This window comes from Silene latifolia, chromosome 9, assembly GCF_048544455.1.
Source record: "Silene latifolia isolate original U9 population chromosome 9, ASM4854445v1, whole genome shotgun sequence".
Classification (NCBI taxonomy): domain Eukaryota; kingdom Viridiplantae; phylum Streptophyta; class Magnoliopsida; order Caryophyllales; family Caryophyllaceae; genus Silene; species Silene latifolia.
Genome location: NC_133534.1, coordinates 202216821 through 202288909, shown reverse-complemented (window position 1 = coordinate 202288909; position 72089 = coordinate 202216821). Strand labels below are relative to the sequence as shown.

The 72089-nt window shown below is 39.3% G+C and overlaps 3 non-coding genes across 3 annotated transcripts; 1 reads left to right on the top strand and 2 right to left on the bottom strand.

Moving 5' to 3' along the window:
• The first annotated feature begins 34972 nt into the window (after nt 1–34972).
• On the top strand, nt 34973–35079 carry LOC141603608 (small nucleolar RNA R71). Its single transcript, XR_012525473.1, has one exon. It is a non-coding gene; the product is annotated as a small nucleolar RNA R71 (small nucleolar RNA).
• A 331-nt stretch (nt 35080–35410) lies between these two features.
• Nucleotides 35411–35517, bottom strand: LOC141603457 (small nucleolar RNA R71). The gene has a single exon (XR_012525332.1). It is a non-coding gene; the product is annotated as a small nucleolar RNA R71 (small nucleolar RNA).
• A 20370-nt stretch (nt 35518–55887) lies between these two features.
• Nucleotides 55888–55994, bottom strand: LOC141603384 (small nucleolar RNA R71). The gene has a single exon (XR_012525263.1). It is a non-coding gene; the product is annotated as a small nucleolar RNA R71 (small nucleolar RNA).
• Nucleotides 55995–72089: the final 16095 nt, after the last annotated feature.

The following is a 72089-nucleotide window of genomic DNA, read 5'->3' as shown; positions in this document are numbered from 1 at the left end:
TCGGTCTAACAAAAATCTAATAGCAGCGGAATTAAAAGTACATCTATGTGAATAATAACTACAAGCGAACTAAAACTAAGTCAGACGACCCAAGCTCTCAATGACAATCCCTTGCTCCTAGTCATCCACTCTCAAGCACCTGCAAGTCTGCTCCCCGGTTACGGTTCATCACAGGTGTTCACGAATACACTGTAAACCGCGAGATTGAGTAGGCATAAACTAAACAACAATATTAATCCAACCAAAATAGATGTCCTTCAATTTCTCATCACTTCATCCGTACAATTCACTTACATTACTGGTAGTAGCACAGCCCCCTTAAAACCGTGTTATGCCCAACTGGCAGTAGTACTTGCGTACCATGCTCACCTGGCAGTAGTACCTTCCGTACTATGCTCAATTACTTGGCAGTAGCAATTACTTGCTATGCGCAACTGGCAGTAGCAATCACTTGTTATGCACAACTGGCAGTAACACACTCCGTGTTATGCTCAACCGAACAACCATCGCACCACACCATATATAACCAACAACAATGAACAATAACAATCTAGTCATACTGCTCCGTCAACAACTTAGCATACACATATACTCCGTCTCCAAATAATCACAATATTAATATTAATCTCATCAACTGTCACAATTAAATATTCATTCACTTAACAATAAAACCCGAGTTGAGTAGGAAATTCCTACCTGATAAGCAAGTATACTCCAATAGCAATCCAAGCAAATTCGATTAATAAATTAAGTGAATACGGTCAATAAAGCTCCACACGAGTCCGTCACCTAATCACAAATAATAATAATATACAAATCACTAACTATTCTAATTAAAAGATAATATATATATATATAATTAATTAACTAATCCCGATATCATACTACCAAATTACCAATCATTCTACTTTACGAAATAATTACACTAATTATAAAACTAATTATACAAAATAATTAAGCTAATATTTTATCTTTAGTTACACATTAATCATCATACTAATTATATTATTACGCGAATTAGTAATTAAAATCCGTCTTAAGCAATAATAAGAAAACCCGACTAACAACCCACAATACCCGTGTTTCTCCTATGATACATACCCAATAAAATATTCCAAGTGAGTGATAGTGTGATACATGCAACTACCCATACCCATTCACCATAAAACGTTGACCCACGACAACCACGTACTCACCCCAACACCAACCATACCCACGACAGCCTACTATCAGCCCAGCACCACCGTGGCCACTACTACTCCATACCCAGCCACGGCGGACACCAGCAACCCAGACCAACACCCACGACTCAACAGCAACAACAAACACAAACAACAACTCGCCTAACTCATGTCAACCCGTGTAAAACACACCCCACAAACCAACCTAGTCCACGGCAATGCCAACCACCAGCACCAGGATGGTCTTCAGCCCAACCATGGTGAACCCACTGCCCCGCCTGCAACCCCCACGACTGATAAAATGTGCCCTAGCAATGATGCAATCAATACCAACAACCTATGTGAAGCCCTCGGTTTTCCACCACCAAACACCACCACGACTGCCCCTGACAACCACCCAACACTCCCTGACCCACCGCCACTCCACCAGCGCAGGGCCCAACCCGAACCCAGGTCCGATCAATTCACAAATTGGGTCGAATACACGGCTTTAAAATATAAACCACAAAGCGTCGAACTCCGGCAACAACCGTACAAAACACCGCCTATAACCACCCCAAAGCCACCACCTTGGTCGACCCAACCACCATGACCCAACCCTACCAAGCCCAGGTCAGAAAGAGTCACGGTAATGGGTCCAAACCCGTGTTCAGCGTGTAACCAACAACCCATAACTACCATTCGAAAACCCTAATAACAGCCCCCTTCCCGCCGGTCAACAGTGGTGACGGTCACACCCTGATGGTCCGCGGTCATGGTGATTGTCTTAGTCCGGTGGCCTAGTTTACGAGTTATATTAGTTATAAGGTGCATACATTATATTGTTAGACGGTTGTATAAACTTACCTTGAGACGATAATAAAGTTGAATTCCCTTCCTCGTTCTTCTCTACATCTCCCTCTCTCCCTTTATGTATACTACTATTATGTGAAATAAATCTTTAGAGTAGGTCTAGTCTTGCTTATATAGTAGTAGTGTAAGAAGTTTTTTTTAGGGTAGTAGTGTAAGAAGTTTTAGGAAAGTTTCTTACTATATTATTATTATTATTATTATTATATTACTATTATTATTATTTTATTATCATCTCTAATATTATTAGTGTTACAATTATTTTTGCTAGTATTATCACCATTACCAATATTATTACTATTATTATTACTATTATTAGTATAATTACTTTAGTTATTATTATTACAACATAATATTATTATCCTTTGTATATTACTAACTATTATATTGTTGTATCACTATCGTAAAATGACGTTAATACCATCTTTCCAATTATTATCTAAAGCTCACACGATATTATTATTAATCCGTCAATAACACACACACACACACACACACACACACACACACACACACACACACACATATATATATATATATATATATATAATTTATAAAATACATTTTCATGTCTTTACCGTTGACTAACCTTGACTAGTCCTTAAAATACAGGGTATTACAGTCTTCCCCCCTTAAAATGAACTTCGTCCCGAAGTTCGCCCACAACTACTACCACAACACTTATAAACATCCTCATAACTAAGCACCATCCAACACAATTATCCATTTACGACTATCAATCATATCAAATCTTATCACAAGGTATCACAATAATAACTCAAAACATTCGTAGTATTACATGTGGAGGGAGTAGTAAATAAGCGGGCTATTGTTCAATGAAATCAACCATTCCCTTGTTCCGAGTCCATTAGTTGTTTAATTTGCCTCTCCGCCTCGCCCGACCCAACAAATTGATCATTAGACCCGTCCATATGTAACGCGATCTTTAATTACTATTGTATTTGACTAGTACTATCTTATTAAATCTTTGTTCAGCATAGAGTGGCCATGCCACCATAATTAGCACCCCAAATGAGACAGCCTCAAGAATCGAGTTCCATCCACAATTCGTCATGAACCCACCTACAGACGCATGTCTTAGAACTTTAATTAAAGCTGTTCAAATGCGGACTTGGGCCGGACCGTGAAGAAAAACGTTGCTCGTTAAGACTATAATGGGTGGGTCGGGTCAGAATTATGGGCCAATTATCCCTTACCCGCCTTTTAATCAAAAGTCGGGCTGCCCATAGGCTAATGGGCCAAAACACTATACTTTAACTGTTAATTACATATTCGGTATATAATTACTTCAATTTAAACTACTTTTTTATATCTCATATCTTGATTTGAAATTTGAAGTTATGTGTACAATATATATGGATAGTGAAGGAATACATGTAAGAGTAGAGGTAAAGATTGGATGTAAACATTATTGTAACTTAGAGGCGAGGCCAGGATTTCGATTTCGGTGTAGCAAAAAATATACTAAAGGTAAAGTGTATAGATAATTATAAAAGCAGTAAATATTGTGTAGCAAATCACGAAATTATAACCGAATTTTTCACCTTTGGTGTAGCGACGGCTACGTCAAACCCTATAGTGAGTGGCCTCGCCCCTGTTGTAACTTGTAATACACGATAATTAGTGGTTTTTGAATATATGCCCCTGGTGGAAAGACGGGCAAATTTTAATTAGCATGGAGATATTTGGAAAGACAACAATTTAGATTCGACTTTATTAAATAAAAATATGATTTTAATTTCTTTCATTAAAAAATTTATTATTTATAATATAAAACAATTAATATACACAAATAAATTGAAATTTATTCTCTTATATTTTTAGTGGCTGAGCGGGTTGGCCTGTTTGGAAAAGCTCGTGTCCATGTCCTGCCCATTTACTTAATCGGGCCGGGCTTGTCCAGCCCACTGCCCATTTTTAAGGAAATTTTGAGTCCAAGCCCGCTAAAAATAAAGGCCGGATGGGTCGGGTTATTGGGCGATATGACCCATAAATAGCTCTAACTTCAATCTGTGGCGCCCAAGACTTGACCACTATCCATGCCTCTCCCTTTAGTCATATCCAAAAAACCATTCGGAAGTAACGAGTCCAAATCTAGTTCACTCGAAGGGGCAAGTAAAATGGACTTTAAAATAGGACGATATAAGATACACATTATATTAAGTCATGGTTTGCCAAATCTATTTCCTTAGTTTTTACGGAATTTAAACATTGTGTTTATTAATTTATATGAGTTTCAGAGGTTTCGTATTTACTGATTTCTTAGTATAATTTGTCTTACAAATATGTTCACCAAGTGTTCGATGTTTTGCCGTAACGAAAACTTGTATGCTATTTCTTATGTTTTGTGTCCACAATATACAATGCTTTAACAAATTACAAATTGTACTTATACGATTTGCAATATTTGTTGTTATATAAAGTAAATACTGTGTAATTTCTTTTACATACTGAACACCCGCAAATCGTGTTAAAATTGGCTTACAGTAACTTTTCATTTTTTTTTATCTTCAAAAGATGTCTTCTATCGTTTGTATCCTCTATGGTTTAGATTTTTGCCTTATCGTCCGTTGACATTGATTTATACGTTTTGCCCAGTCTACCCACGAATTCATTTGAGTATTTAGCCGTTTACGTACTTTCTTCAGTCAATCCTATTTATAATACTATACTTCAATGTATGTACTATATGTATATCTCAATGTAAAATATTTTCGCTTGAGATATACATATAGTACTTGTGACGGATAAAATACTTAATCTTCTGATTTCCTAAGTCGATATCGCCTGAAGTGAGAATCGAATTTCTCTTTAGTACTGTCTTATGAGTATTACATGACAAATAAATAATTCATATGTGAAAAATTAGTTTTTAGTGTAAGGTTAATTACCCTTAAATTTCGCGTAGAAGTAACTACCGAGCAGACTGAACACGACGCGGAATTGGAACATTGTGCTTATTAGTTTCTACACGTTTCGAAGGTTTCATTTTTGTTTATTTGTTACCATAATTCGTCTTGAAAATATGCTCACCAAGTGTTCGTTGTTCCGCCACACCGAAAAGTAAGTTCTATTTCTTTCGTTTTGTGTCTGACGTACACATATCTTTAACTATTTATATATTGTACTTATACGCTTTGCAATTTTTGTTGTATATAGCAAATGCTGTGTAGCTTATTTTACATATTGAACACCCGAAAGCCGTTGTTAACTATAGTTTACATCTACTTTTCCTTTTTTTACTGCTTTAAAAGATGTCTTGTATCATCCGTATCCTCCATGTTAATATATTTTGCCTTATCGTCCGTACACACTACTTTATATATTTTTCCAGTTTAGACACAAATTCATTTAAGTATTTATTCGTTTACATATTTTAGTAACTCCATCCTAATTTTAATACTAATACTTCAATGACTTTACTACATGTATATCTCCATGCAAAATTTTTTTCGTTTGTGGTAGACGTACCCTGTCAGGAGCTTGTGACGACTAAAATATTTGATTTTCTTATTTCCTAAGTCGATATCGCTTAAAGTCACAATCCAAGCTCTCTTTATTACTGTCTTGCGAGTAGCACATGATATATCAGTAGTTTATATGTGAAACATTAAGCTTAAATGTTAACTTAACTACCTGTAAATTTAGAGAAAAAGTAACTACTCAGTAGCTTGAGCTGCGACGTTAACCAGTATAGCAACCACACAATAGAAGTTCACCAGTCGGTTTTTTCTATCTTTTCTGTACCTTTTCTACTTGATTTTGTTGCATACTCAAATGCTTCTTCTACATATATTGGTTTACATTTGATTTCTTATGGTTTTTAGAAATAAGGTTTACATATTTTCTTAGTACAAATTCAATTTTCGATTTTTCGCTTCAGTTGTTTACTTAATTGTCACAGGTAAAAATACATTTATTTTCTCCATAAAATTATAAAATAGTAAATCTAAAATTACGTAATATCACTGTTATTTTTTTTTATGCTCCGTTATAAGAATGTTCGCATTCTCTTATTCTGTAATCGATTATTCCGTATATATTACAATCGTTACAAGATTGCACTTTTTAAATTACTAGTGTTCGACACATATTCTATCAGGTGCTTTTAAATACCATGTCAAGATACAGCTCACCCATGATAAAAGGCACATGTGAGTATCCCACATTGGAAAAAGAGGAGAGAGTTGTCTATCATATAAACCAATGAGTTACTCCACCCATCGCCAATTAGTTTTGAGATGGAACCTCCTTGGACTTATAAGTCGGACCCTCTCTCCTTTATGCGGGTGCGGCCCAGGCCCGATAACGGAACTTATCATGGTATCAGAGCCCATGGTCCAAAAAAAACTAGAACAAAGACCTGGGTATGAAAAATAGAAAAAGAAAAACTGGTCCAGGAAAATTGCAGTTGGCCAAAAGACTTAAAAAGTCCAATCTGCCTGAATATGGACCTCACATGTGAGGGGGAGTGTCAAGATACAGCTCACCCATGATAAAAGGCACATGTAAGTATCCCACATTGGAAAAAGAGGAGAGAGTTGTCTATCATATAAACCAATGAGTTACTCCATCCATCGCCAATTGGATTTGGGATGGAACCTCCTTGGACTTATAAGTCGGACCCTCTTTCCTTCATGCGGGTGCGGCCCAGGCTCGATAACGGAACTTATCATACCAAGTATTATATGCGACAATTGTTTTTGTTAACAGAGTAAAACCGAGTGGCTCTATTTCTACTAGCATGGGAATAAACTCATATACTCTATAATGTCAATGGTGCTCATATGTAAGTACTTCTGTTCTACTTCCGATGGCTGACCGTGAATGAAGTTTTGATTCTTGCAATTACAGCTGAAAGAACACCAGTCCTCTTTATCCTAGATCTTTTTCGTATTGGATTCGTCTGGTTATTAAGCATTTTATTTTTCATGATTAATTATTTATTACTTCGTACATAGAATAATCAGTTCGCCTACCAATTTTTGATCGAACAATTGAGTAATTGACCAGCTATGTAATTTAATTGTTACTCTCCTCAACATACCTATTATTGTAATTATGAGTTAGTGGTATCCTACAACTATCGTCTTCTTCTGTATGGTTGAACTTTTGCATTGATGAAGCATTGTGTTTGCATTAATATTTTCTGATTTTGGAGCTGCTAAAAAATTGCATTTTCCGGTTTTACTTAACATCTGTCCTCCCTTGCATGGTTTCCTGTCCTACACTCTTGTTTTTTGGCCATTTGTTATAAAGGATCATGCAGATCGTTTACTACTTTAAAGGATAAGTGTTTGCCTTTTTTTTTAAGATCAACACAAAATACATTTTCCTTTGTTTTTTTTTTGTTAATAGACCTCTGTTTTCTTTTTTTTCTTTTATAAATGCCTGAGCAAATATGATTCATTTTTTCTTATAACAAAACCACAAAAAAATTCCTTATACATTCTCCCTCGCCGCTTTATAGCATACTGAAATCGGTAATATGTTTAACACATCTAATTTGTTTTTAATACATAACGACTACTATTTGTCTTAAATTTTGAAGTATAGTTTGCATGTAATTTTCTCTAAACATTTACATTTTATTTAATTGTATATGAATATATTCACTATAAAGAACTGCATCGTTTTATATAAACGTGTACATCTGTTTGCAGTTCACGACATTAACAGATACATACTACTTTGTAGAGTGCAGCTGCTATTTTCAACTTAGATACAGAACAGAGTTAGGTTTGAAAAGTTCTACGGAATTTCTAAGGTCAGTATGTGCTGAAAATTGTTAGTTTATATTATTTGCTTATTGTTTTAGTGTTATAGTAATATCTTAAAAATCAGTCAGGTGTTTCATTGAAAAAAAAATCATTAGACTCCTACTATTAAGTATTTAGTAATTTGTATTTACGCTTTCAATAAAAAAAATTAGATAACCTGTTAGGGTGCAAACCCTTGTCCCACATCGGTAGAATAAAGATGAAAGCTCATCTTTATAAGTGTCTACAAAATATATATAATAGTATGAGGCCTTTTGGGAAGGAGCCCAAGGGTAAATCCGTGAGGGCTTGGCCAAAAGCGGACAATATCGTACTATTATAGATTGTGGACACCGGTGCAGCAGAGGCCCAACACGAGATATTCACGCTTCCGCACAACAAGTGGTATCAGAGCCCAAGATTCGACTTGGGCTAGACAGGAGGATGCATCAGTAGGTCCAAGACTTGAAATTGTACACTGTAAGGCATGGAACTCCTAGCTCGGGGTGAGTCCTTGAGCAGACCCGGTCCAGGGTTAAATGGATTAAAGGCGTCATAGGTCTTGTGGGACAAAGACCATTTGTGTACTAGAACTGTTGATCAGGTGGATGACCCTTATCAGATTGGGTGCCACAGGTCTGGTGGGTCCTTTCCAGGTTGGATGTCAGAGACCGTTTGTGTTCTAGGACTTCTGAAGTGACGGACCCGGTCCAGGGTATATTGGATGCAGAGGATGTTCGATATGCATGTGTAGCAAATTCCCAAGAAGGGCATGACATGCAAGTTCAAGAGCATGTGAGGGCACTCACTTGACCAGGCGGTGACATGTGGTGCAAGACATGGCTCGTGGTAGCATGGTGTGTCGGCTAAGGGGAGGTTATCAAGACTTGTGATGTTTTGGGTGTCTAGAGTTGGGGCTGTAGAGGGGGGCAGTTCTCCATGCCGGTCAAGGTCCGAGTCAAGATGATGGTCCTTGGTTTGAGGGGAGGATTGTTAGGGTGCAAACCCTTGTCCCACATCGGTAGAATAAAGATGAAAGCTCATCTTTATAAGTGTCTACAAAATATATATAATAGTATGAGACCTTTTGGGAAGGAGCCAAAGGGTAAATCCGTGAGGGCTTGGCCCAAAGCGGACAATATCGTACTGTTATAGATTGTGGACACCGGTGCAGCAGAGGCCCAACACGAGATATTCACGCTTCCGCACAACATAACCGATAGCGCTACCTAATTTGACTTTCTAAAGTTTTTTTTTTTTTAATTTTTATATTGAGTTTAAAAGTACAAATTTAAGGTGGACGACAATATTATATCAATAAAATGATACATATTTCAACTAATAATATAGATGAGTACTTTAAGTTAACTTCTCAGAACGTTGTTCCCCGATTATAAGCAAATTTAAATCCACAAATGAAGCTAATTGCAACAAAATAAATCACTTAAAGACGAAAGGGATTAGAGCGACATTACTTCAGTAAAAGTACAAAATTAATTTTCTGTACTAGCAGAAATAAGATTTGAGTTAGGTTTTAGAACGAGAAGGAGGCACATTTGTATTTTATTTAGGACAATTTATCGAACATTTGATAAGGTTAAATGGAAAGTAAATTTGTTCTGAGAAAATGTTTGTACAAAATTTCGTATAAGCTTAACGTGATCAAATTTAGGACAGTATATTCGTCGTTTTAAATTGACTACACAACGAATCGCGAATCCTAAAGATGCGAACATTAGTAAAATATACGATTTACGTAGGGGAAAATTCAACGCCGTTGAAGCAGATTTAAAACTGAAAGTTTTGCGAGATATAAAATACAAAATAACAGTGGAAGTTAGCTTGCGTCAACGCCAACATACACTCGCGAAGATGTTTTGCTGTTTCTTGGGAGGAACAAAAAAATATAATGCACTGCAGGAATGATAACCCATACCTAATTGCATAGTATAAAGAATAATGGCATTTTGTATAACTAAATCCGTCATAGAAGGATTAAAGCGAAAATCTAAGGCGAAACGTAATCTATTTCTTCGGTTTAATTGTAAAACTTAAAAAAAAAATATCAAAAAAAAAACATTTTTCCTGTTACTTAATTACTGTTTATTTGTCACCTGAATATCATATATGTTATATTTGAACTTTTTAAAAAAAAAAATTATATGTCATCAGTAACTTATTTATACGTTGAATTATAATTTCGTTTTTTATTTTATGGGAATTATCCAAACTAATAGTCATATTCTCATAATAATACAAACTTTAATTTAACTCAAATTCATCCATATTATTGCCCTCCTTTAATCCTATTGCACTTAGCTCATTTTTTACCTACAAAAACAAGTAAACCAGCCATTTTTTTTAGCCCTCCTTCCTTCATCATCAACAATACTCATCAGTAATTACCAATCAAATTTGCTACTCGTCTTAACCTAAATTAATCCATGGACCATCATTTCCATTATTCCCAACGCCATCGTTATCTTCTTGATTGCTACTGTTAACATCATCCTAAGAAACACAATGAACAACAAGTCTTCTACATCGACCGCGATTAAAATAAAAGACCACCCAATTTACAGGAAAACAACCCAGAAATCCGTGTTATTTTTTCTTCCTGATGCATGACCGTGTTGTTTTGGATTTATTTTTCTATAACATTTCTTACGAAGTTTTGGTCAGTTTAGAAAGCTCGCATGACAAAAAAAAAACAGAAAACCCAACTTAAACCTACAACAGTAGCAACTAAAGACTACATCGACGGTATGACCGTGTTATTTTTTTTCCTAATGATTTTAGTAAACGCATCTATTGAACACAAAACTAAAGATTGAGCAATTTACAGGAAAAAAAGTCCATAAATAAACTTAAATTGAAAACAATGTTAAAAAAAAATTCCTTTATTAATTTTCAATTGAACTAGTCATTAAACCCGTGCACTGCACGGGTGATAATACAAAGTATCATTAAAGACAAATACTTACATAGTTTTTGAATTTAGCAAATTAATAAATTTTAGAAAAGTTTACTTTATCTACCCATACACTTTTGTTAAATTTATATTGCTTAATTTTATACGAAGTACTCGGTTTTTTTCTCGAGTTTTTAACTCATGAGAGGTAAAATATGAAAAATGGATATAAAATTTTTGTGCATTTCATAACCTGTTTATGTATGTAAAATATATTTAATTTTACTCATTGTTGTACTTTTTTTCATCATATCACCCCTATTATTTGTTCTTCTCTCAATTCTCTACCTTTGATCTCATTTCGTCTCCCACCCATCTTCGCGCGGACGTCTAGAAGCAGCGTTCGCAATCACTGATCAACTACCTTGACCCGCAAGCAAATCCTACACCGCAGCGGTGACCGCACCAAACACCTCAAACCACGCCCTCTTTCTCAACCCCTATCTCAACAACCCCCATAACTAACCACCAACGACCACACTCCAATCCATATCCTATGTCCTTCAACTACCATATCCCCTTTACCACCATCATCCCCTACTTCCCCCATCATACCTCCAGCATAAACACCATCCAATCCCATCCCATGGGTGACCCCTTACCCTTGTAATATTATGTGAATAAAAATTGGTCCTCATTTTCACTTTGTTTGCTCCAGTAAGTGATTTTCAAAGGACCTCATCTCTGAATGGGATCACAAATAAGCTCTTAGTATATGCAAATTCCTGTTTCAGACGATCACTTTTCGTTTGAAATTTCAGAGTGGCATATATGATCTTTTTATGGTAAAATGTAACCACAATGATACAGCCGGTGTTATAACTTATGTTAACTTGTTTTTCAGTAGTATTCATATTTAACTGTAAAATGGTTACAAAATTCCGTCTTATTGCTTCAGATTAAAATGACTCACTTAAAACATGACCAATTGTCAAGTATATGGCTTGCCCGCGTGTCATTCTTTCCCATTGACAGAAGAAGAAGGGAGTTCACTACTAATATATTCACTATCGGGTTTTAAGATGAAAGTTTCTTCGGCTTATTAAGTGGGTTTTCTCTTCTCTTTATAGGTGTGGTCGCTAGTCGGTGAGAGTTAATTTTCGGTCTCATCGTGTATTACATCTTGTCTTACATTCACCCTCATTGTGATGATTTTAATAAAAAAAACTATCATTTTTATCATGTGAAGGATAATATAGCGTGAGATAAATATAGTGACATATAAAATGGCACATAAAAGTGTATGATAATGTGGAACAACCAAAATAGTTTTTTATTTATCTATTGCATTTTAGAGTGTCTTAGTTAATTGTTTACATTTCTATATTAGGAATATGTTTAATGGGTAACTCAATCCTCCACAGTTAATTTGGTCTACATGCCATCCAATAATCGTTCCGCTTATCTTTCCTTAAGATTTGTGCCAAAATCTAAGATAAATAAATAACCCGGACGAACAAAATATAACTTAATCGTGGTAAAAAGACTTGGAAGAATGCGTATTTTTGTAAGCTTACTTTACTACTTATTACTTTTGACTTTTAACAATTACCCCCATAGTACCATATAATTAAAATACTCCGCAAAATTTTTAAAAGTGAGGCAATTTCAAAGAATTAAAGGTACTACATTATAATTTTGTGCTCTTAAAAATTTTCTCCATATTTTCTTTTGAGGAAATCTATATTTAATTGTCTCTAACTATTGAGTCTTTACTCAGTAGTGACTCCAATCTTATTTGTGTTTAATTTAAGTTAGCTCACATGTATAGTACTAATAAGTTGCACGTGTATCTTATAGTAGGAATTTTTTTATGGAATACTCCCAATATTCTTCCCAATATTTTTTTGGTAAAAATATTCTTCCCAATATTGTAGGTTCTTTAAGCGATTAATTGAAAAAAAATTAAAAAACAAAAACCAAGTAAAGAAAGTTAATCTGCATAATCCGTATCAATGAATGAGACTCCATTAACCCACGTGAAATTGAAGACATTACTTCTGCCTTTTTTTAATGCAACCGTGAGTTCAGATTAACCTACAACGTAGGAAATGAGTGAAATTTACTTCTTACTGAAAAAAAACATTATATAGTAATGTAGTAACAATTTAATAATTAAGATATAAAAAAATTGAACCTTACCATTGAGTTAGTAACACAAAAATGTTATTTCTAAATAATTTAAGATGAAAATTGCGTTGAAAACTGCATCAAAGGATTGCTACTTCAAAAGAGTGAGAAGCACAACACTTAATGAGTCATTTTGTTTAGTCCATCATAATTTGAAACCAAAGAATTATTGAATCTTTTGCTCTATTAGAAATCAGCAAGTCTCATTATAGACGGGGGATATCCGTCTATAATGAAAGACGGGTCGGATTCCTCTCACAAAGAGGCAAGTGGGAGGCTAAATGGTAACCCACTTGGTTTTCCATTTGCCCTCCAACTTGCCTCTTTATGAGAAGGATCTGACCCGTCTCTTACTATAGACAGATATGTCCGTCTATAATGAGAATTTGTGATTAAAATATGGAATAACATTTGTAATGTAGGAAAAGGACATTTCTACTTTATTTTGAGAGTATACGAATTTAAAATGACAGGAGTATATATTTAAAGCAAAAATTAATCTAGTATAAAACTTTGTTTATATATATGGAACTTAATTTTGATCGTTCTCACTTCTCACACCTCTTTCTTTTTAGATACCCTAACCATCATCTTAACCCATATATTATATTCTATACTTTCCACATTTGTTTTTTTTTTCTTTGGTTTTGGCATAAGATATTGTGAATATATTTGTTTCCATAGTTTATAATACTGTGCATGGAGGTTCTAGCCAGTTTACACAGGACGAGACTGACCGTATCAATCGGCCGTTTACGGCTAAAGAAGTCAGGAGGGCGGTCTTCCAAATGGGAGCTTGTAAAGCTCCGGGGCCGGATGGCATTCCAGCAGTTTTTTACCAACGATGTTGGTCCATGGTTAAACGGGATTTCACGAAAGCTGTTCTGTCCATTCTGAACTCAGGAAGGCTCCTAAAGGAGGTAAAATCGCACTTTTATTACTCTTATTCCTAAAAAGGAGAGTCCGGAGGGAGTGTCTGATTACCGACCTATCAGCTTGTGTAACGTCATGATGCGGGTTGTCTCCAAATGTATTGCAAATAGGTTGGCAAAAGTCATGAACTCTTTGGTCGGGGAGACGCAAAATGCGTTTCTCCCGGGGAGGAGCATTAGTGATAACATCCTAGTGGCTCATGAGGCAATTCATAAAATATCCAGCCATAAGAAGGGGAGGACAGGTGTAGGCGTTTTTAAAGCAGATATGAGTAAGGCCTATGACCGTATTCGATGGGATTTCTTAGAAGCGGTTTTGGAAAAATTCGGGTTCCCTCAGCATTTGAGGATGTTGATAATGAACTGTGTCACATCGGTAAGCTATGAAATCCTTGTAAATGGAGTTCCACTTCCTCAGTTTCGGCCCCGATGTGGTCTACGGCAGGGAGACCCTCTGTCACCTTACCTGTTTATACTGTGCATGGAGGTTCTAGCCAGTAACATTGACCACGCTCATGACCTGAATATGATTCATGGAGTTCAACTTGCTAGGGGTACTCGGCCTATTACTCACCTTTTTTTCGCAGATGACTCGGTCTTCTTCTTCAAGGATAAGGGAGACACTGTCCAACATCTCATGGGTCTTATCCTCGATTATTGCGAGGCCTCAGGACAACAATTAAACCTCGACAAATCTGGAATTTTATTCAGCCCTAATACTACTTTGATTAAGGCACAAAGGATGTTGAAGATCTTCAAGATCAGTAAGAATAAGGGCATTGGTAAGTATTTGGGGATTCCGGCAGAGTTTACAGAATCCAAAAAAGTTATTTTTACTGCTCTTATTGAGCATGTCACCAAACGTATCTCTTCTTGGAACAGAATTTTTCTATCACCAGCGGGTCGCCTTACCTTAATTTCATCGGTTCTATCCAATCTCTCAAATTATGTTCTATCGGTTTTTAAAATTCCGGTAAGTGTGGCAAAAAAGATTAATTCTCTTTTGACACAATTTTGGTGGACGGGATGTAAGATGGGTAATAACATCCACTGGTGTAGCAAAAACTTTCTGAGCTTACCTAAGAGTGCGGGAGGGCTTGGAATCAGGAATGTCGAGTGTCTTAACCAGGCTTTGTTGGCCAAACATGGATGGAGGCTTGTCTCTGAGGAAAACTCTTTATTTTGCAGGATTTTCATGCAAAAGGTGTTTGGGTCTCAGGTTTTCCAGCACGACTTGCACCCCATCAGAGGGACTGGGAGTTCGTGGGGTATCCGTAGCATTCTACATGGGCTGTCTTTTATCCTAGATAATTTTGGTTGGAAAATTGGGAGGGGCTCGAGGTTGAATGTGTGGACCGCTCGATGGGTGGGGGGCAAGCAACCGGAACCAAAGTATATGTGGCTTGATCTGAACAATAGCCATTTGGCAAGCTTGCAAGTAAGTGATCTTTTTGACCAAAATGGTAAGTGGAATGCTAATTTAATTAGTACAGTTTTCAAGGACGAGTGGTCAAGTCATATTCTTGCCATCCCACCTTGCGAGCTTAGGGTGAGGGATAAGGTTTATTGGCCGTTTACTAAGAATGGAGCTTTTACGGTTAAGAGTGGCTACGGACTTATTTTTCATAACTACATGGCCGCAAGAAGTTCCATTAAAGACAGGTCAAGAATTAATGACAGAGGGAGAGAGTTCTGTAGGAAAACGTTATGGAAATTACCCGTTCCGGAGGTTTGGAAAATTCTTATCTGGAAGATTATCGTAAAGGCTCTGCCTATTGGTAGTGAGTTTCAGAAGCGTAAGCTTGACATCGAACCTTTCTGTGGCATGTGTGGAGAGGGTCTGAAATGTGTGGAATCCATGGAACATCTCTTTCGCGATTGTAGCCTTGTTCAACGACTATGGGCGACCTCGGATTTGGGAATTCGGGTGGAAAGTGCCGAAGGGCTATCGGTCACGGAATGGATTTATGACTGGATGCGATACTTCTCAAAAAGTGAAGGGGGCGAGGCCAAGATGATTACTTTTATGGCCATCCTGTGGGGTGTGTGGTCGTTAAGAAACAGGGTCATTTTTCAGGATTTGGATCTAAACCCGATTACTATTACGGGGTGTTTCTTTAGTTCAATCCGGAGAAATGTTCAGGTGCTAAGTAACTCCCATCCTACACAATCATCCCAGGCAAAGCTCCAAAGCTCTGTGGAAGACTCGTCACAAGAGGATCGTGAAGCCATTCCTAATGGTCACCCTGTCAATCTCATTGGAAACCACAACGCTTGTGGGGTGGTTAGGATCAAAGTGGATGCTAGCTGGCTACGGACCTTTGAAGCGGCGGTCGGTTGGATTGCTTTCGATCAAACAGGTAAGGAAATCGCGAGGAGACAAGTGCACACCAGGGCTGAATCGGCATTACAAGCAGAAGCACTCGGGGTCAGAGACGTCGTGTCATGGGCGCAAGATCAGAGAATTCTCCATCTGGCCGTTCTGTCCGACTGTCTACAGTTGATCAATCAGGTAGCGGGGATTGACAAGGAAGATCATTTGATTGCCGGTATCCTGGAGGATGTTCGTGATCGCTTCAGTTTCTTTCATTGCTTGAGTCTAAGTTTTATTCCTAGGAGTCTTAATAGTATAGCGCATGGTTTGGCTAAACAAACCTTGCGTCTGTAGAACTCTTATTTTACAGCTGTCAAAAAAAAAAAAAAAATAGTCTATAATACTGCAACTTTTTAGTGGGTATATCAACCTTGATTTCTGCTAACTAAATAAATCAATAATTTCGGAAAGTCAATGAATCAATAGCTATAAAGATGGATTATATTGACTGAAATAACGTGATAATTTTTACAGTCCGAGCATATATTGCATGATGTTATTTTTTTTCTTATATTTAAATTTAAGATGGAGTACAACAACGACATATGTACATTATTACCGTAGTCTTCTTTCTTTTAGTATTATTATTAGCTACTGCAACAATCTCTTTGTACCCACAAAGAAATGCTAAAGGATCGACTGAAATCGAAGATTGGGTCTTTAACTTAACAATATTCCGCTCCATACGACGTCGGCCATGAGAGTGAAACACAATACGGCTACAGTTCTTGCTCTGGTTAAATTGCTCTCTCATTTTCTAAAATTGATTGAGTTATTGTTACTGCACAAGTTTAGTATCTCGGTCAACACAACCTCGCTGTAAGTCCCTTGTTCATCTCGACAGTGAGCCTTCATTCATCTGAACTCTTATTACAATCTCGTTTTTCAATTGACGGTAAAAATAGAAATTAGGTAAAACGTAAATAAATTACCAATGGGAATAAGCGACGAAGGTAGGGGCTCTTATCCGTTGTTTGACGACTTGACATTCATAATAAAGTCTTATATTTTTTTTTTTGGTAAAATGTGAGAGTATATTATATATAAAAATATGGAGTCAATTACATACTAGCAAGGCAAGGCATTCAAAACTAAATAAATTTTAAGTTGCCTAACCAATCTAGCTCATGAGTAGTCATCCGACTCTTATCTCTTTCCCTTATTCTCTTCCTCATGTCTTCACTGATCCATTGAGCCAAGCATAGAGGCCTCATCAGAACCTGCTCCACTCTACACTTATTCCTTTGCTGCCATACTTGATACAAACTGCTCATTACCAAAGCAACCTTCACCCCTCGCTGAACTTTCAATCCAGAACTATGATTTACAGATTTACAATTCTTCATCATGCACATCAAACATATTTCATCATTTTATTTTCAGAAAAAAATAGCATTATAAATTATATAAACAAGTTTTTTTGAAAGTAATATAAAAATCAATACGAAACAAAGAGGTGTAGAGTTTGAGTATTCATATAGAGTACGTTAGATATCCTATATTTCTATAATGGCGAAAATTATGTATAATATGGTCAAATAGAAACTATAGGATAGCTCCCCTTGGACCCTCGATATACAATATTCCAAGATTTCAAATATTTGATGAAATCTATACTTATTGAACGCTCATTACAATAATGGTAATATTTTCATTTGCATAAATCAAGGCTTTAATTTCGGTAACAAATCATTAATTAGTGAATTTTGATTATGATTAAATTCATTATGTAATAAATATTTTTGACACTATGGAAACTTTCTTTTATAACTTGTCCGTATTATGGGAATTTTTATTAGGAAGAATCCATAATTATGACATTTTATTTTAGTAAAAATTAAAAGGTTATTTGTTAATTAATTTAGCTTTATTTTTTGCTTTAATTTGCTGAAATGACACGTGGCAGACGCCATCTGGCGATGACACGTGGCAGATGGTTTCTGCTTCAATATAATATATGATAATTCTTTTAAAGGTTGAAAATATGATATTTGTTTGAAGAGGAGAAAATGGCGATGCGATTAAAGTAGTAGGAGTTGTTAAGAAGCAAGTGCGTATGTTATCGAATGAGTTGTTAAGAAGCAAGTGCGTATGTTATCAAATAAAATTTGCTTTAATAGTGATTACATCTTAATTTTGAGTGATTAGGCTTTGGAATGATGGTAAAGGATGCTATGTTTAAGTGCGTATGTTATCGAATAAAATTTGCTTTAATAGTGCGGAGGAGTACTCCCAGCAGGTGGGCCGGCTGCCGGTGCTTGGCCCAGCTGGGAGTTCGCTGGAAGAAAATTGTGAATTCAAAGTCATCAGGTGTCCTTGGTCGATGGGCCGGCTGTCGGTGGATGACCGGTGATGAGTAAGATTTAATGGTAGGGTCAAGTCTCTTATCACCAACAATATATAACCCAATTTAGTGCGTAAATCGGGGTCGAACCACAAGGATGGAGGGGTTTCTACTTAGTCTAAATAGGAGTCTAGTCTAGTCAAGAATGAAAGAAAAGGAGTTGATTTAAACTACTAGATACAAATAAACAAACGATTGAGAAAAGATGTATTCGATTGATTAAAGGCTAGGGTTTTCGGGTTTGTCTAAATGGTTTAAGGGCAAACAACACGATTCAAGGAGTCTATGATGAGGGTTTATCCTAGGATGAAAATCAATCTCTTGATTATCCTAAAGATGATTACTAACTCTCATTAAGCAACACACCATTCTAATACATGCAACAAGACCACCATAAACTCTCATTCAATGGGGGAATTAAGCAACTATGACAAAAAAGCACAAGTTCTCACTCACACAATTCATCAAACACCTTGTGTGCATGATTAAGAAAGACAAACACTTCACTAAAGACTCAAAATAATCAAACTATCATGCCCAATAATCCCATTTAGACTCCCCCTAAACCCTAGAAATATTACTACTCACTCATGTTCAAATTGTTCAAGCAAATAAGTGGAAAAGAACAAATAACAAAAAGAGATGACATAGTAAAGATTCCAACAATTATAAAAGACAAGTTAAAATGTAAACAATTGATTAACCAAGTAAATAAGAGAAGAGATGTACCAACAAGGGTAAAGATGATTGCTTTGAGTGAATAAATGAAGGAAATCCTCCAAAATCTCTCAATACAATCCCAAAAACCAAATGTAAACAATTGATAATAACTAATACTAAACTAATTTTACTAAGTGATTAATAATAATTATGGAAAGGATAATGCTTTGATTAAGGAAAGATTACAATAATTAGGGAAAGTTTTCAGATCTAGGGTTGTATTTACAATTGATTAAGGGAGGGGTATATATAGTGTTTCATTGGATTAAAGGAAAATAAAGAAGCAAGGCCCCTTATCGCGATTGTCATCCTGTGCTGGCAGACCGGCTGCCGGCTACCCCAACCGGTAGCGACATCTTGGATTTTCAACGTAGAATAGACCTGCTGTATTCTCTGCTGGTGGACCGGCTGCCGGCCTGCCGGCAGAGGATACCTCTACCTCGACCTTTCCTTCGCTTCTTACATTCTTGCTACTCTATGCCGGCTGGCCGGCTGTAGCTATGCCGGCAGCGAGGTCTTCCATTTTTTAGCTCCAAAAACTTCTTCAAAAATTCTAAGTATTGGGCATGTGTTCCCTGCCGGCTGCCGGCCTGCCGGCAGACAACACCTCTTGGCTTCTTTTCCTCCTTTTCTCCTCACAGCAATGCCCCCTGCCGGTTGCCGGCCTGCCGGCAGAGGACTACACTTCAGCTCCTCACCTCCCTTTTCTTCATGTAAAGGCATTGAAATGCCTTCCTTGCCCCAATTCCTCTATACTAGACTTGATTCCTGCAAGAGGGTACACCCAATCACAGATACGGGAATTGGGCACAAAATACAAGGAAAGACACACAAAACCGACTCGATATGAGTCGGAATGCATAAAAGAAGAAGGGAAATTCGGTGCAAATAAATCATATATCAAACCTCCCCACACTTGAACATTACTCGTCCTCGAGTAAGTCTAAAATCGATGCAAAAGAGACTACTATGGTGGTCATCAAGAGTGTATACACAATATAAGCATCACTCAACCAATCTACTAATAATATCCGAATGAGTATTAGCGCACTCAACGCCCCTTCAACTCACAATTTGACACCCATGAGGGAAGAGTGCCCTATTGCAAGGCAAGTTGGGTCTTGCTACAAAACTGCGATGCATCTATCATGAAAGTACGTAATCAAATAATAAAATGCATCTAACAAAATGGTCCACTTTCCTTATCTAAGTGGCCGGATTTTTAAACAACAAAACACGGTCTTGGTCGGGAGTACCGTCTCAGAAGTTCCAACGGAGGTGCCAACCCCCTAGGCATGGCTCAAGCAACCCTAGTGTGACCAATACTCAAGAAACACATTTAAGAGCGGGGTAACGGGAAGTAGGCAAGTCCGCCGAGAATTACAAAACCGACACGAGATTCAACCAAAAGACCCATGACTAAGGGGACCTAGGCAACGACATCCTCACGGTTTTCACTCGTCACTCAATGAAAGAACAAGGTGATTTTTGTGATAACTAATAACCAAAATCACTCTCCTAACTCGATTAGAGAAAACGTGCCCGCAATCTAATGTGTAAGACTGCCCTATGTCTAATGAAATGCAAACAATGGTAAAATGCACACAATATGAAACAAGGGCTGTAACGGGGCTAGGGAGTAGGACAAAACGGGGTTGGTGCAAGCACCGTTTGGATATGTCGAGTTCAAATCAAGAATTGTCGACACATCGTAACTGGAGCATATAATAAATGGCTTAAGCTCAGAAACGTATTTGCAGTAAATAAACCATAAACTTTATGGAAAATCAGATTAAAGCAGGTTCCTTTTTTGGTGAAAGTTTGAACAAAGGTAAATGAAAGATGCAGCAGTAACAGGCTCACAATGAAACAAGAATTGACAGTGACATACACAAGGAAAAATAAAAAGACTAAGGTAAATTGTTGCCAACACAGGTCAGCTAAAGGATTCGGTCCCACACAGGTGACTGGTCCTTATACTCCACACAGGAAAATAAGCTGCAGAAATGCAGGTTCTTCTTTTGTCAAAAGCTGCCCTCATTCCAGGGATGGTTACAGAATTTATTGTCCTCAAATGGTAAGTGTTTGTAGGGTTTTAAAACAGAAAAGAACAAACAAAATTAAAACAGTACAGCTAGGAATGCAATGACTCATGAAATGGACAAAATAGCAGCTACAAATAGTACTCCTCCTCATGTGCTTCTGTTGGGTGATATTTATGTTGATGTGGACGTCAGCAGCAGGAAGGTTCCTAGGCAAGGTTATAGTGGACACTTCCCTTAGGCTAGATGGACCATGGCCAGGCCCCATGGCTTCAGACCTTTACCAAGGAGTTGCACCCATTCCCTTTGCGCGGGTGTATGTGCCTGGTTGTTTAGGATTGTGTCTGTGGTGGAATTCGAACCCAGAGCTCCTGCTCCAATCCCCTCTCCTTGAAAGTGTGCTTCATCTGTTGGACCTTCTCCATGAACCTCATCTCCATAGTAGGGAGATAGATCCCCAATGTTGAATGTTCCCTCTACCACCTCACTCCCAGGTAAAAGTAGTTTATAAGCATTATTTCCCAGTTTTTGACTGATCTCAAATGGTCCTTCTGCCCCAGACATGAGCTTGTTTTTCCTCTTGGCTGGAAATCTGTCCTTCCTTAGATGGAGCCATACCAGGTCACCAACCTGAAATGGTTTTCTTGGTCTGGCTTGTAGTGCTCTCTTCTGATACCTTTCATTTGTTTTTTTGAATCTGTTGCTGTACTAGTTTGTGGAGCTTGGTGATGGATTCTATCCTAGCTTGGGCATCAAAATTATATTCTTCAGTGGGTATCTTGGCCAGATCAAGGGGCATGTGTGGGTTCATACCATAGACTACCTCAAATGGGGACAGTCCAGTTGTTGTAGCAGGAGCCCTGTTGTAAGCAAACTCAGCTTGAGCCAGCTTGAGATCCCAGTCTTTCAGAGATTTGCTCACAATGCTCCTGAGGATATGAGTTAAGGTTTTGTTGGTGACTTCAGTCTGCCCATCTGTCTGGGGGTGGTAGGTTGTACTGAACAGTAGCTTGGTTTTGAGCATCTTCCAGAGTGCTTTCCAAAAGTAACTTAGGAATTTTACATCCCTGTCAGAGACCATTGACCTAGGAACACCATGTAGCCTTACAATATCCGTGAAGTATAAGTCAGCTACACTCATGGCATTCTCTGTGTTTTTGCAAGGTACAAAGTATGCCATCTTGCTAAACCTGTCTACCACCACCATGATGGAATCCTTACTTCTCTGTGTCCTAGGCAAGGCCACAATGAAGTCAAGGCTCACAGCATCCCATAGTTTGCTAGGAATAGGTAGGGGAATGTATGGACCAGGCCTGAATTGACTCTTGGACTTCTGGCAATGACCATACCTATGAATAATGGCTTGTACATCAGCTAGCATCTTTGGCGAGTAAAACTGATCTTGCACGATTTCAAGAGTTCTGTTAATCCCAAAGTGTCCAGCTAATCCATTAGAGTGGACCTCCCTGATGAGGAGATCCCTTGTTGAGCTCCCTGAGATGCACAACCTATTTCCTTTGAACAAGAAACCCTGTTACAATATTAGTTTACTGGATTTGCCTTCCTTGTAGTTGTGGTAGTCTACTGAGAAATCAGGGTCCCCAACATACTGCTCTTTGATCATTTCAAAGCCAAGGATCCTCCCTTCCAGCAGGGCCAACACATGGTTTCTTATAGAGAGGGCATCTGCTACAATGTTGTGTTTGCCCTCCTTGTAGCTGCTGGTGAAAGAGAAAGCCTGTAGAAACTCCACCCATTAGGCATGCCTAGGGTTCAGCTTATGCTGGCCATTGATGAACTTGAGGGCTTCATGGTCAGAGTGCAGGACAAAGGGTTTGGGTTTCAGGTAATGTTCCCAGTGAGTTATTGCCCTAACCATGACATAGAATTCTTTGTCATAAGTTGAGTAGCCCAATTTGGCCCCATTGAGCTTCTCACTGAAGAATGCCACCGATTTCTTCTCCTGGGTTAGTACTGCTCCTATGCCTACCCCACTTGCATCACACTCAACCTCAAACAGTTTCTCAAAATCAGGTAGTGCCAGGATGGGTGCTGAACAAATCCTTTCCTTGATGGCTACAAAGGCAGTCTGTGTTGTGGGGGTCCATTTAAAATCTCCTTTCTTGAGGCACTCAGTAATGGGAGCAGCCAGAGTGCTGAAATTTTTTATGAACCTCCTATAGAAGGAGGCTAAACCATGAAAACCCCTGGCCTCAGTAATATTGGTTGGGACAGGCCAGGATCTGATGGCTTCCACTTTATCTTGGTCCACTGAGATACCCTGGCCAGAGACAATATATCCTAGGAATGACACTTCAGGGACCATGAATGAGCATTTATCTAACTTCCCAAAGAGCTTGTGTTTCCTGAGAGTTAAGAACACTTCCCTCAGGTGCTTCAAGTGTTCAGTAGTGCTGGAGCTGTACACTAGTATGTCATCAAAATATGCAACTGCGGATATCCCAATAAAAGGTCTCAACACCTCAGTCACGAGCCTCATGAAGGTTCTAGATGCTTTGGACAAACCAAATGGCATGACAAGCCACTCATATAGTCCCAGTTTGGTTTTAAAGGCTGTCTTCCACTCATCACCCTCCTTAATTCTGACCTAATGGTATCCCTGTCTTAGATCAATTTTGGAGAAGGTCTTTGCTCTACTTAGTTCATCTAGTAGGTCATCAAGTCTGGGAATTGGGAACCTGTACTTGATGGTGATGTTGTTTAGTGCTCTGCTATCTATACACATCCTCCAAATGCCATATTTTTTTGGGACCAACAGAGCTGGTACTGCACATGGGCTTAGGGACTCCCTGACATAACTCTTACTCATAAGGTCAGATATTTGCTCTTGCAGTTCCTTAGCAGTACCAGGGTCACACCTATAAGCAGGTTTGTTTGGTAAGGTTGGTCATGGGAGGAGGTCAATTTGGTGTTCAATCCCTCTCAGAGGGGGTAATCCAGGAGGGAGTTCAGTGGGAAATACATCTTTGAACTCTTCCAAAATCTTTTTGAGAGGTTCAGGTTGGGGAACACAAGAATTCACCTTGATTTCTTTGGGAATGACAGCAAAAATGAGGGTTCCCTGGTTGAGTTCTTGTAGTACCTCATACTCCCTGAGAAATAAGGTTCCATTGATCTGATTTGTAGGAGCTTTCTCACTAGATTCAGGGGGTGTAGCCAGGGTTAGAGGTTTGAGGGTGATCCTTTGTCCATCTTTGATGAAGGAGTAGGTATTGTTCCTCCCATGGTGGACAATGCTCCTGTCAAATTCCCAATGTCTCCCTAATAGGATGTGGCAGACATCCATGGGAATCTGTATAGGCTTGTACAATAGAGAAGGAGATGAGGGCCTGCTTGTTCACAGCAATCTCAGAACCTTGACTAAGCCACCTGATCTTATAAGAGTGTTGATGCTCCCTTGTGAGAAGCTTGAGCTTCTCTACCAATGTAGTGGAGCCTACATTAGCACAACTGCCTCCATCTATGATTAGGTGACAAACCCTACCTTGTATAGTGCATCTGGACGGGAAGATATGTTGCCTCTGACCCTCTTCTAAGCTTTGGGTGTGCATAATCCTTCTGAGCACTAGCACTGGTCCTTCATCAGGGGCTAGTACCAGCTCTCTATTAGATTGTCCCCCGACTTCTTCTTCTGTGGACTCCTCAAAGGGGCCTTCCACTTCAATATCCCCATCCTCTTCCATAACTTGGATTTCCATTGCAGTGAGGGTTCTTTTGGTGGGACACTCTCTGCTAAAATGGCCATAACCCTGACATTGGTAACACCTTCTCTTCAGGTCACCAGGAGGGGATCTACTGATGCTGGCTTTCCCTTTTTCTTCTTTAGTTGGCATATTAAACTTGACAGGGGTGTAAAGTTTGGAACTTTGGGGTTTGTATTGCGTTTTTGGTGCAGTGGCCTTATCTTTTCCTTGTTTTTCCAATTTTTGGGACACCCTGACCACTTCATCAAAGGACCATAGGGGTTATAGTTTAACCTTGGCAGCAATTTTTGGGTCTAACCCTTCTATGAACCTAGCCATTTTCTGTTATGGTTTCTCTTGTAACTCACACTGTAGGGTTAAGTTTTCAAATTCCCTGAGATAGGCTTCTACAGAATCATCCCCTTGTTTTAGGTGAGTAAGTTCAGAAACAAGTCTTGGGTGTAGTCAGTAGTAATAAACTTAGTTTTCATTTTGTTTTTGAGTTTATCCCAGGATTTAATAGGTTCCTTCCCCCCTCTTAATCTCTGGTTTTTCATGCCTTCATACCAGAGTGAAGCATAGCCCTTTAGTTTTAGGATAGCTATCTTAAACGTTTTTGAATCATTGTATCCTTTGAACTCAAAGATTCTCTCCATGGACCTAAGCCATTCTAGGAAGTCATCTGGGTTCAGACTACCATTAAACTCAGGAAAATCTATTCTAATGGAGTTGTCATGTTTACCTGATCTAGGCCTCACTGGTATTGCTTCATCAGTGTCAGAGTTTTCTTCTGTGGCTCGATCCTGAACCAGCCTGTTGACAACAGTTGATATGGTTTCCATACTACCAGCTAATCTCCTGACAGTGTCTTCTAGGAGGTTTAATCTCTCATTATCCATTTGTGCTCTTTTTATTTGATTTTTTTTTAGTAGACAAGGCTTTTGTGGGGTTGAATAAAAGGTGGTGTATTTATAGGGAGTTTTAACCTTGGCTCTGATAACCAATTTGGAGCATATAATAAATGGCTTAAGCTCAGAAACGTATTTGCAGTAAATAAACCATAAACTTTATGGAAAAACAGATTAAAGCAGGTTCCTTTTTTGGTGAAAGTTTGAACAAAGGTCAATGAAAGATGCAGCAGTAACAGGCTCACAATGAAACAAGAATTGACAGTGACATTGATGCGTGTCTAAAATATGATATTTTGCACCTCATTTCACACGCATTTCAGAGCTCAATTGAGTAGTTTATGCTACTATTTCCCTTGTTTCGTGTATTTCTTCCTTTTCTTGTGATTTTGTAGGAATATGAAGATTTCAGTGGAAAATAAGCCGAATCCGTCCCTAAGTGCTTAGCATTGCATTTGACATGAAGTAGATGCTCGAGGAATGAGCTTGGTGCACGTTCCAAGGCCTAAAGATAGCAAACGCATGGGTGCGTACGAGTTTAACGAGCAAAGAAGCACTTCACGATATTGCAGCCTACTTCAGATGGCTATATCTCGAGTTCTAGAGCAGATAATCGAGTGATTCCAATTGGAGGTGAAAGATTATCCTCTTAGCTTTCCAACGCCGCATAGAACGCCTGATTTGACCAAGTAACAAAGAAATGGAAGCTGTTTTAAGATCGGTGCGCGCTGCAGGAATCGTCAGAATGCAATTCTGTACAGCGCCTTTGGTCGATCGACTGACCTCAGTGGTCGATCGACCACCACGCGAGCTGATGCGCAAATTAAAAGATCGAGAATTAGAAAGCCCAATGTATTCTTAGGTTTAGGAATAAGAGTGCGTGATATTCCTATATAACTAACCTATGTTTTCAGAATAATTATCAGTTTTCAGAGGAGAGACATGAGGTCTCGAGTTTAGCATAGTTTACATTCAAATACTTTAGTTTCTCAATAAAGTTCGCTATTTTGCATCTGGATTTCCTTTCGGCCTTCAGTTTCGGTATTTCTCAATCATAATTTCGGTCTTTAAGTTTATTATCTTCGTAGTTAGAATTGCTAGATTAGTTCCCTAAAGCCGTAATTTTCTTTATTGCAATTCTTGTTAAATCGTTTTAATCATGCTTCCGTTCTTGTTTTAATTGCTTTCGTAGTTGTAGTTAGAATTATTATGAGTAGCTAAATACCCCGTGCTAAGATGCGAGGGGATCTGTAGCGAAGACGACGTAGATTAGTAAACCTGATGTCGGCCTTTGGTCGATCGACTGGATTAGTCAGTCGATCGACTGGACCTATTGGTCGATTGACTGACGCGCGATAGATTAGCACCGTTTCAATGTTTTAATTGCAATATTTGACAACGAGACCGAGAGGAGACTTGTTAAATGCTTAGTATTTGACCGACCCATAAGATCGAGAGATAGGGGAGGGAAAATAGATTAATAAATTGAGACGACTAAATTGCTAAGATCGAAAGATAAGTAATTTAAGCATTAGGAATCACTTTTCAGGGCGAGAGCTAGTACTAGTGAGACCTAGGGACCAGTAGCATAGGCTGAGAGGCGCTACTAGTTAAGAATGGACCGAGGGGACTTCTTATTTGCCCACCTATCGTGATTTATCAGACTTACTTAGATACCGTCGTCGCAGCTGTAGTGAACCAATCGTCTTAGCTTCCCTTTTATTATTTTCTACACCTTTTTATTTAATTGCTTTAGTTATAGTTTTTATTTTGTTTTTGCATTTAGATTTAGTTATAATCCAATCCAAAACCCCCACAATCATTACCCTTAGACTAGAATTAATAACAACTATTATCTCCCTACCTCCTCATGGATCGACCCTTACTACCGCTTGCTAGTAGTAGTTTGGTTTTATAAATTTTATTTTTGATACTCACATCGACAGGTATCAAATTTTGGCGCCGTTGCCGGGGAGGCAGCGCTAGTTTTAGTTGTTTTTCATTTTAGTCTGTTTTTCGCCTCAAGGGAAGACTGAGTACCTTGAGGCAGTTCTTGTCTTCTTCTTTAGTGTTGTTTATTTGCAGTACTTCAGAAGGGGCCACCCATGTTCCATTCTCAGGAGCAGTAGGTGCTGTTTTGTGGGAGATGCGGCGGAAGGGGACACACATCGGAGGCATGCAGGCACCCTAATGAGAAGATGTTTGCCTTTCATCAACTTCAGCTCGACAATTCGTATAATTACGCTCCTACTTCACCGCGTCAACCATATGGGCCTCCTTATGAAGCCCCACCACCATCCAGTCCATCACAGCAAGAGTCAAATAATGAAGTTGCAGAGTTGATAAGTCTAGTGCAGCTGCTTATGGTAGAGGTACAGAAAAGTAATGCGGCAAATGAGGTCTCAATCATGGAGCTGAAATCTCAAATTGCTACATTAGACAAGAATGCAGCTGAGATACCGAGTCAATTTCACTCTCTGAATCAGCGTATTGAGACCGTACATGCAATGACGCTGAGGAGCGGGTCTGCTCTCGATGGACCCGAGAAAGCTGCTGAAAAGGGAAGAAGAAAAAGGGCGAGAAAAAGACGATCAGCAGTAATCACGGTCGATCGACCACATCACCTACCGATCGATCGACCGATCCAGCGAAATGACATAGCTTCTGGTACTGTTGAAACCAGTCGATCGACTGACCAACATGGTCGATCGACTGAGGAAGCAGCCGATGACGAACCATTCCATCCTCCAATGCCAGACAACTTGAGGGACTTCTTGTTTCGGGGTACGACAGCTCCGAAACTATCGAGGCAAGATCCAAATGCTGATGGGTCCGTTCCGGTTCCAAAGTATGACCCCACGACGGTTAATGGTTCATTCCTGAGGCGGACTGAAGAAGGTTCGAGCTATAACAAGGATAAAGTGGTGGATTTTCAGCCTAAGTCCACCGATGCCGGTATGAGAGACCTAGAGGAGAGGGCTAAGTTACTTTTGCAAGCCCCATATCCAGAGAGGCTGGTACCAACGAAAGATGAGGTATACTTTGAAAAATTTAAAAATGTCATTCATGGTCTTAATGTGCAAGTACCTTTTCTTGAGTTGGTAAATCAAGTTCCCGCTTACATGAAATTTATGAAACAGCTTTTAAATAAGAAGCGGAAACTTGATAGGGTCGAGTCTGTTAATTTAACTGAAGAATCTAGGTCTTATTTGACTCGCACTGCTCCACACAAGTTAGCTAACCCGGGTAGCTTTTCAGTCCCTTGTAATATTGGTACTTTCTCAATTGAGAAGGCATTATGTGACCTAGGAGCCAGCATTAGCGTTATGCCTTTGAGTCTAGCTAGAAAATTGAAATTGACTAGGTTTGCAGTTACTAGCATGACAGTACAGATGGCTGATCGTTCTGCGGTCCAAATTTATAGGAGTCTTAGAAGACATTCCTGTGCAAATAGGAAAGTTTTTCTTCCCTGTTGACTTCGTTGTACTGGATATACCCGAGGATGCTCATATTCCTATCATTTTGGGTAGACTATTTCTGCACACTGCTGGTGCAGTTATAGATGTTGGCTCAGGGACATTGACCTTTAAAGTAGGGAAGCAGTCCATTAGTTTTGCCCAGACTTATAGGAAGAAAGATGTTATGTGTCCTGTGACTTGTAATGCTCGTAAGTCTTATGTTGTCATTATTAACACTCCTACTCCCTTGCCTGTACCTATTCCTGTTATGACACCTCCGCCCCAGATTGGGAGCAAATTGGAGGAACATTCTTCTGTTTTGGATATTGCAGGAACCGGTTTGGGGAAGAAAGAACCGCTAATCGCTCCAGCTATGAAGGAGCCCATTGTTCAGAGAGGCGGTTTGGGATGTCTGAGCTATGCAACTGACGAGGAGCCAGATGAGGAACCCAAGAAGAAGGAGCCAGTCAAAATTTCGGAGTCGGATCTTGAGTGTGAGGAGCTAGAAGATGATGGTCATGCTTGGGAAGATGCTAGAGATGATCCGTTGAGTATTCCAGGCGGAGTAGAGTGGAGTCCAGCTTCTGAGATGAGCACTGCGGAAGCTACTTCATGTAGATAGAAGCCTTGGTCGGAGATTTTTCGCAGTTTCCGTTGATTCGTTTCTTAGACCTTTTTAAGACAATTTATTGCTTTTAGACTATTTATCGTTTTTCGTGTGCGCGAAACTTCGCTTAGTTTGGTTTGCTTAGGATTTTTATAAACTTTAGACAGTTACTTTGGGTTTTGCGCAATTTTGGGCGCATTATTATGTGTATTTGCAGGTTTATAGACCATGTTAGCTCAATTTATTGAGCTAATTCGAAGAAATCAGCAACTTATAGCAGGTTTCTCAGTCGATCGACTGGCCTGAGTGGTCGATCGACTGACTGCTACAGCTACAGAGCTTCTGTTCGTGTCATCCTGGTCGATTGACTGGATGCTATGGTCGATCGACCATGTTCGCTGTTGTACCTGTTTTCGATCATTCCCCTGCTGTGTTTGGTCGATTTGCGGAGTTGAGGGAGTCGTTTCTCTACTTTATTCTCCGACTCATTTTTGTTTTCTTCAGTTCCCTTATTTTGCACATAATTTTGCGTTTTAATAATTGCTTTCTCGGAATTACGCGCGGTACTTTCGTTTGTCTTTCAGGTACCTATGGTAGCACTGCTGGCTACTGAAACCTCCTAGCTCACGCTGGTTTGGGGAGGTTTCCTTTTGCGCTTAATATCTTGTGAGTTTCTAAGTCTTACTTTCATGTCTTGTTTAGTTTTACCGCAAAATCCCATTTCCTTTGTTTATCTAATTACATGATTTTGCACAATGGGGACATTGTGTGATTTGGTTTGGGGAAGGGTTTTGCGTCGCATTTGCATTGTTTTATTGCATTTCTATTTCACGTTTATTGCATTTCAGTTTGCATTTGTTATTTCATTTCATATATATATATATCAAAATTCAAAAAAAAAAATTCAAAAAATTTCACGTTTATTTTAGCATATAGGTCGAGTCGGAACGGTAGTATTTCATTGATGACATTGCATTTGCAGCTGTTTATGCCTAAGCCTTGCTAATTGACATGTTATTAGTAGAATCATATATGCATAGTCTACGAGTTTTCGTTAAATTTCTTGCTGAACTTGAGACTTGACTTAGAATTTTGGCAAACTACATCATATTCTGAGGTTTAGAGCTTATAACTGGTGTCATTCATGACCGGTTTATCTCGGAATGTTAGTAGTACTCCTTATGAGACATGTTATATCAATATGCATAAATATGAACTTAATCTGCTTAATACATGTGTGCATTCGGGTTCGTGGTTTGCTGACACATGTGGTAGAGGTTTCCCTTTATTCATTTTACCCATAAACCCCTCATAGCCAAATTTAGCCTTTTGTCCCTTAACTACATCCTATATTTCAACCTGCCTTTGTCAAGCTAGTAGTATTAGATTTTGGGAATATGTTTATTGCGGTTTGGTTATATGCTCTCATTGAGATGATGTTGGAAAAAGAATGAAGGAGGAAAAAGAATTGAGGAAGTTGGAAAGAAAAAAAATAGAAAAGAAAAGAAAAGAAAAATGATTCGAAAAAAAAAAGAGAAACAATTTCGATACATGGTCGATCGACTGGACTCATTGGTCAATCTACTGAAGCCCGAGAAAAGAAAAAATCGCCTAATTCAAAGTCTTTATTTAATGGCGATTTTTGCTCCCATGTTGCATTTGTATCTTATGGGGAGTTGACTATTTATGGAATTTCTGAGATTTGTGCTTGCTATTAGCACCGGTTTTATTGTTGATTTTGAGTAGGGATGTGGATGTTGTCATATGGTTTTATTTGGGTACTAGCTTGGCCGCCTATACCTCCACATTTCCATAATTGTTTTGCCCTTCTTACCCATTACCTCACATATCCATATTTACCTCGGCATGTGTCATGGTCACTGGTTTGGTTGGAATGCATATGTACGGTTGTAGAGATTATTTTCATATTATATTGCAGGCATGTTCTTATAGGTCGTAGTTAGGTGAGTGTCGTTACAAAATTACTTCTTTCTATCTTTACATATATTCACCTGTGCTTATTTGAGTGATTTGAGCGACCCGTGAGAGTCCAATTTGATAAGTCTCTATAGTTGACGGTTTAGCAGTTTTTAACGACTCCATAACTCATTTGCATGATTCACAATGCTAATTGATTATTAGTTGTGCATTAAATTGGTTTAGGCTTTACTTGTTGCATTTCGCTCTGAGATTGAACTCCTTCCATTAGGTTCTAAGATCGAGTCTAGTTCTTGCTTGGGGACAAGCAAGGGTTTGGTTTGGGGAAGTTTAATGCGTGTCTAAAATATGATGTTTTGCACCTCATTTCACACGCATTTCAGAGCTCAATTGAGTAGTTTATGCTACTATTTCCCTTGTTTCGTGTATTTCTTCCTTTTCTTGTGATTTTGTAGGAATATGAAGATTTCAGTGGAAAATAAGCCGAATCCGTCCCTAAGTGCTTAGCATTGCATTTGACATGAAGTAGATGCTAGTCAAGGAATGAGCTTGGTGCACGTTTCAAGGCCTAAAGATAGCAAAAGCATGGGTGCGTACGAGTTTAACGAGCAAAGAAGCACTTCACGATATTGCAGCCTGCTTCAGATGGCTATATCTCGAGTTCTAGAGCAGATAATCGTATGATTCTAATTGGAGGTGAAAGCTTATCCTCTTAGCTTTCCAACGCCGCATAGAACGCCTGATTTGACCAAGTAACAAAGAAATGGCAGCTGTTTTAAGATCGGTGCGCGCTGCAGGAATCGTCGAAATGCAGTGCAGACGCGCCTTTGGTCGATCGATCGCCTCGATGGTCGATCGACCACCACGCGAGCTGATGCGCAAATTAAAAGATCGAGAATTAGAAAGCCCAATGTATTCTTAGGTTTAGGAATAAGAGTGCGTGATATTCCTATATAACTAACCTATGTTTTCAGAATAATTATCAGTTTTTAGAGGAGAGACATGAGGTCTCGAGTTTAGCATAGTTTACATTCAAATACTTTAGTTTCTCAATAAAGTTCGCTATTTTGCATCTGGATTTCCTTTCGGCCTTCAGTTTCGGTATTTCTCAATCATAATTTCGGTCTTTAAGTTTATTATCTTCGTAGTTAGAATTGCTAGATTAGTTCCCTAAAGCCGTAATTTTCTTTATTGCAATTCTTCGTTAAATCGTTTTAATCATGCTTCCGTTTACTGTTTTAATTGCTTTCGTAGTTGTAGTTAGAATTATTATGAGTAGCTAAATACCCCGTGCTAAGATGCGAGGGGATCTGTAGCGAAGACGACGTAGATTAGTAAACCTGATGTCGGCCTTTGGTCGATCGACTGGATTAGTCAGTCGATCGACTGGACCTATTGGTCGATCGACTGACGCGCGATAGATTAGCACCGTTTCAATATTTTAATTGCAATATTTGACAACGAGACCGGGAGGAGACTTGTTAAATGCTTAGTATTTGACCGACCCATAAGATCGAGAGATAGGGGAGGGAAAATAGATTAATAAATTGAGACGACTAAATTGCTAAGATCGAAAGATAAGTAATTTAAGCATTAGAAATCACTTTTCAGGGCGAGAGCTAGTACTAGTGAGACCTAGGGACCAGTAGCATAGGCTGAGAGGCGCTACTAGTTAAGAATGGACCGAGAGGACTTCTTATTTGCCCACCTATCGTGATTTATCAGACTTACTTAGATACCGTCGTCGCAGCTGCAGTGAACCAATCGTCTTAGCTTCCCTTTTATTATTTTCTACACCTTTTTATTTAATTGCTTTAGTTATAGTTTTTATTTTGTTTTCGCATTTAGATTTAGTTATAATCCAATCAAAAACCCCCCACAACTGTTACCCTTAGACTAGAATTAATAACAACTATTATCTCCCTACCTCCCTGCGGATCGACCATTACTACCGCTTGCTAGTAGTAGTTTGGTTTTATAAATTTTATTTTTATACTCACATCGACAGGTATCAAATTTTGGCGCCGTTCTCGGGGATATCCAAGATTTGATACCCGTCGTTGTGTATCAAAATTATAAACAGTGGCAAGGACTGGCTTCAACAGTACCAGAAGCTACTGTTTGTTGCACCTCAGTCGATCGACTGGGTATATCAGTCGATCGACTGATATACCCAGTAGACGCCTTTTTCTTTCCTTTGCTCGTTCCAGCTTTGTTTTGACTCGGTTTCGCCCCATCCTTTTCAGCATTGTCCTCGACCATAGCAGGCCCCTCCAGGGTAGACCCGCTCCTTAAAGTGATGGCATTAAGGGTCTCCTTTTGGTCAGTTTGAGTCGGTAAGTGCCCCGGAGCTCGAGTGGTATTCTTGCTAGCCAATTGAGCAATTTGGCTCTCTTGTAGTTTCATCCCGGCCTCTCTAGCTTGGGACTCCTTTTGCAACATATTCTTCAACTCAGCAAAGTCAGAGTTTTGAGATTGTTGCTGCTGCGGCACATAGGGAGGTTTTTGATATGGTTGTTGCTTGTGAGGGGGCACATAAGTTTGCTGCTGCTGCTGTGGAGGTTGAGTCGGATTCAGGACATTCTGGTTACTCCACCTTAAGTTGGGATGGACATTCGGCTCATAGTACATGTTTGTCTGCCTGTAATGTTGAAAGGCAGCACAAGACTTGAAGGGACTAGGACAATTTTCTGAAACATGTCCCTTAGCTCCACATCTTCTACAGACGAAAGGACCGTCTGAAACAGCATTCACATGATACATCCCTCCTTTTGAAGCTCCTCCCAACTCGTATTTGTCAAACCTCGCCGTGAGAGCCTCTAATGTAGCTACAGAAGGGGATTCAGCACTCCTCCTCTAATTGCCTCGGGAATTCCCATATTCAGCTTTATGGGTGGCTAAGTCATCAATGATCTTCCACCCCTTAGTCTCTCCCATATTCTCAGCAAATCGGCCATTGGCTGCAGCATCCATGATAGCCCTCTGATCGTCATACAACCCATTATAGAACTGATTGCAAAGACTCTATTTTTCGAACCCATGGTGCAGAATGGTTCGCACCAACTTCTTGAAACGGACCCATGCTTCATGGAAGTTCTCATCAGGTCCCTGTTTAAAGCTCGTGATCTGAGCTCTAATGGCATTCGTCTTCGAGGCAGAGAAGTATTTCTTGTAGAATGCCAAGGCCAAAGAATTCCAGTCGGTAATCCCATGAGCGGCTCGATCCAGATCTCGATAATCCCATGAGCGGCTCCCTTCCAGTCGGTAATCCCAAGGCCAAAGTTTAAGGAACGGATGTCCCTTAAACTAAGAAAGACTAAATAACAACAACTAAAAATTAGAACAATTTCCTCCCCGTGATGCTGCAAGGGAGTGGTACAGAGACCTGGATCGAGTCGCTCATGGGATTACCGACTGGAATTCTTTGGCCTTGGCATTCTACAAGAAATACTTCTCTGCCTCGAAGACGAATGCCATTAGAGCTTAGATCACGAGCTTTAAACAGGGACCTGATGAGAACTTCCATGAAGCATGGGTCCGTTTCAAGAAGTTGGTGCGAACCATTCCGCACCATGGGTTCGAAAAATGGAGTCTTTGCAATCAGTTCTATAATGGGCTGTATGACGATCAGAGGGCTATCTTGGATGCTGCAGCCAATGGCCGATTTGCTGAGAATATGGGAGAGACTAAGGGGTGGAAGATCATTGATGACTTAGCCACCCATAAAGCTGAATATGGGAATTCCAGAGGCAATCAGAGGAGGAGTGCTGAATCCCCTTCTGTAGCTGCATTAGAGGCTCTCACGGCGAGGTTTGACAAATACGAGTTGGGAGGAGCTTCAAAAGGAGGGATGTATCATGTGAATGCTGTTTCAGACGGTCCTTTCGTCTGTAGAAGATGTGGAGCTGAGGGACATGTTTCAGAAAATTGTCCTAGTCCCTTCGAGTCTTGTGCTGCCTTTCAACATTACAGGCAGACAAACACGTACTATGAGCCGAATGTCCATCCCAACTTAGGGGCATGAAAACCTTTTGAACCACATCCGTGCCTTCAAGGATTACATGTCTATCAAAGGCATCAAACCCGAGATGTTCTTAAGGATCTTTCCTTCATCTCTTGACACCATCCCAAAGCAATGGTTCTACTCTTTAGAACACAAGAAGATCGCCACTTGGGAAGATGCCGCAATCGAGTTTTCTAAGCAATATGCGGATAATGCTGAGATTTAAGTTAACATGCGCACTTTAGAGGTTCTTACCCAAAATGACAAAGAAGGATTCACCGACTTCCTAAGTAGGTGGAGGAAGACTAGTACCCAACTAGTTGAACGCCCGGATGAGGCTACCCTTGTGGAGAAGTTCGTGGATAATCTCAAACTCATCTATGCCAATCATTTGAGGTACCAAAACATCAAAACTTTCAAGGACTTAACCGTACTAGGAACAAGGATTGAAGATGACATCCGTAAAGGGCTCTTGTCCAAAACGGTAGGTCGAGGATATCAAGGCTCAACAAGTCGTTCTTACGACTCCACTCGCAAGACCGATTAAGTTAACCTTCTCGAGCCATCCAAGAAGAGTACCCCACCGAGGAAATTCACAAATCTTGGGGACACTTACTCCAATGCTCTAAAGAGGCTAATGAAGCAAGGCAAACTCCAACCCATAGGGCCTACTCCCGAACCCGAAAGAAATTCAAATTCTGGGACGAGAACTCGTACTGTGAATACCATAGGGGTAAGGGGTATGACACAGAAAAATGCTACAAATTGAAAAATGTGCTTCAAGACATGATAGAGGATGGGCGACTACCAATACCGCCGGGAGGTAAGCCCAACAACACTCAGAACCCTCTTGGGATTCTAGTGATCACAAGTGAAGAATCTACCTTAGATTGTTCGCACCTCATTTCTCTAATTGAAGATGAGATCTACGAGATCGAGAATGAAGGGTTCTACTCTACCATTTCCCCTACCATCGCCGACTTCATCGCATGGGCAAGGAGTGTGGATAGGCAAGTTTGGGAATTGGAAAATGTGGTGACAACTTTACATAACCCCAATGCGACACCTAAAGAACATGCGACACTAGTCTTTTCTCAAAATGGCACTATGCAAGAAATAGTCGCCGTGGTTGATAAACTAGTCGACCAAATCACACGACTAGAAGACGAGATCATGAGAATGAGAGAACTAGCTACAATCAATGGAGTATGGGCCGATGATGATGAAGACGAGTATCTCATTGAACACTCCCTAGTTAAGGAAATAGTCCAAAATGGTGAAGACCAAGATGTGGACCACCTAACTCGTTCGGGGCGTCCATATCAAAGCACTACTCAAAACGGTCCAACCAACGTTGTCACACCAAATGATAACGAAGATGACTCCACTGATCATTTGCTCAAGCAATTACAGAAGACAAAGGCTGATCTTTCAGTCTGGCAACTAGTAGCAAGCTCATTCCCACATCGCCAAGCTTTACTGCAAGCTTTGGCCAAACTAAATGTAGCACATAACTCCACACCCGAAGATGTAGTCAACTTGGTCTTCCAAGAATCACCGAAGCTAAGTAATCCTATTACTTTCTCAGACGAAGATTTGCCACCCTTTGGCGCTAGTCACAACTTGGCTCTTTACATCACCGTCATTTGTCTAAAGAAGAATGTGCCAATGACCTTGGTTGATGATGGCTCCGCGGTCAACGTCATACCCCTCAAAACGGCATACAAATTAGGAATGGAAGAGTCGGATTGGACCCCTACCAATAAAGGTGTCCGTGCATATGATGGAACACGACGAAAGGTAGTAGGACTCGTTAACCTAACCATAGCCACATGGCCAATTGAGCGAAAGGTTAACTTCCAAATAGTGGACATTGAAGCTTCCTTCAACATACTTCTAGGAAGACCTTGGATTCACGCTTCCAAAGCGGTAACACCCACCCTTCATCAAAAGATCAAGATCCCACTAAATGGCAAAGTGGTGACGATCACTTCGTCAACCATCAAGGCAATAATCGAAAAGAAGTCGAACAATCAAGTCCTTGCAGATCCAGTATATGAGCTTGGGGGCTTCCAAAGCATAAGTGTCATAGAAAGTGAATTGGCACCCCTATATTACGATCCCTACTCCAACTTGGTGGTCAACCACAAACTCAAATCCCAGGGATACTTCCCTGGAATGCCTTTGAACCCTATCCGAAGAAACACCTTCGCACCCTATAAGGAAGGCAACTAAAAAAGGATACCACTTGGACTAGGGTACAAACCCACTAAAGAGGAAGTTCTCGAGATGCTTGCTCAAGTTCAAAACCGTAAGTACATAGGAGTCCAAATGCGACCCTATCTCCCTACCCTAAATGGATACTTCGTTAAGGAAGGAAGTCTAGAACTCTTTCACGAATTTCCCGAACCTTGGCACTATCTCGAAAGGAAGCTAGCCGGAATCGAGATCTTTCACGATTGCTACTTCATTCCTCCAGAAACGGTTCCTACCGTCAAAGCTCGTCAAGCACCTTGCTTAGACGAACAGGCTGTTAGTCTATTGTTTGGAGAAGATCGATTTGTTAGAGCCGCGCAGGATGAGATCATTACCATGATACTTCAAGACGACCACTTCAACCCTACCGCGTTAATCACAGAAACAAACGTGAATCAGCAGAAAGGATGGAGAAAATCAATCAAGTGGACCAACAATCAAGAAAGACTCTTCAAGCTCACCACTGGAGAAGGATATATGTTCAAAGGAGAACCAGAAGATGGTGAATTCGAGTCGGAGTCAGAGTCGGAGTCTAGAGAAGTCACTAAGGAGTCTCCTCCTGTCGTCATCCCCATTCCCTTTGTTTCTCCTAGCTTAGCCTCAAATAGTAACAGTAGTTCGGGAAATGTCCCAACAATCGTCCCTTTACCGCCACCGACCACGATCGACGGCTTCTTTGTTTCAACTTTTCTCAAACTTTAATATGAATAAATCAGGTTCTGCTTACTCTTTGTGTTATCTTGAGTGCAATTCTGTTTACGATGATACTGAGGATGACCAAGACCCAGACTCAATTGAGATACCTCCCTACGTAGCCAAAGAAATACTACAGGAAGGGGAAGGGGGGCCAGTAATAGAGAACACCGAACCCACAATGTAGGAACCGAACTAGAACCCCAAGAACTTAGGATAGGGACTACCTTGAGCTCTACCGAAAGGGCCGGTTTCATAGACCTCATACACGAGTTCAAATACGTCTTCGCTTGGTCCTACAAAGACATGCCAGGGATCGACAGGGATATCGTCGAACATAGAATCCCAATTAAGCCAGGCTTCAAGCCTGTGAAACAGAAGCTTCGTCGAATGAGAACAGAATGGGCTCTCAAGATTAAAGAAGAAGTCGATAAGCAATTCAAAACCGGGTTCATCAAAGTTTCCGAGTACTCTGACTGGGTAGCTAACATAGTACCTGTACCCAAAAAGGATGGGAGAATCCGTGTTTGTGTTGATTTTAGAGACTTAAACAAAGCAAGTCCTAAAGATGACTTTCCTCTACCACATATCGACATATTGGTGGACAATACCGCAGACCACGCATTACTATCCTTTATGGATGGGTATGCGGGTTATAACCAAATCAAGATGGCCATATGAGACATGCATAAGACCGCCTTTGTAACTCAATGGGGAACCTATTGCTATACGGTCATGCCGTTCGGGTTAATCAACGCCGGAGCTACATATAAACGCACCGCAACCACACTCTTACATGACATGATGCACAAAGAAGTCGAGGTATACGTAGACGACATGATTGTCAAGTCCAAGGATAGAGAAGGGCACATTGCGAACCTTCGCAAATTTTTCTCAAGGCTACGAAAATACAACATGAGGCTCAATCCTCAGAAGTGCGCATTCGGAGTAACATCTGGCAAACTCCTGGGATATGTCGTTAGCCAACGAGGTATAGAAATAGACCCTTCCAAAATCAAGGCTCTGATCGAAATGCCACAACCTCAAACGGAAAAAGAAGTCAGAGGATTCCTGGGGAAAGTGCAGTATATAAGTCGATTCATATCGAAACTCACCATGATTTGTGAACCTATCTTCAAGAAGCTCAAGAAAATGGATCACACCATGTGGGATGATGACTGTCATAAGGTATTTGTTCGAATCAAGGAGATATTAGCTAAACCACCAGTGCTCATGCCACCTCAACGAGATCAACCTCTTGGTTTATATCTCACGGTGACTGAAACAGCCATGGGTGCCATGCTAGCCCAAACCGTAGGAAAGGAAGAAAGAGCTATCTACTACCTTAGTAAGAAGTTCTTGGAGTACGAGTGCAAATACTCACAACTCGAAAAGACATGCCTCGCTCTTGTGTGGGCGACGAAGAAGCTACGCCATTACATGCTTAGCTACTCCGTCAAAATATACTCCAAAATGGATCCAGTCAAATACCTCTTCGAGAAACCCGTCCTCAACGGACGCCTAGCAAGATGGACTTTGATGCTCTCAGAGTTTGACCTCAAATACGTGCCTCTGAAAGTTATAAAAGGGCGCGCCGTTGCCGAATTCTTCGCAGAAAATCCAATCAATGATGCACAAACAATAGATACTTGGTCATTTCTAGACGAGGATATACTCCAAACCGATGTAGACTCCTGGGACCTTTATTTTGATGGAGCATCAAACTTAAGAGGATTTGGAATAGGAGTGTAGCTCATTTCTCCTGAAGGCGAGCATACACCAATCTCTGTCAAACTCGACTTCGAGGTGACAAACAATGCTGCAGAATACGAAGCTTGTCTCATTGGACTACAAGCGGCAGTGAGCTTAGGCATTAAAAACCTCCGAGTACATGGGGATTCATCCCTGATCATCAATCAAGTTACGGGATCTTGGAAAATCCGAAGCTAAAGCTTAGCACCTTATCAAGCCAGAATAGACCAAGTGGCCCAATTCTTTGATCACGTGACCTATCTACACCTACCTCGGGAAGAAAATCAATTTGCGGATGCTCTTGCAAAACTCGCATCTTTGATTAATATGCCAGATGACATGGTGGAAATGCCTTTATGCATCGAACGACGGTCAGAGCCAGCTTACGTCCACCAAATCACCGATGAAGAGGAAATCACACAGGAACCATGGTTCCAAGCAATCCTAAATTTCAAGCTCAACGGTACCTATCCACCAGATATGGACAAAAGGGGACAACGTGCTATACGCCTACTAGCTTCCCAATACGTTCTTATGCAAGGAGAGTTATACAAAAGAACACCTCTTGGTGTAATCCTACGTTGCCTTGATCATTCACAGGCGCGGAAAGTGATGGAAGAAGTTCATGATGGAGAATGCGGTCCTCACATGAGTGGGCCCATGATGGCAAATAAAATCACACGTTTGGGGTACTATTGGACCACAATGGAATTCAATTGCATCAAATATGTAAGACATTGCCACAACTGCCAAATCTTCGGGAATGTACAGCATGTCCCTTCTTCATTGCTCTATACGATGACATCTCCTTGGCCATTTTCTGCCTGGGGAATTGATATAATTGGGAAGATAACCCCAGCCGGAACAGGAGGTCATTTTTTCATCCTAGTGGCAATCGACTTTTTCACCAAATGGGTAGAAGCGGCTTCCTACACTAGTCTCACGGCTAAAAACGTGGCAAAGTTCATACAAAACAACATCATCTATCGATACGGTTGCCCACATGAGATCATTAGCGATAATGGATCACATTTCCAAGCCGAGACTGAGCAATTTCTAGCCAAGTACAAAATTAGGCATCACCACTCTTCGCCATATAGACCACAGACTAATGGCGCGGTAGAGGCAGCAAACAAGAACGTTGTCACAATTCTCAAGAAAATGATTGACAACTATCGAGATTGGCCAAGCAAGATACCCTTTGCTTTGTGGGGATATCGCACATCTGTTAGGACGCCCACTGGGGCCACACCTTTCTATTTGACCTATGGCATGGAGGTTGTACAGCCAGTCGAGTTAGAAATACCATCCTTGCGTATCTTACTCGAAAGTCAAATCCCGGAAGCCGACTGGAAGAGGGATAGATATGAAGAACTCATCCTCTTGGATGAACGTAGGCTACGCGCCTTGCATAATGTCCAAACATATCAAGCACGTATCAAACGAGCTTTCAACAAAAGGGTTAAGCCAAGAAACATCAAGGAAGGAGACTTAGTACTCAAATCGGTTAGAGCTCTTTTACCTGTCGATCCACGGGGAAAATTCAAACCTAATTGGGCCGGACCATTTCTAGTCAAGTCCATACTTCCAGGGGGTGCGGTTAGAATCACAGACCTAGATGGGAATGAATTTTCCAACCCGACAAAACTTGACCAACTAAAGCGGTATTATGCCTAGAATAAGAGAAAAAAACGCGCCTCGCGTAACCTCACGTGTCGCTCTTGCGGCACTAAATAAACGGCCCTTGGCCAAGCTGAAATAAGCTAATGTCACTCTGCTCTTGCATTTTGACAAATTTGTCATCCTCATATCATCAAATAAACTAAATTTGCAACTTAAGAGTAAGTAAAAAGCTCATGCTCATTTTCTAAAGTTCATTACAAGCTCTTGCTTAGAACAATTATTCTTTTACATTTACTCGAACTACGCGCAAGGGTTTGATTTCATTTTCTTAATGAATACGTAGGCAATCCTCCACAGGATACAACCCACTAATTTCAAAATGTAAATAGAAGGACATTTGCATTGCATTTGGAATTCGACAAGAATAATAAATAGAAAATCGCAACGGTTTCATAACCAATTAACCTTTTTTATTTCATCCATTTTCTAATAATAATATGTCACATAATAAAATCATAAAAAAAATAATATAGGTTAGGATTCTAAAAAATCCCACCTTCTTATTACAATAATAATAATAATAAATAATAATAAAGACTTGGGCTATTCCTCCATCTTCCCTTTGCCCTTGTCATTCTTGTCATATTTCTTGTCACGACCTCGAGCCGAGCGCTCTTGCGCCACTTCAGACCTAATCACCAACGGTCTTTCTCGAGGCCTAGCCTTCCCATTCTTGTCAATCACTTTGTCCACGACAGGAGAGGTCTTCGGTTTCTTCGATGGATGAACAACTCGAAACCTGGCTTCCTCCTCTCCCTCAGTCAGATGCTTCTCTTTCTCCTTTTCCACCTCGCGCACCTTGTAGTCAACAGGCTCGCGCTTCCTCAATCTCTCGCGCTCTTCCGGAGTAGTAGCTTTCCTCCATCGCAGGTAGGAATCCGACACCCATAAGGCACTAACAGAAGAGTTCAAGAACCATACATTTCTTTGAGCCCATTTAATGGCCCACTCTCTTCGACTCTCAGTAGTAAGCGCCACGGCAGTCTGCGGGACAATATCAAGCTTCGGGATTGTCTGCTTTAGTCCAACCTGTCTCATCAACCTCTCCGGGAAGATGCATACCATGAATTCCAAGCCAGGCATGTGCACAGATCGGGTAGGATCCAAGGAAGATACTCCAGTGACAGATTTGAGGTGCCACCACAGTACAATCCACCTAATCAAGGGGCCATCATCACTCTTCAATTTATTCTCCCAATAATTGCAGACTCGAGTGAAGTCCACCATGTAAAGCCTGATCCTCATTGCGATCGAACGAGCATGATAAGAAGGAACATGAATTGGGGGCTCGATCAATCGAAGACGCTCCATAAGCCAAACCTACCAAAAGCGGGTATTAGAACAAAAAAAAAAGAAAAAAACGAAAAAAAAAAGTAAAAAAAAAGAAAAACGAAAAAAGAGAGACAAAAAAAAATGTTCTTTTACCTGCAGAATAACGGGACTTCCCAAGTACGGTAGGTCGCGATTGGCTTTCCTATTATCCAAGCCCAAAAGGATCTCTCCTAAGCATAAACAAGCTGGGCTCCTGCGCAGCTCCATTTGCTCAACTAGGCCCAGGAGACGGCGATCACCTCTCAAGTCTTCATCAACATGCCCTTGAAGGACATATACATGCAACAAACAAAATCCGAATGCCCTTCGCCTAGCAACATAAGAAACGGTGGGGTCGGCTCTGTTAATGAATCGGTCAATAAAGTCCAACATTTGCACTCCTTTTGAGGTCACTAAACGGTCCACCTCAAGTCTTGTCAATCCAAGCAAGTCTCTAAATTTGCTCTTATACCCTTGTGAAGTAGAAGTAATGGTAGGCAAGTGTTCTGGGTCCCACCCACCGATCGCAGCAATTTCTTCAGGAAATGGACAAATGTCGCCTCCGGGGAACGCAAAAACATGATAATTCGGGTCCCAGTAATCAAGACAAGCATCTAAGAATGGTTTGACAACCTTGATAAGCTTCAAACTCAACAATGATCCAAGATTATAAGCGCCCATGTCGTGCTTCTCCATGTTGGAAAACTCATTGGTCCACTCTTTTAGGCGAATCTCCAAAGTATTCATGATGAGTGATTATATTGAGAGTTCTATGTAATAAGACGAAGCTGAGACGGAAGAATTGTGTGAATAAAACCTCTATCAACGTCTCTATTTATACTAAACTCCGTTTTCCTAAAATCTGCCAGAACAGACACGCCTGGGAACAGGCGCAGCACCTGCTGCGCCTCTTCAAAGGGACGCAGCTCGTGCCGTGCATTCCGCGTTGGATCTTTCCTAAACTCCTTGGCGAATAATTTTCTATTCCTACGGGTTATTATTTTGGTAAATACGTGCAAATTGCCATATTTCGTGTTTCCTAATCCGCGGGCACGCATTTCAAGGCAATATCAACATTTTCGTCATTTTAACACACTTGCATATTTTCATTTTAGGAAATTTATTTCAAAACTTATATATATTTCTTTTATTTTTGTAATCATTTCATTTCTAACTTATAGGTTTATATTTTTTTAGGGGTAACCCTCCCTACCGTCCAGTCATTTTTGGCAAATTTTTTGCATTTTTGACACTTTCTTTTGCATTTTTTTGCACTTTTGAGTCTTTCGTTTTGCGCTAATTTAGGCCATATGTATATACAAATGTATGTTCTGTGTGATTTCTATGTAAATTTCGGCAGTATGACGGCATAAACCGTCATCTACCAAACCTGTTCGAAGCTAACCTGCAGATACAAGCAACGCAACCCAGCAGCAAAGGCACTTAGGCCATCATATATACAGCCAAAAAAGGGAAATGTACAACAAACTGGGGGCTCGAGCCCCAAGCAAGTCCAAAATGTCCAAAATGTAGGTCCAAAAATGTACAAATGTGCAATACAAACAACAACAAAACAAAACTACTGCCGGTCACCCTCTAGCTCCGCAACTCTTGCCGCGAGAGCAGCAACCTCAGCGTCGCGAACCTCGAGCTCCCTCAACAAGCGAGCCGTCTCCTCCCGAGACTAGGCCAACTCTCGCTCCAGCTCGCGATCCCCCTGCAAACAACAAATTGGCTCGTGTCAAATCATTTCAAGCAATTACAAGAAAAGTTGGAAAATCAAAGTTCAAAAATGAAATAGGCGAAAGGTTCATACCTGACGACCTCGACCGCCGACAAGCGCCTCGACGGCAGTAGCTCGCAGCCGGTTGGCCACCCTCCATAACGCCACAAACCGGGACGGCGCAACCTGCATTTTCAAAAAAGAAGTTCTCAATAATTGAATAAGTTCAAACAAATGTGTTCTTACACAAAAATCATGCAAATTAGAGGCTCACCCTCCGAATCAGATGCTGCCAATCGTCCAGGCCAGCATCCGTCGCAGCTACGTCAAAGTCACGCAGCTCGGAGATCGTCGTCCTCCCGGTCGTGTCAGTATACTCAAGGGTCTCGAGTACTCTGGGGGCTCGATGCCCGCCGCCTCAACCTCCTGCAAAGTCAAATGTTTCTCGTTAATCGATGATCTTTCATCGTATTCTCAAAATCAAGAATAAAGGAGAGTAAGATGCTCATTACAACCGGCCAGTACGCCAACCTCCCGTAGAGGAAAGCCGAGTAGTCCTCACCAGGAAGAAGGAGGGCGTAACCACCAACGCCAGCCAAGTCAGCCTCCCTCTCAGCCTCAGAAGGCTCCCTGAACATCGTCCTAGGAGGATCAATGGGAACCGTCAAGACATCCCGAGTGCACTGACGAGCCAAGCGCTCGCCCAAGTACCACACAGGAGCCATCGACGTCCTCAACAACAGCCGGCTCGAGCTCCTAGGTCGAAGGACCTCAGCCACAAAAGGAGGCGCTCCAGCGTACTCCGCCCAAGGCCTGGGCCCCCACTAGGGATAAGACAAACAAGAAATCATTCTTATGATCGATTGAAGAAATAACAAAGAAGCAAAACGAATACAAGTGAGATGCTCACGCTATCCAGCTGAAGAGCGTTCACGTCCCGCCGGTAGACACCGTGAGAGGAACGCTTGCTCCTCGTCCGACACATCACCCAATCCCTCACAACGGGATATGCCTTCTCCAGCGGCTCCGTTCTCTTGGGCGAGAGGCTCGGAAAGTAGGAGTACACCCACGCCTGTAAAAGCAAGATAGTCAATAATGATCTTTCGTAATTTGATAAGGAAAAGAAATGATTATTAGTCCAAATGAAGGTTCATACCTCCAACAGCAGTCCAGGGCCGACAGCGCCAGGAGAAGTCCCCTTCTCCATCAACTCCGGACGAACCATAGCCCTCATGAAGCGGATGAGGACCGCAAAACCAGCAGTGACCCAGTCCCAATGTCCTAGGGAGCTCAGGTCAGAAAGGAAGGGAAGAAGCTTCGTCGACAGCCTCTCTCCCTTGTCTCCGAGGTAGATCGAAGACAGAAACCACCAAAGCCACAAATGGGCCCTCTGCTAAGCTGTACAGGGAGGAGGAGCCGTCTCTCTCCCGTCAATCACCACCAGCGCCGGGGTCATCCCCGCAAAGTAGTCTCGGACATAGGAACTGGGCACCAAACCGGGCATCAGAATACCTTCGGCGACAAGTTCCAACCGATCAACCTCCTAGCCTCGGCCGAGTCCACCCTCATGGCGGTCTCCGGCCACTCCACGCCTCGCCTCACACGCGGACCGACTGAAATCAAGCCGTAGTCCTCCAAAGTGACTCCCACCTCACCAAAAGGCATGTGAAAAGTGGAAGTCGTGTCCCAGAATCGGTCCAAGAAAGCGTGGACCAGGCTAAGGTTAGCCCGCAGCTTTCTCTTCGCGATATCCCTCCAAGCTTGCACCAAGGCACCGAACGCTCCGCGCTCGATCATGGCGTGCTCCTCCGCCGACAGCCTCTCATAGCACTCCATCGCCGTCGTGTAACCCGAGAATGACCTGATGTTCCCGGCCTCCTATTGTGATTTGAAACAAAAGCTATCTTTAGTTTTGAATGAAAATCGGAAAAGATATGAGCAAGTGAAATGAAGGAAGATGAATGATGAGGGATGAATTCAAGATTACCAAGCTCTTCACCGTCCTGTAGGACAGGTGACCCTCCGCAGCCCAAAGCAAGTGCCTGCTATCCCAGGTCTCAGCCCACGCAGGTGCTCCCCTCAGCTGACGACCGCCTCGCCCAACGTTGACCCGCCTCGGGGCCTCCTCCTCCTCAACAGCCTCCTCCTCGTGGACCTCGTCCCCAGCAGCCATCACCGCGGCGGTGAAAGCCTCCTCCAAAGCCTCCTCGATAGCACGAGAAGGGTCAATAGCAGTGTCTAACTCCATGGGAGCTCTCCCAGAAGTAGAAGCCTCATCACCTGCAACGTTAAAGTAATTTTAGGCCGTGTCACGTGACGACAAGCCTGGATTAGGGGACTTTCGAGCCTTCGGAAGCCCTGAAATCGCTCTTTTCTCGCCATCTTTGGCTATATTCTCACAAACCCGATCACTCATGTGGTAGTTAGGGTCAAATAAAGCCTAAGTTAAAGCCTAGTCATGGGTTCGAGTCGAAATTTCGGCAACATTTCGTTATAACGGCGATTATGCCCTAGAAAAGTGTCCTGAAAAAGCCGTCACAAACCAAAATTCCGAGATGGTAGGAAGTTTACCCATCATCCAAGGATCTCAAATATCAAGTTTCATCGCAAATGGGCAATCCTAAGGCCATTTTCGAAGCAATTTACGGTTTAGCTGTGAAACCGTCTCAATTTCGCTCAAATGCTCAAAACTCAACGAAAATTCGAAACAAATACATGGTTATGATCCTTATACTACCAATTAGCCATTTACATGATCAATTGTACAAGGCAAGATCATTTGGGGGAAAAGCCCCAAATTTTCGACATTTTAGGGTTGAAAACCCTAAATTTTGTCGATCAAATTCATCCATTATTGAATATTAATGCAAGAATGATATACATACCTCGATTAGTCATGATGAATGCAAGCTTTTGGATCAATTTTGGCGGAAATGGTTAATATTTGAGAGAGAAATTGGTAAATTGTATTTCGAACAAATGAATTGAATCCCTCTGTTTATCGCGTTTTTACGCAGAAAAGACACCTTCAGGAATAGACGCAGCAGGCGCCTCTTTGGTGCGCCTCTTCCTCAATGCCATTATATCTTTTTGGTCCGTTTGACGATCATTCTTCGTTCAGATCCGCATTTCTAAGCCAACTGCAGACTATTATATGTTATTTATCGCTTCCAAGACCTTTGCTTGTCACAACGAGCAGGTATCCTTCACAGGTCTTCATTATATTCCCCCAGCGAGAGTAAGCGGACAAACAATCCCTCTCGAGACATGGAGATAAGTTCTTGATTATGTTCCCAGCGAGAGTAAGTGGATCGACAATCCCTCTTGAGACATGGAGATACATTCCTGATAAGATTCCCCACATGAGAGTTCACGACATACAATCGTCCTTCTCATATCCCTCCGAAGTTTGTTTGAAGACGACCCAAGCAGATTTCTCCCAGCAGTTCCCGCCTGTGTCCTGCTACTCACAACATTTCTTGTTTCCCCGCGAAGTGCGATAAAGGTGTCGTTCTCCCGAGGTTCCCAAACCAGTAGAGTTCCTACACTCAAGCTTTAGTTACCCCTTTATTTGAAATTGTATTCGGGCCTCCTTCCCATTGATGCTTTCCTTTAGGGCCCCACACCCTAGCATCAATCCTTATATATCTTTTAGGTCTTATCCTTTAGCTCCCACGCTTACCCTTACCTCCTATGCACCTCCGGAAGCATCTCGAGAAGAAGTCTCAGGTATGGTCTCTTCTTATGGCTGGCGAGCTTCCTTACGTAGTCTAATGGACTTTAAACGACCCTCCCCAATAAGTCGACAGACTCTAAAATGTTCCTGACGACAGGTCCTTGGCTCAGACCCCTTGAGCCGCCTCGCGTCGCCATAAGTCGTCAGGTTGTAATCTTCGATTGACCTGATGGCTATACTTTGATTTTCGCCTTGTCCAAGCCTCAGTCAAAGTGGGGGCTCTGTAGATACCTCATTTCTGCACCTCTCACAAACCACCCGGTGATGATTGGGCCGCATGTTTGGTACGCGGAACGATTTGTAATAGTTCGTAAGTTTATCGTCAAGTGATTGCTCAAACACTGATGTCTACCTCTTAGTTGTCATCTACGCGCCGATACGGTCATTTTGACAGTAATTAGAGTACATTTGGAGTCCGGGCCTAAAACCGTCTTCATTTTCTAATAACCGTTAAATCCCGAGTTAGAATGTTCTGGAATGTTCCGGATATTTCTATTTCATATTTTATAATCTTTCACAATCTTTTATTCTTTGGTAAACAATTTCCCGTAATATTCACACAAAATATTAAGAAAAACCAAATTATCCCGTTATTCCATAACTTAAACACGGAAATCTTTCTTCCGTAGGAGGAAACCACCTGGGAACAGACGCAGCAGGTGCTGCGCCTCTTCCAAGAGACGCAGTGACTGCTGCGCCTCTTCCCAGGTCCTTTTCTGCGTATTTTTCGTATCTTTTACATATCTTTTCGAGATTCACTTCCAAAGTCTCTCCAAAAATCCTATTCCTTCACATGATTAGTATAAATAGAGACCTCCGGTCTCACATATTTCTCACGCGAGTGTCCGCCCTTCTCTTCTCCCTTTGCATTCTAGACCACGTTCTTACTTTTTGGCGTCAATGTGCTTGAACATTCGACCACGTAAGCTCGGATCCTTCTGAGTACCAGCCTCGTTTGCATGACCGACCAATTTGACTAACTCCACAACTAATCAACTTAATCAATCTAATCGTTTTCCTCTTACGAGGGCACTTTCGTTACATTCGAGTCGAGCATCACTAATCGTTAACTTAGTTCATCTCGTTTCGTCAAACATGTAAGTCTGAGGGTGTAAATCTCTCTTTTATTTATTGTTCTTTACTTTTTGTATCATTAATGTAAGGTTTATGTCGAAAACACCTCTTAAAACCGATTTATAAAACCTCGTTTAAAACCCTTTTTACGGATTACCAGAAGATAACCGTCGAGAAAGGACGCAGCAACTGTTGCGCCTCTTCGAAGGAGCGCAGTGCTTGCCGCGCCTCTTCGTGAGGCTGCCACAGTTCCTGCTTCCTTTCTTCTTCCTTCGTCCTCTGTAATTCGTCTTCTTTATTTGTTTTCATTTGTTTTCTTTAATTCTTTGGTATAATAACATGATCATCTCACATGTATATTATTTATCATTCATTAGTATATAATTCGTCATTAATCCCGACTTAAATCCCAAATAACCAATATTTGCAGGTTTTCGTCATTAAAATCAATCCGGGTTGTAGAGATTCAATTATTTCATATCGAGTTTCTGGAATTCGACCTTTGATATATTTTCATCTGTCTATTGTCATATTCATCGCATATTTGTCGTTAATTCGTCATTAATTCATCATGTTTAGCCTATTTAATTCACCTATGTCACTAATCAATCGTTCATTCATGTAAATAATTCATCTTAATTCTGTCTCATCCATGTTTCGTTGCTTTTATGACCCATTCATATGTAATTAATCCATTAAATCACTTCCATCCGAGTAAATATCGTAATCAATCCTTAAATTCATCAATTAATATTAACGATTTGCAGTTTCGGCTTCACAGCCAGAACTCACCCTTGAAACAGACGCAGCAACTGATGTGCCTCTTCCAAAGGGCGATCTGCTCTGCTGCTCTGTCAGTTGATTTCGCCTCAACTTCCGTTCTGCCTTGACCTGATTAATTAGGTTACGTATAATTAACTATTAACCGTATTATCGCCTACTGTTTCTGTTTGTTAATTCCTTTATTCTTTCCTTTACCAAATTATCCGTTTTAAAGGTATTTTCGACATAAATCGCTAAACCCATTGTAATTATTGTAATTTTTCATTATTGTAATTTCCTTTATTGTATTTATCATTGTATTTTGTATCATTTGTATGTTTTCACATGTAATTGAACCTAAATCCCAACTTCGACCCAATTGTTTGTTAAATTCATTGTTCACCGACTTAGTTAATCTTCACATGCTAGGATTAAAACTTGGATGTTGCATTGCATGCATATAATCGACGATATATCAAGTATAGACGATTTCCCTAATCATTAGTAGAGGCCGCTATCGAGGCGGGCGGGATTAGGTGTTCGATCAAAAGAGCTTCCTAATACGTACCCTCACCCCTTACTCCATATCTCTGTGAACATCCGTGTTCATTGGAATCCACGAGAGTCATTCTAGACATAGAATGCTAAGGGTAACGAGTTCTTGGTGTTCATGTCACTACTTTGTGTCTTGACATGACACGAGGTATTCGAACAGTTCCAATTTCCCATAAAAATTGGTGGCGACTCCACAAATGCAAACGCTTGTTTCCCAAGCGCCCCCGTGGCCCCATGTCCACAGTGATTCTTCTTCCGGGACAGCTGGTGGAGCCCGTGGTGGCCGTACTAAAGCTCGTGGTCGATGTGGTGGTCGACGTGGTGAAGGTTGTGTTGCTGAGCCAGATGCTAATGATTGGTTGCGGCAAGTTGATGAGTATGATGAGGTCATCCATGAAGATGGCAATGATGATGATGGAGATGAGCATTACCCTCACTTTACAGCTGGTTTGGGGGAGCTTCTTTTATAGCTGGTACTATCTTTCCTTGTATTTCTTTCATTTGTATTCTTTTTAGGTTATTATTTCTTCCCTTTCCGTTTGTTAGTAGTGTCCTATCTAGGTGGTGGTTGTTGTTGGTTTATTGTGATTGTTGTGTTGTTAGGGTCACAATAAGGACATTGTGACATTTGGGTTTGGAGGAGTATTTATTCATGTTGTGTGTTTATTTCAGTTGTGTGATAAAAAAAAAAAACATAAAAAGTTACAATTTTGTAAAATCCAAAAATATGTTGTTTCTTTTATTAGTTTAGTCTTGGTGAAATGAGTAGCAATGATGCTAATTTGCATTGTTTTTGTATTTGAATCCCAATTTAGTTATCCATGTACATTGTTTTGACCTACTACTTTTGAAAACAAAGCTCATAACTCAAATCTTGACTGTATTGACATGCCTTATACTGATTAGATTTGACAAATTATGTTGGTAAACCACTTAAATTCTGAGGTCTATAGAGCTTCCTAGGCCAGGAACATTAATAAACTTGTCTCATTGGCATTTCAGCTTGAGTGTGGTTCTTCTTGTGGAATGTGTAATATCAAACTGAATAAGTGTGATATTGGTTTCTTGATATTTTTATGCGCACAATGACTAAGTATATGAGGAAAGGCGGCTCTTTCCGTTCAAATAAGACTTACACTGCCTTTTGTTTAGTCCGTTTAAAACTTTGTAGCCGTTTCATATCTTATTTTAATAGCTACAATCCTAGAATTTGCTTACCTTATCGGGACAGTCACAGTTGCTTAAGTATCATGTCTATTTTTGCTACTTTGGTTGGGAATGGGACTTTTAATGTCATGTGGGTAGTAACTTAAAACTTTGTAGCAATTGTGTTAATGTCTTATGATGAAAAAAAAAAGAAGAAAAAAAATATGTGAAGCAAAAGAAAAAAAGAGACCGAAAAAAAGCAAGTGAAAAGAAAAATAAAAGAATTGGAAAAAGAAAAGAAAGAAAAGAAAATGAAAGAAAAGAGATTGCTTCATTTGGTTTTGTTAAGAGATTATAAGGGGGTTTGCTAGAGTCTAATGCATATTTGGAGAGTAATTCATAGCCTCTCATGTGTTAGAGTTTAGATGATTTTTCTAGTTGGGTTACTTCATGCTTATTATCGTTGATTTGGTTTTGGTTTAGCGCTGCGATTACCGTCTTAGCCCTACATATCCATACGTGCTTTGGCATAAACCATTTCTACACCATTCACCCATTAGTCACCCTTATTGTCCTCGATACATGTAATTTTGTCTGTGATTGTGAATGTATATTAGTTGGGGAAATTTTTCTCACATTAGAATGCACACATGTTTCATAAGTTAAGCGAGTGTCTTGTTTCTTTCTATCTTACATATAACTGATATAAGATTCATTTGCACCATCTTTCTCCTCTATTTTCATACTTTCCGACTCAATTCGAGTCGGTTTTATACGTCTTTCCTTGCATTTTATACCCCGATCCCCTAGTCTATGATATTATGTCCCTCTTGCAGGTTTTGAGGCGGGGATGGAAGAATCGGAGCAAAGGAGACGGTTTGATAGACTAAGTGTGGAAGAAGGAGGAAGAAAAGCTAAGTTGAGCTCCCAGCCGGTAGGCCGACAGCCGGTCAGCCGGCTGGCACTCCCCCAACATATACAACAAAGCTGATATGTTCATTTTATATATACTTTTACCCCTCATTTTAGCTCGGTTTCTACTGTTTATCATACTTTAATTAGTATACTTTTGAGCTAATCTTGTGGTCTAGGTGTATTGTTGTGTTTGCTATGTTTTTGTAGGAATCTAAGCATTTGGAGGCTTTTTCCTATCATTTTTTACACCAAGTCTACTTAGCTAAACAAGACCAAGTGTTGGACTAAGCATGGAGTATTGGAGTGGATTTTGCATGAAGAAATTGGTGGATCAACATGTTTAATTCAAATGTTGTAAAAACCAAAGTCAAGCCCGATATAAAAGTCCAACTTGAAGGTGAAGGCATTGGATGCTAAGGAAGCTTTGGATGCTAGGAATGTGAAGCATTAACCGGGTGATTAATCGCATCATTAACCACGAACATTGGATGCCATTTGCAATTAAGAAGAGAATTAAGGGAATTAACCAGGATAACCACGACCCCGATCGGGGTTGGCGGCCCCGATCGGGATTACATGCTCTTTGGATTTTTACGTTTCTTCTTTCTCTCCTATAAATAGGAGAGGTATTCCAAGGCTTTAGGAATCTCTTCTTCACGTCTCATTTTACTCTTCATAGCCTTAAGCAAACATAATTCTCTCAATAGTTTCCATATTAGTTTACAATTTTATTAAGCTTATAGTTGTTAAACATGTGGTTCCAAGTTAGTTCAAGCATTTGATATTCAAGCATTTGGTTATTATTATTTGTTCTTCAATATAAGTTCTCTTTCATTAAGGTATTTCTAATTCTAAGTTTGTAATTTTACATTACCATTCTAGTTATTATATAGTTTATAATTAAGTACTTCATTTATCTTACATTAGCATTATTTCTTTTGCATGTTATATCACCTAATCTACATAAATCATACAACCATGTTTATCATTTCTTATAATTTAGTTTGCAATTTACATTTTAATATGAGTAGCTAAATTTCCTAGTCTAAAGGCTAGGGGAGCCATGTAAAATCAAATATATAACATGTTTAAATAGGTTGATAATAATATTGTTCAATTGTTTCCATCACATGTTTGCATTGTTACGTTTAATCTTTGGTTATCGGCCGTAATCGTAGATTAAGTTTGTTCATTCGTTCTAAAGTCGAGAGGCACGGAATTGAATTAGACTAAGCATGTGTGGTAGGACGACCTAGTCATGGACGAGAGTTTCTCTAGGACCCGGTCTATGGTTGATACTAATGCCGTAAGGTGGGTATCTCTAAGCCTAAACAATTGACAAAATTATTAGTACCGAATTTATCATGATCATATGTTTACCTTTGCATGAGTGACCCGAACCCTTTAGACTCCCTTTTAATTATATTATTTACATCACAATTTTATTAATCATCAATCAAACAAACCAAACCAAAATCGAAGTCGACCTTGATAAAAATCTACCCATAGCAATTCACGACGTAATTCCCGTTTCCTTGTGTTCGACCCCTATTGCTACATTTATTTATGTTTAGGGAATTTATCTTTGCATAAGTACGCGACAAGCCTATCAAATTTTGGCGCCGTTGCCGAGGAAACGGTTTTATTGCATTTTGAATTGTCGATTTTTATCTTGTTTTCTTTTGTCTTAGGGAACACTTGTTCCTTGAGACCGTTACTTATCATTTCTCTAGAAATTGTTGTCTTATGCCCAGGTCCTCACGCAAGGGAGAATTGATTTCACCGGATTCCAATCCCAAGAGAACCTTTAGGAGAAGACGACGTTTTTGGAAGGAAGTGAAAGAGGCCTCTTCTCCCATACAAGCCGAAAGTGCTAGAAAGTCTTACTTAGAGGATCTATAAGCCCTTAAAGAGGAGGAGGTTTCAAGTTCATCATCTCCACCATCACCACCATCTACTACCAAAAAGATGGTGAAACTTTCCGATCACTCAAAGCCCACCGCGGCCATGCTTCCGACCGGTATCTCAACCACTCAAATCACCGCGCCGGAATTCGAGATCAAACCGGCTTTCATTAGCCTTGTGGAGAGGAAGCAATTTGGGGGAAGTCCTTTGGAGGATCCCAATTTGCATGTGCAAAATTTTTGTGACTATTGCTCCATGATCCGTCAAACGGGTGTCACTCAAGCCCAAATAAGGGAAATACTTTTCCTTTTCTCTTTGAAGGACAAGGCCAAGCTTTGGATCAATAGCCTTGACCGCACCGCTATGGGAATCAACAATTGAGAAACTTTGGCTCTAGCCTTCTATCAAAAGTTTTTTCCACCGGAGAAAACTCAAACTTTGAGGAGCCAAATCACCGGATTCCGTCAACAAGCTCTTGAGAGCTTATATGAGGCTTGGGATAGGTACAAAGAGCTTCAAAGACAATGCCCACATCATGGGCTAGATGATGTTGGGAAATGTGTCATCAACAATAGTGCGATCACATGATTTAAATATCATTATTAAATCTCATTTTAAGAATACATGTGGGATGTAATATTTTACAGTCAACTGGTCCACACATATCGGTAATGATTGGCTGACTAGAGTTTGACATTACTGTCGTGCGACGGTGGTGATCAGTTGATCCCCTTAGGTCATACCTATAGGGAAATACTCTTAATTGATTATTTAATTAATCGTATACTGATACGAGTTAATTAAATTGCTTAAAATTGACGGATGATTTTGTGAGTATAATTTACGTATCTTATTGTAAATATGATTAAATAAGACACGGTCTAAGTAATCGAATTATTTTATTACTTGGATGAAATTATTGTTTACAGAAACAATTGAAACGGAATGAATAAATTATTATAAATACAGAATGTTGTAGTTTATAATTTGGAAACCTTTTTGGTACGAGTAATTACGAATTACTAGTCAATTTTGTAAATGACATATTTTATGAGTATGTTGATTTTTAATATGATAAAAATACATTGCATTGTAACATGTCATGTAACATGTTACATGTGACAAATTTGACAAATGACAAAATAAAATGGTTTCTCCATTTTATACTTAAAACCGAAAATATGGGTGGGTTTATAGTTTATATTGCGTTATTTATTTTAAATGGAAACACAATCATGAAACTAGGGAGTAGGCTTTGCATGCTTGGTCTCTGTGAAGAGCAAAAATGAAAGCTATTGGGCAACCTACCCAATGCCATTTTTCGGCCAAGATGAAAGAAAAGAGATGGTTTCCTTTTTCTAAATTAATTCATTCATTCAACATGATAATTTTCTAGTGTGAGAAAATTAATATACTCTCTAAATATTGTGAAATCTAGAGAAATAAAATCACACAAAAACACCCCTCTTGACCGAAATAATCAAGAGCCCAAATACAATTTATTTGTATCAATTTTATTGTAAAACCATTATTATTACTAGATCTAAATAGTATTGGTTTATTAAGATGTATTCCTTGGGTATATGCTTTTGGGAGGGATTCTACTCTTGAATCCTTGTTCTTCCATTTGGAAAGCTCAAGAACAAAAGAAAAGGAGATTTCTTTTGTGCCCATAAAACCGAAAACAACAATGTAAGAACATGATTTCTTCTCTATTTGTTTCATTGTTTGCATGCATAAAATCCGTATTTAATTTTATGACAAATTAATTTAAACATATATGAGTATATTAGTATGTATATGAATCTACATTTCCTTGAATCGGTATCAAGAGCCACGGTTGTTTGCATGCAAATTGGTTAAAAGTTTTTCCGAGTTATAAGAATAACAAATAAAACTTGTAAAATTTGTGTTATTATGATATATCACGAAATTATTACATGCATGTTAATATTTCTGGTCCTAAAGTGTTTTAGGATATTTTGGTTATTTTTCGGATTTTTATTGTTCATAATTTACAATAATGACATTTAAATGTGATTTTATGAGTAAAAATGTCATTTTTGGTCTAAAAATAGCTATACTTCGAATTTTTCATTGATTTTTGGATATGTTGTGACACATATTATTTTGAGATAACCTGTAAATTTTCATAATTTTTGGACTTGTTATGCTCGAAAAATGAATTTTTCATTATTAAATTCGGATTTAAGTGAAAAATAGGTTAATATGAGTTAAATTTCGAATCTGGTCATAGAAAATTAATATGTTATCACATGAAATTTTACAAGATGTGTGTAAAATAATTGGCTATAAAGAAGTCTTTTTGCATGATTTATGGATTTTTGAAGAAAAATAGCATAAATAGTGACATTATTAGTGGAAAATTAATAAAACATAATCTATGACTTAGGAAAAACGTCTAATGTTGCATTTTATTATTTTTTTCAGATCTAAAATTGAAAAGTTAGTGAAAATAATTTTTCCATGTTTTTATGATTATTTTATTAAAAATCGATAAACCGCAACATTGTTTTTCCTAAAAATTTCAAATTTTTAACCTAAAATTTTGAACATTATGAGTGTCATGGAATTTTTCCAGAATGTTCATGAGTTTAAATTTCAAATTTTGAATTTATTTGAAATTTTGTGATTTATTTGAAGTTTAATAGCTTATTTTTGTAATTTTAGTCCATTTATGAACAATTTTATAAGATATGGGTTAATTATGGTCAATTATTAGTGAAGACTATATTTTGAGTCCTAAGAGGTTAGGGTAATTAACTTATGCATAAATATGAGTTTATGTAATTTTTGTGATTATAAAATGTTGAAATCACGCAAATCCGTAAAAACCGAGTAATATACGATATTGGCTAATTAAAGGCGATTTAGCATAAAATTGAGCATGTTCATACATATTATAATGCTGCATTTTCTTTATGATTGTCATAATTTTAATTTATGTAATTTTTGAATTATGTATATTTTTACTTAGTATGGCCTTAGATTTTAATTGGTATTTCCCGATATGTATGGGAATATCGATTCGGTTGTAATTTTTATTGTGATCTCGTATCACCGTTTTGTAATTTAATAGATTTATTTTATTTTAGTTACAAATGTATAATAGGAAATTATGTAATTTATTATGTAATTTTATTCATTCCGGAGTTCCAAAAGACGGATTTCTTCAAGAATGACGATACATAAAGACGGTGTTACCTCGAGATGCGTGCCACAACCGAAGTTCAAGGGACCAATGGAGTTGGTTTCCGAATATGTAATAGTTAAATAGTTTTTCTATTTTAGGAAGGCCATACTAGGATTTATTTACTTTTATGCTTTCATTTTATTTTATGTCACATGCATCGCTAAATCGCCATAACTAAACATGCATTGTCTCATCGAGTTTATCGACCGTGTCAAATATAATTATCGTAGTTCACCGCTTTAGTTCACTTAAAACGTGATAGATAATAATTTGACATGACCTCTCGCTAAAACAATTAATTGAGACATAGCCTTACCAAAGAGTAGAAACCATGAAAACCTATTTCGTGAGGGAGTGCACTCGGCCACACCGGGGTACAAACCTTGTTACGTAGGGGAAGTGGGTGATAAATGTCTATCCACCGAATTCATGTTGATAAGGGTTTCATCGGCCACACCGTGCCCAAGTTAATGTGGGTTTGGATCATGGACACATTTATTCGAAATTTGGATTGAACTCAACAAAAGTTTTCGATAAGGGTTTTATCGGCCACACCGTCCCCGTGTTGAATGTGTTTTGGGCTAAAGATATATGTTAATGTAATATTATCGACCAAGAGTTCTAAAAGTAGAATCGATTAAAGCGTTAATCCACCGAGTTATATTGATAAGGGTTTCATCGGCCACACCGTGCCCAAGTTAATATGAATTTGGGTCTTGGAATCATTTATCATAGTTGGGTAGAGGTCACTATGTAAATGCCTTACTTGTTATTTACAAGTATTAATAAAACGATGAATGTTAAGTTTTCCATTATTCCGTTATAATATTGTTCTATTTCTTTACCACCATTCATATACGATATCATTTCGTTTTTGATTCAAATCTCCATTAAAATTTCGTAACTAAAGACAAATATGAATTTGCTTCTAAAACCTCAAATGAACCGTTGCTAAGGATCTCTTGTAAAGAGTATAGATAAAGTTATTCATTATCAAACAGGTTTTTGATTCTTGACTAACACATCTACTTACAATGGATTGTTTTTTCATATACTTAAATGAATTAAGTACCTTGAAAAGATAATATTGTTTTGGTGATTAGACTTTCTGAATTCGTAATTGACCAAAATAACGCAACCACTTCGATGAAAGTTTTAAGACTAAAACGAACAAATGAAGAGTAATCTTCATGAATTCAATTTTGCTTCTCAAAGCAAAGACTCATTGAAATGAGTGGGAGCATTCTCTTAAACCGTGAAGATGAGGACGAGGTTCAAGAAGTAAAGATTATAATGGAATTGATACTAGGTAATGTTAAAGGTAAAGTTGTTGAGAATGACGATACTAAACTTATCAATCCCGACCGATATAGTTTCCATTGTCTTAAATGTTGGACACGAGAAAGGAAACTACCCCAAATTATTGAAGAATCAACAAGTTAGTTGTGGGACATCTAATGGGACCTTCTTCTTTAAAATGTTATTTGATTAAACATAAAATTTTGCTAGTACTACTTAAATCGAATATTAGAAACCAATGGAGGTTTTCATCATTGTACTTGATACATAGGATGCTTAGAATATGACGACTAGCAACAATAATGTCGAGAGATAGAGTAATTGTGTACTCAATCTAGTTTTTGGATTTAAAGTGGTACTTAATTGTGACTATTAAGTGCATAAACTCTAAATAAGAATATAAAATTGTTAAGAGACAAAAGAGGTTTTTCACTTTTGTGACCCTATTCACCACGATTTGATGAATGGCTAGCCCATTATCAAGGTGATTATATTCTAAACCAAACTAGAATGACATATCATGTAGATGATGTAAGATTCAAATTGGTAACCCAAGATTAAACCTTAAAAGATGGAATAATGAACGCAAAGAGTTATCGAGTACTCTTGAAACCATTAGATTGTTAATGGTATATGCGTATCTTGTATTCAAAGCAAGATATCTCGTGCCTTTTGGTTGAAAAGGAGATCGAGGTTGTAAATCATTGATCCAAAATAGGTTAATCATTTTCTTTACCAATGATTTAAGTTTACGCTAATGTGTTCACTTAATAAGGTAAATAGAGAAATCTTTGAAGAGTTCAAAGAAGCACGATTTAGTCGTGGTAGGATTATCAAAGTGAAGACTTTGATATAAGCCAAATGAAATGTGATATAGCATCACAAGTTAATCTCTCTTATCACGCATCATGGAATAATGTGTGGTTGGACATGAATTCAAACGCTATTCGATATGGTTTGGACTTCAATCAAGTTACTTTGAGTTACTTGGTCCTTTTGGGGATTTTATCATTTTTGTCTAAATTATTTTTCCACTAAAACCAATCATATGAGATATGAAATGGTAAGGGTACCATGTTTGTAAGTTTTCACAAGAAACAAATGCTCATTTTTCCCTTTTCAATTATCACGAGTACGACGGGTTTGCGGCTCGTGAAGTTGTCTTTCTAAAATACAAGTTTATTTCTAGAAGACAGAGTGGGAGAATTTATTCAAGAGCCACAAAGAATGTTATGTCGCAAGAAACTGGTCTTTCTTGGCTACATGAGACGTTTCTTGGCTACATGAGACGTTTTGTGTAAGATGTTGTTTCTTTAAAACCTAGGAGGTTAAATTCGTCAAATTGTTGAAAATGATGGATTCATGCTACTTTTAAGAAAGTAAAGAGCTTATAACTTACAAAGAAATCGTTTGATTCAAATTGATTACTTCTAGAAAGTAATGAACATATGACTTACATAAGAGTGTTTAAGTCACAACTCAATATAAGGCTTAGAGCCATGAAAATACGAAATAAAAAGGCTTGATTAGTTGCAAAGGGTTTTGCACTAATAAAGAGAGATTTCAAGGTTGATTGGTTGCAAAGGGTTTTTACACCAATTGAAATGCTTAAGTCTATTTGGATCTTCTTAGGGATTGTGTTTCATTATTATGAAATACATAGCGAGTGAATCTAAAACCCACTTCTTCAATTAGAAGGAATGTATTCAATACATATCTTGAGTTTTGAAGATTCTTGCAATCCTAAGATAATGTGAAACTTAAAAGAGGGTCTTAAGTACGACATCAATGAGTTGGAATCAACATTTTTGGATCATGTGATAAAACATTTCTCGATAAGTCGAGAAGTTGTGTTTATACATGGAGTTTAGTGAGAGTTACGGAAATTTTAATTAGTCCGATATGTGGATGACATATTGATCATCAAGAATGATTTAAGACTTTTGGAGTATTATAATACATCTTGAATATCCGGATTTATGAAGATAAATCCACATGATATCAACGTCAGTAAGAAGTCTTATGTTGATAAGATTCATGACTAGTTCAATTAAATTGAACATATTTGATTGATTCCATTTGCTTCCGCTGCCGGATCAATTAAATAAGTAATGATGTATAACACTTCATATACTTTGAGTATGATGAACTGTTTTCAAAATCGAATTTAAGTAATCTTTACCTAGTATATAAAGATTACCCTTAAGTGCTTGCAGAAGCATTAAGGAAGTAAAGCAAAGTGTTTATGATGCAATTTTGTGTAAGGGTGTTACACAAGTGACAATTGACAATTGAGATTGCGCATGGTTTCCGACAAAACCATAATCAAAACACATCAAGATGGTTAAGAGACCATTGCGGCTATGTTAATTAAGAAGTAGATTTTCTAGCATCGTTCTAGGCAATAAAGAACAATGAGAGATATTTATAACGGAAATTGAGTACACTTGCAATCATGAGATGTGCAAGGGGATGAGTCCCACACACTGTGAAACCAGTGGGAGCTATTATTAGGCTAAGAGGGCCTATGTCTTGATTGGATCTCGACACGTACTCAGAAAGTTTTGTAATGCAAATGTATACATTACAAAGGAAAACGAGTATGTAGTAAGGTTGAGTAAGGTACAAAAAGTTAATAAAACCTACTAACCAAAGCCTTCTCAAAGGCTAAACATGATGAGTCATGTCATTTCAATTGAATTGAAATGAACAACTACGTACAAGATCAAATTAGATTATAGAACATGAATAGTAATCAGGCATTGACTATTCATATGTGATAATCGTATTTGTCGTTCGAGTTTTACTTTAAAACTCTTTTATTATACTTTGTTACATCCAAACGGGTTGTGGAGACAATTGAACCCCGTTAAAGTGAACACGGATTAGCATTGTATTCGCCCATAGTCACTTGTATGAGGTGACGTCTCGAAGTGACTAGAGTGTGATGCGATTGATGGCAAGTTCAAGTGCCATACAGTCATGTGAGATGACTAGTCGATCACATAGGCAGACTATTAGGAACACTTTGTCGGGCCTTATGACCGCTTATAGAGTTCTGGCAATTTATATAGCCTGGTCGTGGCGAGAGCTACTATAGTATTCTAATGAGTCGATTCTTTTGACTAAAGACTATTCACCTAAGATGGCACAGTTTCAGATTAACTTTGATTTGTGTTACTACGACCTTCGTAAATGGGGTCAAATGGGCATATTTTGGGTTATGATGGCTGTGGCTAGTCGAAGGGAATGAGTGCGATAGGAATTGTCTGTCCCCTTGTCAGGGTTAAAACAATATCTCAGGGCCACTCGAGGAGTAATGAACTGGAAATGCGTGGCCACGCTCGGAAGGTATCCAGAGTGGATAAATCCGGTCAATCAGTTATTCTCCAGATCGAGGAAACCACTCTCGATATGATCACTTGCAAGTACGACCCGAAAGACACCTTGCATTGAGTGGGAGATAGTAATAGGACAAGAGAATTGGTGGCGCACACTTGTCGAGGACAAGTGGGAGATTGTTGGGAAATGTGTCCTCAACAATAGTGCGATCACATGATTTAAATATCATTATTAAATCTCATTTTAAGAATACATGTGGGATGTAATATTTTACAGTCAACTGGTCCACACATATCGGTAATGATTGGCTGACTAGAGTTTGACATTACTGTCGTGCGACGGTGGTGATCAGTTGATCCCCTTAGGTCATACCTATAGGGAAATACTCTTAATTGATTATTTAATTAATTGTATGACGATACGAGTTAATTAAATTGCTTAAAATTGACGGATGATTTTGTGAGTATAATTTACGTATCTTATTGTAAATATGATTAAATAAGACACGGTCTAAGTAATCGAATTATTTTATTACTTAGATGAAATTATTGTTTACAGAAACAATTGAAACGGAATGAATAAATTATTATAAATACAGAATGTTGTAGTTTATAATTTGGAAACCTTTTTGGTACGAGTAATTACGAATTACTAGTCAATTTTGTAAATGACATATTTTATGAGTATGTTGATTTTTAATATGATAAAAATACATTGCATTGTAACATGTCATGTAACATGTTACATGTGACAAATTTGACAAATGACAAAATAAAATGGTTTCTCCATTTTATACTTAAAACCGAAAATATGGGTGGGTTTATAGTTTATATTGTGTTATTTATTTTAAATGGAAACACAATCATGAAACTAGGGAGTAGGCTTTGCATGCTTGGTCTCTTGTGAAGAGCAAAAATGAAAGCTATTGGGCAACCTACCCAATGCCATTTTTCGGCCAAGATGAAAGAAAAGAGATGGTTTCCTTTTTCTAAATTAATTCATTCATTCAACATGATAATTTTCTAGTGTGAGAAAATTAATATACTCTCTAAATATTGTGAAATCTAGAGAAATAAAATCACACAAAAACACCCCTCTTGACCGAAATAATCAAGAGCCCAAATACAATTTATTTGTATCAATTTTATTGTAAAACCATTATTATTACTAGATCTAAATAGTATTGGTTTATTAAGATGTATTCCTTGAGTATATGCTTTTGGGAGGGATTCTACTCTTGAATCCTTGTTCTTCCATTTGGAAAGCTCAAGAACAAAAGAAAAGGAGATTTCTTTTGTGCCCATAAAACCGAAAACAACAATGTAAGAATATGATTTCTTCTCTATTTGTTTCATTGTTTGCATGCATAAAATCCGTATTTAATTTTATGACAAATTAATTTAAACATATATGAGTATGTTAGTATGTATATGAATCTATATTTCCTTCAGATGATTGGTTTCTAGCAATAACATTCTACAATGGATGTTGTGTCGAGTCCCGAAGGATTCTTGATTCCGCCAACAATGGGCGGTTTGATCAAATTGACACCGACCTTGCTCATGCCACGATCGAATCTATGGCGGTCCATGATGCCCAATATGTCAATTCTCGAGTTGCGCCATCCAAAGGTAAAGAAGAATCCTCCAACTCCATTTTGCTAGCTCAAATTGCCTTGCTCCAACAACAATTGGCGGAAGCAGATGCTAGAGATTCCGTTCAACAAGTCAATGTTATGTCTTCAACAAGCCAAATCGTTGTGTGTGATGGTTGCGGAGGGGCAGGTCATTATGCCGCTCATTGCCAAGCTCCTATTGAAGAGGTAAATGCCTTTCTAGCTTTAAGACAAAATGCTTATCCACCGGGTACATTCTCAAACACATATAACCCAAATTCAAGATTTCACCCGAATATGTCTTATAGAAGCAACAATGTGCTAAATCCTCAACCACAACCCCCTCCACAACAAAATGCCTATGTCCCTTAACAACAAAAATATGTCCCTCCATCGGGTTATCAAAATCAACAAAGGCCCCCACAAAACAATTTCCAATAAAATCAACCTCCACCACAAAATGCCCAACAAAACAACCAAGAAGGAGGTAAGCTTGAGGGCTTGATAGCCTGTATGCAAAAGGAATTGAAATCCATATACAAGCAGGTCAAACACGGGAATTACGGTCAACCCCGATCGGGGTTGGGGCCCCGATCGGGGTCGTGGTTCTGTGATTTTTTTTGGTGCTATTTGACGGGTAAAAAAAAAAAAGCTTTTATCCTTCATTTGCAAACCCGACGGTACCTTACTCTCCTCTATCTCCATTATTTTCTCCACTTCTTCATCTAAATTCACAAGGAAACATCAATTTCTTCATTGATTTGCAAGATTCATTCACCCATTAACATCAAATTGGTAACTTTTCTTCTCTTTTCTCTTTAAATTCATCCATTTCAATCAATTAATTGGATTATGCAAACCCTAAATCAATTTGGGGGAATTTGATTTTGTGCTTTTTAGTGCTAGAAATTGGTTGTAGAATGCTTATTACATGTTTGTAGTGTGAATTAGTTCACTAATTCACACTATTATGCCTATTAGGATGAATTTTGGTTTGCCTTAAGATGAATTTTGTCTTAAATTTTCAGAAAAATGGCACCAAGAAAAGCTCATTTCCAAGGTGCTTCTAAGAGAAGGAGAGGTGAGGCGGAACCTTCAAATGCTGCGGAGGATGTCCAAATGGAAGAAGTCCCACAATGGCATGACCCGGAATATCCGAATGTGATCTTCAATTCACAAACTCAATACAACAATTGGGTCATCTTGAAGACAAAAGTTATGGAACCAACAAAATTTCTCAACCAAGCATCTTTAAACAATATTGGAATTGAGAAAAATGTTAAGGCTTTGTTTAAAAATCTTGGTATGAAGCATTGTTACACAATGAATTATAAGACCTTCCCCAAACTCACCCTTGAGTTCTTGAGCTCTTTCGAGTTTCATAGGTCTAGGAAACCCGGTGTTGTTGTTTTTGTTACCTTTCGCTTGTTTAATCAAGACCATAAGTTGGACTTAGCGGACTTTGCCGCTATCTTTGATTTGCCTCACAAGGACTTAACCACCGAATCACCCGATGATTATAACCCCATTTTGACTTGGAATGCCATTTCTCACTTGCCTTTTCCGGGTTGGGATCATACCCCTCATCAATATATTAATTACCCCGACATAAGGATTTGGCAAAGGTTTATGGGATGGACCTTCTTTGGGAGAAATGAACCTCACTCTGTGAGGAAGATTGGGGTAGAAATCTTGGGTGCTTTCTTGAATGTTAATGGTGATAAGAAATGGGGAATCAATATCTCCTACCACTTTGCGGTCCACTTGACCAAACAATGTAATGTCAAGAATAGTTTCATTGTCCTAGGAGGTTTGGTCACTAAAATTGCTCACCATTTGTGTAGGTTTAACCAAGAGAATACCACTTTGAGACCATTGCTTGAGTCTAGGTTTAAGGGAGTTGGGCTTGATTATGAATATTTTCTTTCTTGTAATTGGTTTAAGGATGCTTATCCTAAAATGCTTTGGAAAATAGGTAGGCAAGAATCCATTCGTCTACCCGAGGAAAAGAAAGAAATTAAGGCTTTGCTTCACACTAAGCCTCATCGTGGAAGTGACCCCTTTACTAGACCTACCTACCATTTAGACTTAAGAGGTGAGACACCTACCACCGTTGAGAGGCGTACGGGAGGTCAACCCTCTCAAGTACGTCACTCCACCTCTAGCATTGAGTCAGCTTCTAGCATAAAAATGATGAATATGATGCGGGAAATGAACTTAAATGTTAATCAAATTCGTGATGACCAACGACTTGCATTGCATCTTATTTATGATCATTTTGCTAGGAAAGAAGTTATCCAACCCGAGGGGCCACACCCTTCATTCTATACTTATCCTCTGGGTGGATTTCCTCCTCCTTCTCCTATTCCCCCTCCCCCTCCTAACAATGATGCAGGTACATTTGCTACATATGAACTTGGTCCAGATTTTTGTGGTTCGGATTATGGGGTTGATACATTACAAGGAGGCTATGGTGGCTATGGTGGATATGGTGGGATTAGTAGCTATGGTGATGGTCTTGGTAGTGGCCAAGATAGTCACTCCTCTTCAAGAGGATAATTCAAGTGGAAGTGGCCAACAAGGAGAATCAAGTGGTAGTGGTAAGAAGAAGAAAGGGAGGAAGGGGTTCAATTTTTGGCCCTTTTCTTAGTTTATTGATGAAGAAATCCCCTGAATTCATGCTAGCTTGAGGGGGGGGGGGGTAGCAAGTTGAGTAAGTTTTTTATTGCTTTGCATATTAGTTTAGATCTTGCAACCCATTAAACATAACCTCTAGTCCTTCTTGTTTTGTGCTTTGAGCCATTTTTATGGTTTGATTGGGTGATTTGGATAGTTGGAACATTGAGGACAATGTGATGTTTAGCTTGGGGGGGGGGGGGATTGCATTTGCATATTGTGTAGTTTGCATGTAGTGTAGAAAATTTGAAAATTTTTGAGAGAAATTTTTGCTTTGTGCTTGCTTGTAGCCTACTTTCCTCTTTGCTTATCCTAATAATGGCTTGTTGCTAATAATTTATTCTTTAATGATGGGATATTAGCTACATGGGGATGTCTTGACATAGTAGATGGGAGATAGAGAATGAACCAAATAGGCTTGATCTTGACTTTTGGCAAGCTACAAAATTGGTAAGGTAGAACCTCTTTTTGACCGATGCATCCATATCTGGTCTCTCTTAGGTAAGTGTGGGTGTCTCCTTATAATGTGTGTTTCATCAAAACGCACAAGTATGGTCCTCATGTCATCTCTTGGTAAGCTTGCATTCATTTGTTATAGCATTTTTGGAGCCATTCACATGATATTTTAGCCTTTTTGACCCCTTCACAAAATTTATCCCTAGCTACATCATTGAAATTGCCTACCCTTGTTGAGCTAGTAGCTTAGTTGGATAGTGTTTGGGTGCTCATTGGGATATGTTTTATTGTTTGAAGTCATGTGAGCTTGGTCTTAATGCTCAAAAAAAAAAAAGAAAGAAAAAAAAGTTGAAATGATGAAAAAATGAGAATGAAAAAATGAAAAAATGAAGAAAGAAAATGAATGAATGAGAAAAAGCATGAAAAAAAGAAGTATGCATTGAAAAGAAAAGAAAGAGAAGAAGAAAAGATGTGAGAAATTCTCAAGCATTATTCATATTATTTTGGAGAATTTTCTTATGGTTTGAATTGCAAAATTGGGTTAGAATTGGGATTGAGCATCCTTGCATTTTGGTAGTTGCTAGCTTGACTTAGCTCCACATTACCATAACTCTTTTGTTCCCCCTTCTTACCCATATTTATTTGCCTTCTTCGTACCCATTTGGGTTCTTTATCATGCTTACACTTGATTGTCTTTGCTTGCTAGTTTTGACATGTTTACCATATTAGATTGCGGGCACATTGTTATAAGTTGAGGATAGTTGAGTGTTCATTCACAAAATTGTCCTATTCACATATAAAAAGTTTGAGTGTCCCGTGAGAGTCCATAAGTCAAAAGATCATGCAAGAGCTTAAAGGTTCATTCAAAGTTTTTTATGCTACGCCATCGTATAAATCTCATCCATGTCTTGCTTTATTCCTTACCCATGTTGTTTTAAGTTTTTATATCATTATGCTTTGCTCATTGGGATATTGCAATTGTTGGGATTTGGCTTCTTGCTTGGGGACAAGGAAAGGTTTAGCTTGGGGGAGTTTGATATGTTAATTTTATATATACTTTTACCCCTCATTTTAGCTCGGTTTCTATTGTTTATCATACTTTAATTAGTTTACTTTTGAGCTAATCTTGTGTTCTAGGTGTATTGTTGTGTTTGCTATGTTTTTGTAGGAATCTAAGCATTTGGAGGCTTTTTCCTATCATTTTGTACACCAAGTCCACTTAGCTAAACAAGACCAAGTGTTGGAATAAGCATGGAGTATTGGAGTGGATTTTGCATGAAGAAATTGGTGGATCAACATGTTTAATTCAAATGTTGTCAAAAGCAAAGTCAAGCCCGATATAAAAGTCCAACTTGAAGGTGAAGGCATTGGATGCTAAGGAAGCTTTGGATGCTAGGAATGTGAAGCATTAACCGGGTGATTAATCGCATCATTAACCACGAACATTGGATGCCATTTGCAATTAAGAAGAGAATTAAGGGAATTAACCCGGATAACCACGACCCCGATCGGGGTTACATGCTCTTTGGATTTTTACGTTTCTTCTTCCTCTCCTATAAATAGGAGAGATATTCCAAGGCTTTAGACATCTATTCTTCACGTCTCATTTTACTCTTCATAGCCTTAAGCAAACATAATTCTCTCAATAGTTTTCATATTAGTTTATAATTTTATTAAGCTTGTAGTTGCTAAACATGTGGTTCCAAGTTAGTTCAAGCATTTGATATTCAAGCATTTGGTTATTATTATTTGTTCTTCCATATAAGTTCTCTTCCATTAAGGTATTTCTAATTCTAAGTTTGTAATTTTACATTACCATTCTAGTTATTATATAGTTTATAATTAAGTACTTCATTTATCTTACATTAGCATTATTTCTTTTGCATGTTATATCACCTAATCTACATAAATCATACAACCATGTTTAACATTTCTTATAATTTAGTTTGCAATTTACATTTTAATATGAGTAGCTAAATTTCCTAGTCTAAAGGCTAGGGGAGCCATGTAAAATCAAATATATAACATGTTTAAATAGGTTGATAATAATATTGTTCAGTTGTTTCCATCACATGTTTGCATTGTTACGTTTAATCTTTGGTTATCGGCCGTAATCGTAGATTAAGTTTGTTCATTCGTTCTAAAGTCGAGAGGCACGGAATTGAATTAGACTAAGCATGTGTGGTAGGACGACCTAGTCATGGACGAGAGTTTCTCTAGGACCCGGTCTATGGTTGATACTAATGCCGTAAGGTGGGTATCTCTAAGCCTAAACAATTGACAAAATTATTAGTACCGAATTTATCATGATCATATGTTTACCTTTGCATGAGTGACCCGAACCCTTTAGACTCCCTTTTAATTATATTATTTATATCACAATTTTATTAATTATCAATCAAACAAACCAAACCAAAATCGAAGTCGACCTTGATAAAAATCTACCCATAGCAATTCACGACGTAATTCCCGTTTCCTTGTGTTCGACCCCTATTGCTACATTTATTTACGTTTAGGGAATTTATCTTTGCATAGGTACGCGATAAGCCTATCAAAAGCTATTTAGGAAGAAGTTACAGCGAACTCCCAGCCGGTCAGGCCACCGGCAGACGACCACCCGGCTGGGAGAACAAGAGGAAGGAAGAAATTAAGAAAGTTACAGAGAACTCCCAGCCGGCCAGGCCACCAGCGGCAGCCTGCCACCCGGCTGGGAGTGCAAGGTGAAGCTCAGAAGTCAACTAAGGAAAGGAGAAGTCAATGTACTCCCAGCCGGTTGATATATGATTTATTTGCACTGAATTTCCCTTCTTCTTTTATGCATTCCGACTCATATCGAGTCGGTTTTGTGTGCCTTTCCTTGTATTTTATGCCCAATTCCCGTATCTGTGATTGGTTGTACCTATAACAACCCGACCCGCCACGTCGTAACACAACCTCAATAAGATGAGATCTGTACCTTTGGGCCTATTATTTGTCCTCACTTAAGCCCAAAAGCACAAGGCCTTGTTACTAAGTGGTGGATGGAATCCTTTATAAACATATCCCAAGCCTCCCACTTTCCCGATGTGGGACAAGTTTTTCTCTTAAACTCTTGGGGTATTACAAACTCCCCCACTTAAATAACACAACGTCCTCGTTGTGTCCGGAGGCTGACCGCAGCCAAGCCAGAATCCTCCCCCGCTAGGTGTGTGACCCGGGTACTCCCGACCACAGGCCCACCACACGGTCGCAGGGTTGCTCTGATACCATTTATAACAACCCGACCCGCCACGTCGTAACACAACCTCAATAAGATGAGATCTGTACCTTTGGGCCTATTATTTGTCCTCACTTAAGCCCAAAAGCACAAGGCCTTGTTACTAAGTGGTGGATGGAATCCTTTATAAACATATCCCAAGCCTCCCACTTTCCCGGTGTGGGACAAGTTTTTCTCTTAAACTCTTGGGGTATTACAGTACCCTCTTGCAGGAATCAAGTCAAGTATAGAGGAATTGGGACAAGGAAGGCATTTCAATGCCTTTACATGAAGAAAAGGGAGGTGAGGAGATGAAGTGTAGTCCTCTGCCGGCAGGCCGGCAACCGGCCCACCAGCAGGGGGCATTGCTGTAAGGAGAAAAGGAGGAAAAGAAGCCAAGAGGTGTTCTTTGCCGGCAGGCCGGCAGCCGGCCCACCGGCAGGGAACACATGCCCAATACTTAGAATTTTTGAAGAAGTTTTTGGAGCTAAAAAATGGAAGACCTCGCTGCCGGCATAGCTAGCCGGCAGCCGCCCAGCCGGCATGGAGTAGCAAGAATGTAAGAAGTGAAGGAAAAGTCGAGGTAGAGGTATCCTCTGCCGGTAGGCCGGCAGCCGGTCCACCGGCAGAGAATACAGCAGGTCTATTCTACGTTGAAAATCCAAGATGTCGCTGCGGTCTGCCGGCACAGGATGACAATCACGATAATGGGCCTTGCTTCTTTATTTTCCTTTAATCCAATGAAACACTATATATACCCCTCCCCTAATCAATTGTAAATACAACCCTAGATCTGAAAA